General features: G+C 44.5%; 2 protein-coding genes across 4 annotated transcripts; both read left to right on the top strand.

Moving 5' to 3' along the window:
- The first annotated feature begins 646 nt into the window (after positions 1-646).
- LOC104056924 (ATP-binding cassette sub-family A member 9) lies at positions 647-26,875 on the top strand. 3 transcript variants are annotated; one of them, XM_054083073.1, is made up of 39 exons: positions 647-836; positions 3,786-3,898; positions 4,396-4,606; positions 4,823-4,981; positions 5,910-6,010; positions 6,334-6,560; positions 7,308-7,446; positions 7,907-8,092; positions 8,622-8,742; positions 9,421-9,592; positions 10,353-10,411; positions 11,364-11,474; positions 11,935-12,110; positions 12,837-12,956; positions 13,286-13,424; positions 13,939-14,029; positions 14,629-14,768; positions 15,227-15,346; positions 15,874-16,033; positions 16,302-16,468; positions 16,871-16,998; positions 17,833-17,970; positions 18,517-18,630; positions 19,054-19,224; positions 19,385-19,498; positions 19,668-19,778; positions 20,365-20,439; positions 20,975-21,066; positions 22,052-22,172; positions 22,504-22,621; positions 22,880-22,971; positions 23,714-23,892; positions 24,364-24,439; positions 25,174-25,268; positions 25,569-25,688; positions 25,969-26,109; positions 26,281-26,360; positions 26,452-26,507; positions 26,632-26,875. In XM_054083073.1, exons 1-39 carry the CDS (start codon positions 722-724, stop codon positions 26,719-26,721), a joined length of 4,938 nt encoding a protein of 1,645 aa, XP_053939048.1. In that variant the 5' UTR covers positions 647-721; the 3' UTR covers positions 26,722-26,875. The 3 variants fall into 3 exon arrangements, with proteins under 3 accessions (XP_053939048.1, XP_053939049.1, XP_053939050.1); XM_054083074.1 differs by lacking the exon at positions 647-836 and adding an exon at positions 3,492-3,682; XM_054083075.1 differs by lacking the exons at positions 647-836; positions 3,786-3,898; positions 4,396-4,606 and having other exon boundaries at positions 4,841-4,950.
- Positions 26,876-31,215: 4,340 nt separating this feature from the next.
- On the top strand, positions 31,216-49,969 carry LOC128854024 (uncharacterized). Its single transcript, XM_054083657.1, has 8 exons — positions 31,216-33,654; positions 34,067-34,137; positions 34,497-34,718; positions 35,321-35,431; positions 36,148-36,313; positions 38,012-38,232; positions 40,569-40,701; positions 49,498-49,969. Exons 4-8 carry the CDS (start codon positions 35,377-35,379, stop codon positions 49,967-49,969), a joined length of 1,047 nt encoding a protein of 348 aa, XP_053939632.1. The 5' UTR covers positions 31,216-33,654; positions 34,067-34,137; positions 34,497-34,718; positions 35,321-35,376.
- The last annotated feature ends 802 nt before the right edge of the window (positions 49,970-50,771 follow it).

The raw sequence follows: 50,771 nt of genomic DNA, 5'->3' as shown, positions 1-50,771 counted from the left end.
TCAGCTCAGTAAAATTAGATGCAGAGTCCTCAAGCTGCTGGAGTGTGAGGGCAGTCAAATTCCTTTAAATTCTTCCATTATCGTGTGGCTGGATGCCCTTCCAACTCATGTGGATTTCCTGTTTTATCAGATTTCCTCACCTTTCTGTTTTGAATGCAGATCCACTGGAAAGCTCTTCAAAAAAAACAAAATGACAAACTCCATCCTGATTCCAGCTGCATGGCAGCTGCTGGAAAAGTAATTAAAAGGAGTGGAAACTGAAAAAAAAAAATAAATTATTAAAGATGAAGGGGAAAAAAGAAACAAGAAATAAAAATCCCATTGACTCTCAGACACGGGATTCGCCTCTGCGGAGGAAGGAGTGCTTTGCTGAGTCAGGCTCTGAGTAAGATGGGGAGAAAGTGGTGAAGTTTTCCCCCCCAGAGAAGCTCAAGAGAGGATAAGTTTGCTTTGCCACCAATTAGGAGCTCTCATTCTCCCTTTCAGGATGCAGGAGCTCTCCTGCTGCCGTGCTCCCCAGGACTCGTAAGCCAGGTAGAAAGATGCTGCCCTATTGCACACGATGCAGGTGTTTGTATTAAATACTGCAAATTTTAGTGTTAATATCTCCGGGCTCTGGGCCAGCTGTTGTAGGTACTGCTCCCCCCCCATCGGGTCATCGCTCCAGAACGCTGAGACTGCAGCGCTGGGACCGGACTCTGACGTCAGGCTGGAGAGGGGCATGGCCATCGGGCTGTGCTACGGTGTTGAACCCTCTCCAGGATCGCAAAGAGACGAAGAGCCCAGACATCTCAGAGCTGCAGGAGACATATTTCTAATGGAAAACGCAGTATCAGGTAAGGATTTTTGTATTTCTTCTTCTGAAAAATTATACCTAGGGTATTTTCATGCAGGGTGTTTGCATTTGGTGATTAGATTTTTTTTCCTTGTTATCTTAATATAATGTTATGCTGAATGCATGAGCACTGGACTTTCCAACTCTGCTCTCTGAAAGCATTCAGCTTTGCATCAAAATATTGAAGGGGCAAAGTAGCAAGAATATTCTGATTTTCTCTGTGCGTGTGAATTGTAATTCTTGCCAATGAAGCGCTTTGGGTCCAGGCAAAGAGCCACGGATTGAGCTCTGGGTCATCCTAGCTAATAATCCCTCCCTTCGCCCCTCCTTTCCAGCCTTGCTATTGCCAATAACAGCTTCTAGAAACACTGACCCCCAAATTTAACTTCTCCATATGAATTAAAATGTTGAATTTTTGGTACAGGGCAGGCTTAGAGGTTTGTTTTTTTCAAGTTGAGGGTAAGAAAATAGCCCTGTTTCACAAACTGTGTGTTCCGAGTCGTCAATACAAACCTATTTCACATTCAGCAGGAGGTAAAGACAGGTCTGTATAGGGACCAGACATGGGTTTTTGTGTCTACAATAACTAGTAAACAGGAGGGTGTGGAGAGAGCACGCTCGCTTCTACACTCCCCACGTGGAGGCATTAATCGCTGGCATTCGGAAAGCCTGTGGCTTCTCTGGGAAGCACAAGATGCAGCACACATCGCTTTCTTCATAGCCAGCATCAAGAGGTTCTCACCAGTGCTCCTGAAGAGCAACTTGCTTCTAGGAGTTAGTCACAACATGCTCTGTTAAGCTTTTTATTAGAGGGGAGGGGAAAAAAAGTCAGTGCTGAATCCCTGCGTCAGTAAATAAATGAAGTGGTTACATGGGACAGGTCTTCCTGGGACAACGTTTGGTGCAGGAGAGCCACACACAGGATCCCGTTAGCTGTCATCACAGTGCCTGGAAATGTGTTCCTGGAGAGCCGGGAGTTTGGGTGCATTTACTGAGCTTTTGGGAGGGAAATGCTTCCAGAGATCTCCAGTTTTACAAGTGATGCTCTTGCTAGTTTAAGGCATCACAAACACTATTGCCTCTAAATAAATTCCTGATGTTTGTTTCTGTCTTCTGAATCGGAAGCTCTGAAGTTCAGGTCTTGTCCAGCCCTCTCTTCTGCGTATGTTTTGTGCCTTATGACATCTAATTGAAAGTTAAATTCCTCCTGATGATGTTCATGTGGCATTTGTAGGCACCACCACTTGTTTGAATCCCTGGCTTCGTGTTTCAGCTTCCAGGAGTATTTGTTTCTTGCTCCACAGGCAAAAAAAAATAAGATTAAAACTGGTAGAAACTTGGTTGGAATTTTCTAGAAAGTATATTTGCTCCATTTCTTTTTTTTAATGAAATCTTAAGTTATGTCTGTAGAGTCAGTGCAGTTTTTACAAGACCATCACGTTTTCCAAGTTACCCAAATACTCCAGCGTGAACCTTGTGTTTACTGCTCTAATATCCTGAATTCAGGTCACAATGACTGAAATATAGACCTGGGCAAAAAAAAAAGTAGCAGTTCTTAGAAAGTCTTCCCAAATTGCCTTTAACCTCCACGGTGAGGAAGCACGGGAGAAAGATCCAGACAGGGAAAACAGAGAGTCAGGGAGATAAGCCTTGTGCTAACAGTCAGAGGGTAAACTAGGATTCTGGATCCATTGCCCCATGAGCACACAAATATTTAATTCTTCCCAAAACAAACAATGAAGGGAACAGAGTAGTAGAACCGTTTATTAACTCCAGCTGCCCAATCCACGAAATCAGGAAGCCATGTCCAAGGGGAAAAGAGCACAATGCCTTTGAGGTTGCTTTGATTTTTTTTCATTTCAGCCATTTTAAAGGATTAAAATACAAAAACATGGTCTGAGGTTTCCTTCCCTGCTCTCCTTCAGGGCTGGTCCAGTCACTCCGAAACTGCTGCTGTTCTTGCAGAGGATGTTTGCTGCTTGGCCACGTGAACGGAGTTGGAGCTGAAATAAATATCCCCCATAAAAATATAACCCAATAAACACTCTCTGCATAATTTTTAGGAGGATATAAAGAAACATGCTGGTGTTTTCTTAGTGCTGCCCTGCTCTGTCTGTACTGAAGTTACATTCAGTAAATTCACCCAAAAGCTGAATTCAATTACATTCAACCTTTGGGTGAAAACATGGCAAATTGGTGTCTTACCATCTCTATTCTCTCTTACCAGTATATATTCTATTTTAAGCTACTTTGAGCATCTAAACACCTCCTGAGTGGCAGCTTCCTTCCCCCTATAGACTATATGGGGAGAAGACACGTAGGTAATGGTGACGTTTTAGAGTCTGGTTACAATAGCTGCAAATGAGCAGTGATTTGCCAAACAAGCCCCATATCCAAGGCAAGACCTAAATTCATTGCAAGAAATGCAGAATCTGAAGTTCTGAAGTTTAGCTTGGACGTGCAGTGTAAGCCAGAGCTACTGCACTCAGGAGATGGGCTTGATGCTGCTTCAGGTCATGTATGTTTTAAGTACTTTAAATAATTTCATGGAAAAAAGCAAATGAAGACTTATATTTTCTTTCTCCTATTTGCCATTCAGTCCTCTCAGATTTTTAGTACAGGACAGATTGGTGTTTCTGTTGTTTATTTTATGTAGATGAAGAATCAAACTCTAGACAGTTGGGTTTCTCTTCCTACAAAATTTCTTTGGGATGAAGGAGGATGAATCTGTGCACGTGGAAGCGGCAGCTGAGTCTAAGCCGGCTCTCTGTTCTCTTGTGTGGTCTTAGATTATTCCCTTTGAACTTCTCCTTGGTTGTCCAAACTGAGAAAAACTTTTAACCTTTGGTATGTTATTGGCTTCCTTAGAAGTGCCATTTACCCAAGTAAATATAGTAACTTCCATTGACCTGTTTTGTTCTAAATGATAATATTTTCTTTCTCATCCTAGATGGGAAAATGGCAGGGATATTCAAGAAAGTATCAAAAATATTTCAGCAAACTTGTGCTCTTCTATGGAAAAACATTCTTCTGGTGTGGAGGATGAAGACAGAAAATTTTCAGGCAAGTATCTCTTCTTCCAAAGTTAGGATTTCCACTACAAAGTATTTTTACGTTGTGTTGTTTTTCTGATAAGTGATACGTGAGAAGCCTCATTCTCCAAAAAAAATGTCAGCTGTTACTCTTCTTCCTCTGACACTACAATATCAAGGAATAATAAGGGCTTGTTACAAAGCTAGCTTGTTGCTTTTGGTGGTTGATCCTATTTCTGTGCTGCCCAGAAGAACATAATGTCCAATTCACAATTATGGCTGTAAAATTATCAGCAGACCTCGTTGGCTCTGGTACTAAGAAAACATGTTTTTCACTTGGAATGTTCCTCATATTTTAAAATTATTACACCTGTGAAATACTTCCTCCTTATTTACTGAAAGAAGGCTTTCACAGCCAGAGGAGCTGGACTGTGCAGCCAGACCAGATCTGGAAGAGAAGCATCCTGGAAGACAGCCTCCAAGTCATTGTGCTGCCACTCACCTTTGCTTTTCCTTCCTTTCGTCTAGGAATGGATTACATCAGGGTTTTTTGTCTTATTAATCTTTATATCATCGAGAATTATATACTCCTACCCGAGGCAAGACATCCCTTATGCCTTCCTTGGAAGATTAGATGATCCAGCCTTCAACGCTACGGGATTCACGGTCTTATACACACCTGTAACGAACACCACCAGACAAATAATGAGCAAAGTGTCTTTGAATTCTACAATGACAGGTAACACTGCTCTTAAATCCTCGTTGCAACTGCAGTGCCTGAACTGACCCTGACATGGTCCTCATTGTGGCGGGAGGAGAAAATGGTAAACACAGTTTTTGAGGGGTAAAAACTGTGGCTGATTTTCATGTTGTTGCAAGACCGGTCACAGTTTCAGCTGTGGTCGTTTAATTTTCTTTAATTTTCCTTTCTTTTTTTTCCTTTGTTGAATAACAGGTGTAAAAATAGAGGGAGTGGAAAATGAGAATAACCTGTTCCCAGAAGGAAATTTCGTGGAAGACCTTATTGGTGTTGTTTTTAAGGATGACTTCTCCTACCGTCTCAGATTTGACCGCTACCGTGTGGTATCTCCAAGTGATATCTTTGACCGTATCGGTAACAAAATAAATGAAACTACAGAACTTGCTTTTTACATTTAAAAACCACTCAGTTGGATCTCTGTTCTACCATGCAACTCAGAAGGGATCAAGGTTGTTTGTGTTCAATGTTTCAAGAAAGGCATTAATCAGAATTAGAGGTTTTGTTCACTTAGAAGGAAACAAATACCAGAGGGAAAAAAAAGATTAAAAACAAACACTCATTTTCCACAGTCCTTGTAGTCCTTCTCTCTTCATCACACCCTGAAAATTGTGTTTATACTAATGTACTTTTAACATATAGTGTGTGGGCTTGTATTTAATACACTAAAACATAAACCTGCACACACATTTGTCAACAATGCTGCATCTTTGACCAAATGCACCTCTATTTATTGACTAAAAGTAGTAAACTAACGGAAAGAAAAAATATATCTATTATCAGAAAAAAGCAAAGAAGCTTATCAGTGGATGGGGTAAAAAATTAAAGTATTTTGGTAGGAATGGATCTTAATAGGAAAATGGAAATGACACAGAGGCTATTTATTCTGTCCACACAAGCCAGTAGCTCCTTGCAGATGCGACCCCAGCTCCAGTGTACTCTGGATTTCCTAGAGGTGCTCCTCTCCTGCCCTCAGCATTGGGTACATTTATGGTCTATGCACTTTGAGCCCAAAACTAGAAGAGCTGAGCATGGCCAGTTCTTCTGCACCATGAGGACAAGGTTGGCGCCACGTCAGGTGGCCCATGGAGTGAAAGCTACCAACTCCCAATACCACGTTATTCTTGGAGAAAAATAGTTGCTCGAGGAAAAAGGCTGAGCTAAACTAAATCACGATTTCCTCTCTGAAGTCAAATACATTTTCAATGCTTACATATGCACATATTTATGAAAATATAAAATATAGAGATCAAATTCTTGTGGGTTTTTTTTTTCTTTCCCACAGAAACCTGCTTCGATTTTTCATCAATATACTGCAAAGTCCCTTCATACTGGTACAACGGGTTCCTAACGCTGCAGTCCAGCATTGATGCAGCAGTCATAGAAGTAAGTACGAGCAAGGTGGAAACCAACCAACAAAACTCACCCAACGCAACACCACTTCATTTTCTGTGATCGTTAACTTTTTAATTACACAGCGTGCTGCAAAAGTGAAAGGAATGATAGATCATTCTCATGGCTCAAGGCAGCCTTAGTGTTTATCGTGAGGCAATGCAAACCCATACACAATAGTGACATTATTTGCCTCCTATAAACGTTACATTATTACTGGCAAACAAATAATTTTAAAGCTTATGAAAACCTGTTTGTTCTGATGTTGGCTGTTTCATTGCAGAAAATCAAGTTGTTGGCTAATTTCTTTTCTCTAGATGAAAACAAACCATTCTGTCTGGGAAGAGATGAAGTCAATTAGCGGCGTTCGTCTGAAAACACCCTCAATCAAACCTCTGCAAAAAATGCAACATGTTTGGTTCTTTATTTACATTGTAATGTGCTTCTCCCCGTATATGTACTTTTTATCAGTGAAAGTTCTAAGAGAGCAAAAGAAGCTCAAGGTATTAATGAAAGCAATGGGTCTGCAAGATATGGCATTCTGGTAAGTCCCACAGAAACAAACTGTGAGTACAGGATTTGTCTGATCTTATGTGTATAATATGTATACTAACTTGCAGGATGGATGTAGTAGTAATTCCCCATACCACAGCAGCAGTCATTTGCAATTATCTATTCATACGTCTGCGCTCTTTGAAGCCAACTTTTAGATGATGTTGAAGCAGAAGTCTTGCTACTTTTATCTGTAACGTAGCACTTGCTGGAGGAACTCAGTTTGGAAGCACATTGCTCTGCTAAAGGATCTTTTGTTGTTATGCTTTGCTCTGCTGTCCTCACTCCAGAAAGAAGGAGGACTACTCTTCATGCAGAAGAGATGCACGTAGCAAGGTTCTTGGGGTTGAGGTGTTGCTTGCCTTGAGGAAGTGGGTGGACACACACCAAGAACACACAAATTGAAGAAACAACAAATTTTGGAGAAAACTACAAATGATGAAGAGCAGGGGGTCTATCAAACCAGGCTTTCAAAGTCTTCTGAGCCTGAGTATTTCACATCATTAGGAAAAAAATCTGTTGCTGGCCGCAGAGCCAGTGCTTAGATGCCCTGCAGCTCTTTGCACCTGCAGCGACTTGAGTGGGTGCAAGACAGTGATATTTACACCTTTCCAGTATAGAAACTGAAAATGCAAGTGTTTTGAGGTATTAGAATTAAAAAGAGTGTGTCTTGTATTGGCTGTGTCATGGCAAGTGCTACCAGATACAGAAGAAAAAATAACTGTGTTTTCATTTGTAGGTTATCCTGGAGCTTGCTGTACACTGTTTACATTTCAATAACGTCAATTCTGCTGACACTGATCATGTTTGGAACAGTCATCCATGATTGCAGCTTTGTTGAAATATATTTTTTTAATTTCTTTTATGGCATAGCATCAGTAAGTCTGCTTTTGTCCTCTGAAACGATGCACAGTTTTTTCCATTTCCTAATTCAAACCTCTGAAACCCAAAGACTGCAGAGTAGGTGTGAAAGTAACAAAACCTTCTGCTCTGTTGGGATTTATTCTTATAATTTGTAGGCTAATACATCACTCCTATTGTATCTTGGTAGAGTCTGACTTGAAATCAGGATAAAGAGAGGTGCTAACACCAGCATTAATGGGAAGCTTGGGGCTTCCTCCTTGGAAAGCCGAGGGGGATCTGATCTGTCTGCCTCTGTAGACCTGCCATAAATATCAGAGCTGTCTGCTCAGTGATGCAAGCCTTGTAACGTGCCACATGTATCCGTAGGGGACAAGTTAAAGTCTCTAATGTTGCTTGTTGGATTTTCATGATGATTTTCTTCCTTTATCACCAGCAGAAATGCATCCTGCTAATTACTGCTTTTCTCTGCTGCAGATTCACTTCTCTTTCATGACCAGCTCGTTGTTAAAGCAGCCAAATATTGTCAGTTTTGTGACGTTTTTCCTTCATGTCATCTTTGGATTCCTGGGCTATTTCACGTTGTTGGAAAACCTGCCACCGTCTTTGGAATGGATTTTTAATCTTTTCAGCCCTTTTGCCTTCACAGCCGCCATCTCAAAGGTATGTTCAAATTAAAGCCGGCACATCCTAATAGTTCATCCGACAGCATAATTTGCATTGCCATAATGACCCAATCACGCCACTCTACCCTAGATGCTTTGTCAAATGAAAACATACTTCCAAAAAGGGTGTGCTAATTCATAACAAATACAGTTAGATTCTCAGCTGCATCACAATTTTTACCAGCACTGTATAGACAATACTTTTCAATCTGGAAAATTATTGCAGTAATGGGATGTGTCTAGTGGGTACCAAGATATGGAAGAACTGTGAGATGAAGCCTCGGCAATCATGGTGTGCAGCGCTCTTCTGGTGTTACAACTACTTCTGCACGACTTTGAGTTCTGCTTACTGAAGTGCTTCTTATACTTATGCTCAAAATAAAGTGTTGCCCTGCTTGGAAACAGCACCATAATCATGAGTAGGCATGGGTTTCTGGTCAGGATGACATAGCAGTGGCTTGCACGTAGTATTTCTGGCTAAAGGAAGCGTTGCAGCTGATTTACATTTTTTTTTTTTCCTCCTCCAGATGATGAAATTGGAAAAATATGGAATAGAATCATACCCTGTCTTTAACCTGTATGTCATACTGATCCTTGACAGCATCTTGTATTTGCTTCTGGCCATCTACTTTGACCGGGTTTTGCCAGGTAAGTAGAAACGTAAGGGCAAGAATACAAACTTCTTTGCATTTTTCTTCTATAATCCTCTTCCCTCATAGGCGGAAGGGTGCCAAAGAAGCGGTGGGATGGAGCTGAGAAAGCTGTCATCCATGTGGAACAGCAAAAAAAGGTCTTCTGGTAATGAGCTGGTTGGGTTGTGGAACAGCATCTTAATAGCAAGGAAGTGAGCCACGTTATGCAAAGGGCTGAAAATTGAATTTTCTGTATTGCTCAGGAAAAAATGGTTGGGAAGAACCCTATTTACCCAGAAGTAGGGTGCATGTAGCTACTTCGTTTGGCCCTGCCTCAAAAACAGGCTCCAATGGAACATTAAATCCTGCAGTGAAGCACAGAGATCCTTTATGTTTACTCCAGCAGCCCTAAACCACTGAGTTTAAAAGGACGTTGAGGGACTCAACTTGATTTCCCAATACCTTCTGGGCCAAAAGGTAGTCAATGAGGTCTTTACTGTGATTGTTACCCATCTTCATTTACAGATAGTGAGGAGTGGACAACTTTGCAGAACTCGCCAGTCCGTTTACACTGTGGAAAGGCTGTATTTTACAGTGATAGAGGAAGAAATAGCTGGACACGGCATTTATCAAAGTTGTGTTGACAGGTAGCACATTTTGCTTGATACTTTGTCTTCGTTTTTTTCTAAATTAGGCAAGTATGGAGTACCATATCCTCCTACATTCTTCCTGAGACCGTCGTACTGGTTCAAGCGCCAGAGTGGGTACTTGGGAATGAGAGCTGGTGGTGAGAGAAACCATGATCCTTTCCTCAGCAATAACACCGAGCCAATGCCTCCAGGCTTTGACGGGAAGGAAGCAATCAGGTAAAGACTCTTGTAGGCATGAACTACGTAGCCCTACATGTTATATTTGACTCAGAGAGCACAGCTGTATTACACTGGTGAACGTTAGACTGAGCCATCTAACGTACACACACAAGTTTAATGACAAATATGTGAAAGGGATGGGTTGTTCAGTGTTTCATTCCGCTCCAGAGCTGGATTTGAATGTTTATTGGATATGGTGCCTCCTCTGTGCTAGGGACCAAGTCGCTGCCCTGCGCTTTCGTCTCTGCAGAGCAGCAGCAGTGAGCCTGTCCCCCTTCACCATCATCTTTAAGAACACTACTGGTGGACTGTGGTGCATAAAATAATGTTATTTAAATCCTTACGGGGCTAGTTTGGCCCATTGCTGTCATTGTCCATTGTTTATTACTAGAAAGCAAGTACAAATTTGCTAATATAATAGCTACGTCATTGTTTTTAATTATATAACCACATGTCATCTCATTCCCCAGAGCCTCCTGCTTCATTCACTAAGGGTTCATTGAGTTCGATTTTGAAACCTTTTAAACATCTTTTAGAAAAGCACATTAGTTAATTCTGCTTTTTATTGCATAATACATGAATTCTATAAAGCAAATCCTTCCGGTGGAATTACCCTGACCCTGAACAGTAACGAGCAGGACCAGTTTGAGGAAGAGGTTAAGAAATATTCTTCCAATAGTTTTCAAAGGTGACTTTAAGGAAGAAGATGCCAACATTGTGAGATTTAATAGTAACAGCTTGCTTACCTTCCTTTTAGGCTAAATGATATTAAAAAAATATACAAGAAGAAGGACAAGAGAATTGAAGCCTTAAAGGGTAAGCGAGACTTTGTAATTATTTTAATTTCATTTTTCACTATATATGAACACAAACAATTTTGAAATGTACTGGATGTACTCAATTCTGCCTCCAGCACTGTTAAAAGATTTCATACGATAGTTATTTCTGCTGGGGTAAATTACTGGTAAATTTCTACGAGGTTATCTTCCTGTTCACTCCAGGAAAACTACTATTTATTATCTTTTGCAACAGCAGAAGTCTCCTTAAAGCTGTGAGTTTTACAGCCATGAAACACTCTAAAAATCACCCTCCAACCACCACCACCCCCTCCTTCAAAATTTGAACTCTTTTGAGCAAACAAAACTGTGGTTTTGGTTGCTGGCTGAGCAATATTCTCCAAGCACTTGTCCGTTTGCCAACTGTGGGTGTGAGAGAGTAGTTGGTGTAGTCATAGCATAGTCTTGGAATATTTGTTAAATGCCTTTGTTTAACAAGAATTCCAAGTGACAGTGAAATATTGATATTGTCTCAAAGATTTGTATTAACTTAAAAAAAAACCAGCCCAAACAACCCACAAAACCACAAAATAAGTCCTTTTTTTTAAAGGGAAGTGGGATAGCAAAGACGAGCTGCTATAATAACTCTCGAAATCTCGTGCATTGGAAAGACTGAGCTCTTCTCCTTCTCTGGACTCTACATTGAGCCACGCTAAAATAAAAGTTTACGGACATCTAGGGGAACAGAAGTCAAAATTCTTTAACTATTGAAGTTAATACACTCGTTCCTTCAGTTCAATCAAGATATGACTGTGAGCTCTTTACTAAGTCTAGTCCTAACTTCTGAAGATGTGACCTACATTTTTGGATCTGCGTTTTCACCTCTCACCTTCAAAAGAAATGCCACCCCTCTGTCATACTTGGCAGCAAACTACAGGTATAAGCCTATTTCTCACAAGCTTCCATCCTAATGTCATCCATTTCTATTCCAGGTTTTTCCTTAAATATATATGAAGGCCAGATCACTGCACTACTTGGTCACAGTGGATCTGGAAAAACTGCTCTCTTGAACGTGCTCAATGGATTTTCCAAGCCTTCAGCAGGTAAGATGATTGCTAAAAAGAAGCTGTTTGGTTTTTCAAGTGTAAAGGGATAAAGATGAAAAAAAAAAACCCTAAGTTTTTGCTCATTCAGTCTGGCTTTTTGTTAGGACACATTGCTCCTTCAGCGCGAGCTTTGTGGCTAATGTATCCCTTGTGGATACACGCATGTGTGCAAGTATACGCAGGTGGTTATTTCTTCATCTGGGTGGCCTGATGTTTTCTGTGAGCCGCATATCTATAGGAAATATGGTTTAGTTCTCAAGAGAGAGTTTTGGTGTTGAAGTATTTTTGAATGGTTTAAAGCTTTGGACAACGCAAAGTGTTTTGCCTTTCTCTGTAAACACTTAAGAACCATCCACAGTGCTGGAATTAATGTCAAAGGTATACACACATAGCAGTCTCCTTATAACTGGGAAATACTGCACAGTAAGAAGTTTGTTTCATTCATTCCTGTATGTAGGTTCTGCAACAATATACAACTACCAAGTGTCTGAAGTACAAGATATGGAAGGAATTCGGGCAATAGTTGGAGTTTGCCCCCAGTTTAATTTGCATTTTGAAGCCTTAACGGTGAAAGAAAACCTGAGAACTTTTGCTCACATCAAGGGGATCCAGCGAAAGGAAGTAGAGGAAGAGGTTGGTTATGTCCTTGTCTGACATCTGTTTTACAGCATTTTGGACAGTTTGTGTTTTCTTTATAAAAGATTATCACCAACATCTTGTTCTGTGGCTATGAGAACAACCCTAATCTAGGGGAGAAGTGTTTTTTTCAATTCTTTCTTACACTCAGGTCATAAGAGTTAAAATTCAGTTTTGCATTTGATTTGGGTTGGAAGGGACCTTAAAAATCATTCTGTTCGAACTCCCCTGCCAGAGGCAGGGACACTTCCCACTGGATCAGGCTGCTCAAAGTCCCATCCAGCCTGGCCTTGGACACCTTGCAGGACCAGGCATCCATGACTTCTCTGGGCAACCTGTACCAGCCTCAAAGGAAAACATTTCTTCTTAATGTCTCATCTCAATTTCCCCTCCTTCAGCTTAAACCATTCCCTCTCGTCCTATCCCTGCACTCCCTGATAAGAAGCCCCTCCCCAGCTTTCCTGTAGCCCCTTTAAGGACCGGAAGCTGTTCTAAGGTCTCCCCGGAGTCTTGTCTTCTCCAGGTTGAACAACCCCAACTCTCTCAGCCCAGGAGACTTTCTATCTCTAAGCAACGAGAGTTTTTGTCTCTAAGCAAATCCATTTAAAGTAGATAATTTTAAAGTCTTGAAGTCATGCTCTCCTAATCTGTGTGTAGCCTTGTATGAACTAAAATCCAACCGGAGCTTTGAAAATCCGTGTCTTGATTCTGTGTGTTCCCAAGGTACAGAAAGTTCTTGTCGTGTTGGACCTCAGTGATGTCCAGGATATCCGAGCTGGCACTCTGAGTGGGAGCCAAAAAAGAAAATTGTCTCTTGGAATTGCAATTTTAGGGAATCCTCAGGTAGGAACTGGTTATATTTACACATACACACACACTTTATTTACTGTTTGAACATGAAGTCTTGAGTTTTGTCTTGTCACACAGCCAAGTCTGCTGACCTACTAATTCAGTTGGCTGATGGAAGGATCAAGGAATCTAGGTCCATGAAAACAGTGTTTTAAATGAAAAGGGTAATAATATTATAACAGAATAAAGAGTAATATGGATGGCTGACACTTGAGGATGCATTTTATTCTTACAGTGATATCATTAAAAGCACATAATGAAATTGTGTAAACACAGAAATGCTGCTTGGACAAGTGGAGGTCTTATCTTGTTCATTTTTACAGGTGTTGCTTTTAGATGAGCCAACAGCCGGGTTGGATCCAGGCTCCAGGCATCGCGTGTGGAGCTTTCTGAAGGAACGCCAGGCGGGACGCGTGACGCTCTTCACGACCCAGTCCATGGAGGAGGCCGATGCTCATGCTGGTGAGCCCAGATTTTCACACTCTGTTTGTCCACAGTTAGAAAAGTAGGGTTTCCCACTGCAGAGCCCGTGTTTGGATCTTGACATGACGCAGCCTCTGCTCGCTGAACACGTTTTGTCTGATAGCAACCACCTAACCTAGGCTGTGCAAAGGCTAAAACTGGACTGACATGCAATTCCAAGACCTTGCTTATGCTCTGCTTCAGGATGAAGCGTATTATCTGGATTTACCACCCACACAAATAAGTGACACTTTTTGAATTAATGTTTCTCTTATTTCCTTGTTGCTTCTGGACTGCATGGGGAATTTTCCAAAAGCCTGTAAGTATGGATAATTAAAAAAATAACCTTGGTGCTTAGGAAGAAGGCAGCGGTTCAAACAGCAAAAATAGCGTCAGCACTAACCTGGATTTACTCCTTGACTTCACTATAAAAATATCCATTGAGTCCAGAAGGAGAAGTGAGGTCAGTCTACTGCACTGTTGTAAACCCCCTCTTGTATTCCTACCTCCTTAGATCGGAAAGCTTTTCTCTCAAATGGGAGATTAAAGTGTGTTGGCTCATCTCTGTACTTGAAGAGAAAATGGGGGATTGGCTATCACTTAAGGTAAATCCTTTTCTTTTTGGTCATCACTTTTTTTCTGAAAAGCTTCTAGTTGATGTGAGTGTTTCTTGTAGAGTCCGTAACTCCATGGAGTTTCTATATAGAGTAATAAAAATCTTGACAATCCATTTTGGAAGACTCTTGAGGCTGCCAAAAATATTTTGCTTTGGATAGCAAGCTGCTTTGCTTTGGAATCCAATCCTGAAAGCTCTGAGTGTGTTGCTAAAATGACTTTGCAACCTCCTTCACAGCCAAAAGTGGACCAGAGTAAGCTGAACTGCGATGTCCACATACTCTGTGGTGCCAGAGTGATGTACAATGGCTTTAATGTAAAGTTGCTTTTCTCTGGATTTCAATTTCTCTGTTATTGGTTCAGCAGTATTGGCCGGGATCATTGTTCTTAACCTCAACTATTTCTTGCGTGCGTGATAAAACCAAGGGCACTGCAGACATCTATAAGAATTCCCACTGAAATGCTGCCCAGTTTCGAAGGTTTCCCTATGGCTTGAAGGATGACAACTGGCTTTGCTTTTTAAATGCATAATACATGCTTTCTTTTTTTTCTCATTTAATATATATAATTTGCTTTTTAATACAAACAGGATGCGTATAAATGACCTGTGTGACCCTGAGCTCACATCGTCCCTGGTCAAACAGTACATCCCTGGTGCCATGCTCAAAGGACAGAACAAGAGTGAGCTGTGTTACATCCTGCCCCTGGATAACACTGACAGCTTCCCAGGTAAAAAAAAGCCTGTTATGTCAGGGTTGTAAAGAGAAACCAAGTGGTGGGAAAAGCAGAATGCAATGCTGCTGTGAAGGGAATAACTCTATTCCCTGATCCATACTGCATGGGATTACAAAGCCCAGAGATACATTAACATCAGCCTTAAAGAGAGCCTCTAATGGACATGCTAATATTAATAATACAGATGAACAAAAGAAAATCTACCAACTAATTTGCCAACTAAAAACCACTGAGTCTCCTCTGGTTTCAGGATGAGACTTCTCTCACCAGCAAGGCCCACGGTAATCAAGACCTCTGAATTTTCTACTACTACCCTCTAAAGAACCATACTACCATGGTTTTTAAGTTACGGAGACCAATGATGTGAATGCTAGAATGTACAACATTAATTGTGGTAGTTTGGGTTCCTGCTCAACAACAGCCTTGGTCACTGGACTGTTTCTCTTCTGCAGATCTGTTCAGCCACCTCGAGAGCAGTCACATGCGGGGCATTGTTAATTATGAGATTAGTGGGACAACCCTGGAAGATGTTTTCCTGAAGCTGGAGGGTGAGGAAGTCATCGATCAAGAAGGTAAAACATTGACTCCCATTTGCAAGTGTGGTATGATTACAGTTCCATATATAGATATGTTTTAATTGAATAACAATTTTCTTTTAAATCTGAATTTTGGTAGGTTTTGGTAGGTCAAGACTTGCAGTTGTATTCTGCTTTCCTCTCGCAAAGGACATTATCTTGAATAAGTCTAGATGATTTGGTATCAACTTCCCATAGGCTTTTAAGCACATGAGTCAGGACAGCTGTTGAAAGGGTATTTGCCTTTGAAAGGTGTTTTGCCCAGGCCAGAAGCTGGGAGGAGATCAACCAGCCAGAAGGTGTTTTACAAGGCCAGTGAAACTGCATGTGTTGCCATTCTGAATTCACCAATGCAAATTATGTTCTCGATAAATTATAGCACCTCTTTTTCTGCCCTTGTTGCTTTTGTGGATGAAAATTAAAGTGTTCCTCTATTCAAAACAAAAGACCCTCGATTGTTTGTAGTTAAAACGTGGCCTTTGAATGCTCTCTGTGGATAATGATGTTTCTTGTGGTGAACACAGAAGACGGAGACCTTGAGGAGAGGGACCAAAACCTCCCGGTGTTTTCTGAAAAGGCGAGCCCGTCAGTGAGCGGGATGGCGCTCTGGAGGCAGCAAGTGTGCGCTGTGATGAGAGTTCGCTTCTTAAAACTGAAGCATGAAGGAAAATTTCTCAGGTCCATGTAAGTATGGGAGCTCTAACCTACTTACTCTGCAGCCCTCATGCTGCCTTGGTGGTTTACAAAGGATTTGACATTGTCTTGAGTGACAGAGGGAAAGTTTAAATACTGGTTGGAGATCCTTGGAAGCTAAGAATAAGGTTAGAATTTACTGGTAGAGCTCTGAATTGCTTAAGTTTTAAATTTCCTCTCGCCTTTCTCAACATAAATCACACAATTAATTAAAGGTGGAGTTCCTCTGGACCCACTTACGGTCTGTTTTTTCATCTAGATTGCTGTTCTTTGGAATATATATCCTTCCAATGCTTATGACTTTCGTTACAATGCACGTGTGGGAAAGCAGCAGTAGCGGGGAAATCACAGCAAGCCCATATTTTCTTTCCACCCAAGGGAGAATTCAAAATAAGTCAACAAATCTTCTCATCTTCAATGATACAGGTGAAGAAGAACATGTGATGTTGATTCACTTTCTGCACTGCTCTGAGTCCTCTTAAGAGTTGATAAAGAAATCTTGTCTTGCTCTTTCTGTGCATTCCTTTATATATTCGCAGCTTTGGGGGGTGTTTTCTTTTGAGCAAAAGCAAATCCAGTTTTAATGATGATAGCTGAGTAGCTGATATTTAAAGGAGTAACAAACTAAGTATGGGAACACACATTATGTTTGACTGATTTAATTAAAATATAAAAAATAGAGAAAATATAAGTTTGCTTAGATTCTGAATGTTTGGGTTTTTTCTAACGTATCTCTGCTTTGCAAGTGGGAAATTGTCAATATGAAACTATTTAAATTTAAAGAAAAAAACCCAATTGTGCTAATTTCTGTTCTTGACTTGATTTCAGGATCAGAAATCAAGGATTTCATTGCTGCTTTGAAGACTCAAAACATAATCGCAGAACTAACTCTTGAGAAAAACATCACAAGCATTCCACAACATAATGGAGCTATAAAAATATCCATGGCAGGCAAGGTAAGTGATACTTTTCTTCCTCTTTCATCCTGTATGTCAACAGGATTTTCAGAAATGTGTTTAGAGTAGAATCATAGAAGAGTTTGGGTTGGAAGGGACCTTAAAGATCATCCAGTTCCAATCCCTCTGCCATGGGCAGGGACACCTCCCACTGGCTCAGGCTGCCCAAGGCCCATCCAACCTGGCCTTGAACACCTCCAGGGATGGGGCAGCCACAGCTTCCCTGGGCAACCTGGGCCAGGGCCTCACCACCCTCATCATGAAGAAATTCCTCCTAATGTCCAGTCTAAATCTGCCCCTCTCCAGTTTATACCCACCACCCCTCATCCTATCCCCACAAGCCTTTGTGAACAGCCCCTCTCCAGCTTTCCTGTAGCCCCTTCAGGTACTGGAAGGTCGCTATAAGGTCTCCTCAGAGCCTTCTCTTCTCCAGGCTGAACAACCCCAAAAATCTGTGTTTAAATGAGGAACAGCAAAATGCACACACCAGCAAAAAGGACACTATTTATTTAACTTCTTAAATAATATTGTTAATCCTGTTTGTGGTAAATTAGGATTATATTTATTTCTTTCCCTGTATGCTTTTTTACGGTGACCTTAGAGAAAATCTTTAATGCAAGTCTTTTGTGCTTTTCTCCAGGAATTGTTTTCTTTATCAATTGTTTCACTCGTGGTACTTCTTGGCACACTTCCAGGTCTCCACATTCCCATTCTTCAATAAAACTGTCTGATCGTATTTGTCATTGCTTTTCTCTCAACCCCTTGCTGTGGTCAGCTGCTCCTCACACCTCTCATGGGCAAGAATGTGACGTCTTTTTGCTCTTCCATCTTCAGAGCTACCAATTCACGCTCATGTGCGGTGCAGAACCCGTCAACTGTTTCCCCATACTTGTGAATATCCTCAGCAACACCTTCCTGAGGCTCTTCAATTCCACTGCACGCTTCCGCATCTGGAGTGACCCCTTTTACACTGTGAGTGTCTGCATTTCTTGGTGAAAATTAATTCAAATAGCCATGTTGAAGTGATAAAGACAAGATGGAAACATATTTGGGTGAGAAACTTCCAAGGGTTGGGGTCGGTGGCCCAGCTGCTGGCCATTTCCTGGGGACATTGCTCAGCAGTCGTTACTGGGCTATTTAATGAGAATTTTGTCTGCGGTGTTTAAATACTCTATAGGGTTTCAATGCCATCAGATGTTTTAGTTTGTGTTATGTGGCACTGTGGTAGGAATACGACAATAATATTTGAGAACCCCACCTGGCTTCAATGTCAATTTGGCAAGAAACAGAATCAAAAAGTTGGTCTCTATACTCAACAATTTACAGTAATTCCAATACTTCTTACAAATTATAAGATGCTAAATGCTTTTTATTTCCTTAATTTGTGTTCTTAAAGACAAATGACTTACCATAGCGCTAATTGCTCACTTGCATGTTTAACCATCCAATGAGTGTCAAGCTAGCCAGATTTTCCCTGAGCAGCTGTAGATTACTGATTTTTGGATTTGTCTTCTGCAGTCACGAAGCCCAGGAATAGAAGGTGATATTTTTTTCATCTGTCTTGGCTACATGCTGGTTTTGGCTTCTGGTCTACCACCTCTCTTTGCAGTGAGCAACATGGAGGATTACAAGGTAAAAAGCATGTGCTGAAAGTAGTCTTACACAAGAGTTGGATGCAAATGTGATGTCTCTGGAGAGCAGTTTGTGTGCCAGTCGCATGGCTGGCACGTCTACGTAGGATGCTAGAAGAAATACAACCACATGAGCACAAGGTTGTACCAAAGCATGTTACCCTGTATCTCAGGAAATCGGCTTGGGCTCAGAACAATTTGTGTGTTTGATAAAGATTTTGGAGTTCGGTGAGTTCTTCTCTTTTTTTAAAGAATTATGTGTTTTTAAACAACGGTAAAACTAAGAAAGAATTCAAAATGCTTGAAAGGGAGAGGAAGGCTTGGTCAGGGAAGGGAGGATCAAGGGTAATGGAAAGGGAGAAGGACCAGGAATGATGTTTTGGGCTCTGCTGAATAATATCCCTTTTCCCATTTGCTTTCACAGCGCCAGGCTCATGCCCAGCTACGATGCACAGGGCTCTTCCCCTCAGCATACTGGTGTGGGCAGGCGCTGGTGGACGTCCCACTTTTCTGGAGCCTGGTGTGCCTCATGTTTGGGGTCGTGCTACTCTTCACTCGCATCTGTCCCCTGCATGTCATAACCTTGGTGCCCACGGTGAGTTCTTCGCGTGCAGGAAAATGGGCAGAAAGATATCCCCCTTCCTCATTTCACACCTAGCTTTTGCATTAAATATTTTAATCGAAAGGGCTTGCTCTAGGTAGGTTTTCATATATTTATCTCCATCTCCTGCTCACTGACATCAGTCTCTCTCTAGATCATTTGCTTCATTGGATACGGAATATCGCTTGTCCTCCTCGTCTATGTAATTGCCTTCAAATTTCGCACGGGACGGAGCAATCGTTACATTTGGTCTTTCATCTTCATTCTGGTAAGCAAAGTGAATTTTCACTCCCAGGTGTTTGATGTAGACATCTTTCCAGCTAAGGTTTCACTTAAAATATACTGATATTCAGTAAAATAACTCAAATCGGTGACAAATAGCCCATTTTTTAGCAAGAAACATTAATATTGGAAATAGTCTCTCTGCTTTATTCCAGATGACTTTCACTACATATATGTTCGGTGAACTTTATGGAGAACTTTACTACACCTTCTCGGCTTTGGTGCCTTTGTTTCCTCTGCTGGGCTGGATGTCGTTCTCTGCACCAGTAAGTAAACACGTTCTACTATATTCGGTAATGGTCCTAATGGTGCAAAGTGGAAAAAGATGAAATGTCTTCCAAATTCCCTGTCTCAAAGTGCCAATTGCCAAAAAGACAAGGAATGAGAAAAGACAACAGAAGAAGAAAAGTTCGAGGCTTCAGGGTGAGAGAAGAGACCAAGATTTGACTCGTTAATCCTTTGTTTGATTTTTGATAGTTTTGGTTTGTTTAGTTAAAAAAAGCTGTTACAATGACTGTATTTTGGCAGCTAGGGTAGTGGGGAAGGTGGGGAAGTGAGAAGCCTGAAGGGATGAAGAGAGTTGACAGAAGGAAATTAAAGGACTGGGAAGTGAGAAGACTTCATGAAAAAGGTTGGTCTGACCTCGCTGAATCGAGGCACCTCCAAATTAGCCAAGGAAGACTTCTTTGAAGCAGTATGAAACCAAAAAAATAGTACTTATCAAAGCTCCTTTATCCCATCCTGAAAAAAAACTAAGTATCTCTACTTTCCACACTTGCTCCAACACTGCACTGAGGCACACTGTGCTAAGGAGCTTTTCTAATTGACTGGTGTGGTTTTTTTCTCTTGTAGCATTTTATGTTTTACGAAGATGAAGATCAGTCTCTTTCTGAGTTATGGAATCGCATCTTGGTAGCTGTCTTTTCGGTAAAGAGCAATCTAATGATGGCTGTTTTGGAAAGGATGACTGTTCTAAGGAGATTGACTGACTTGCCCAGGGCAACTCTGCCCATAAATAAAACATGAGTTAAGTGGTAGAAGTTTTGCAGTAAATGTTAGCAGGGGAGATATATTCAGGTAATGAGAGGCTTGCGTCTCACGTGACCCCTGGACGCTGTACCATACGTGGGGAAAAAGGTTGGGGGAATTAACTGGAGCTCATGTATAAGGCAGAGATTATTAACCAACTAATCAGTCTAATGCTGTTTCTACAAATGAAAGGTGTGGTGTCTGATCCCGTAGGATGTCTGTTAGGGTGCAGATAATCTGAGCTAAAACTGCTGCATGAAGTCAAGGCTTTTGCGAATGATCTGCATGAAAATGTATGTGAAGCAACAATTTAACTTCTTCCTCTTTTGGGCATTTACAATAGCTGAAGTAAATGACATCCCCTTATAATTATAAATAAGCGAGTGTTGTTGTCTTGTCTCTATTCAAATCTAATTCATTATTGCTTTTTCAGCCTTACGTCCACTGCGTGATTTTTGCTTTTCTCCTGCGCTGTTTGGAGATGAGATACGGAGAAGCAGTAACGAGTCTTGATCCCATCTTCAGGTGTGTCCTGGGCAGCCGAGGGCTGGGGTGCCTTGCAAGCCATGGTTGTCCCAGTCTGCAGGGTGAGCTCGGTGCTGCGCGGCCAGGCAGGACCCCTTGGGCCACCCTTGGTGACAGTGGAAGAAAAGCGAGCTTAGAAACATCTTGCAAAGGCCATATTATTTTAGTTTTAACCAGTTGATCTGGAGGAGAGGGAATAATTGAGAATAAAGGGAGGGATTTTTTTATTCCTTTGGGTCATTATGGGTTTTGATTTTACTCACTGGAATTTCCCTGAATATGTCTGGAAGCAAATTCCCACCCAGTGTGTTGCAACTACAGTGTCCTACGGAAAACACCAAATGTGATTTAAGCTTTTTTTTTTTTAATTAAGTTTTATAGCTGAGGTTTCAGAACATTTCACTACAGCTGGCTGAATCAATAGTTACAAATTGAAATCCAACATTTTAACCCCTTTTCAAACGTGTCAGTATTGCTCTCTGCAGGAAGGAGACTTTCCCTAAGCTTCATCAGGTTGGTGTCTTCTGCAACCTGCTTTCTGCTTATCTGTCACCAACAGCGAGAGACTGATCACGTAAATCATGCGGGAAAAGATTTTTGGACATTTGTAGAAAATATTAAGTTGTCAAACATTAACAAATACGACTCAGCTAGGAGTTAAATGCTGAAGTAGCTTTAAAAACCTGTCCTGTGGATTTTAATTCTTGAACAAATCATCAGCATGTGTTGAGCAGAGGATCAGTCAATGCTTAGTGATAAAAGAAAAGCTAAAGATGACCTTGATATTCTCGTGTATTACAGTGGGACTTTTTTTGCCCCTATGAATAAATATCTGAGCAAACACTGTCTATGGAAGAGCTCCCCAAATTCAAATAAATTGTGCAGGGCCATGCATTGGCACTGCTCTGGGAGCAAACTTGTAAATCTAAGCCTTTTTGGAAGTGTTTGGAAGTGTTTCTCATCTCTGCTCCTCCTCCACTCAAAGGATCCAGAAGAAGAGAGGAGTTGCCCACCAGAACAAGGACCCCCCTGGGGAGGAGTGCCCCGAAGTCCAGGCTGAGAGGGAGCGGGTGAGGAGCGCCATAGCCTCCCCGCAGCAGGATGAGGTGAAACCAGCCTTCCAGCTTGTTTTCTTTTTCCTTCTCTATCTCCATGTCTGCCTCTGCTGTCTTACCTCATGCACTTATTATTTACTGATCTGATGTCCAAGTGCACATCTCGTGGTCCAGCCCGCAGTCCCTCTGGCAGCGGGTGGATTTTATCTGGCACTAAATTTTTTTGTCCCGTTCTGGTTTCTGTTTTTTTTCTGTTGCTCTGTTTCCTGGATTTTTAATTACAATATTTCTCTGTAAAGAGAAATGCTTTAATGGTAAGAACAGATGAGCTGGCTTGTGGGACAGGAGGAGAATGTTTATCTCCCACTTCATCTCTCCACAGGAGTCCGTTATTGTTGTCAACTGTTTGCGCAAGGAATACGAGGACAAGAAAGCCAGTACCATCTTTAAGAAAAAGAAGAAAGTTGCTGTCAAAAACCTCTCTTTTAGTGTTAAAAAAGGTTCAAGTATTTTGATGCACCCCCTGTAAATGACTACAATGTACTGTGAAGGTCGCATTTGGAGACTGTATTATTGTTAGAACTTTATTCTGTGCAACCAGACCCAACACACCTGAGCGCCTGCATTCATGGTTTTAATTTCTTGGCACAAGTTAATGAACGACTCTTTTGCTTACTGTATTTTTCTATAATGCCTAGCAAATGGAAGAAGGTCTTATTAGCAATAATTATTATTAACAGTTCTTGCATTTCTTCCAGGGGAAGTATTAGGTCTATTAGGACCCAGTGGAGCTGGAAAAAGCACAACTATAAACATGATTTCTGGAGACACAACAGTGACTGCTGGGGAGGTAGGTGATTCTTTTGGACCTTTGGGGGGCTGATCTTGATGCCTTTATAAATGAAGGATGTGATAAGGCAAGCTGGCAATGCAGCCCTTAAGTCAGGAAATTTACGTATATGCAACCCTGGATTTTTACGGAAGAAAGAAGTGTTGATTTACTCAAAGAACATCCTAGTTTTGGTCAAAATCACTCTTACAGTTCTAAGGGTTTGAGCTACACAAGGTCTGCAGTGTCCATTTGAAACACATCACGAAATTTCACAAGCCCTGTAAAAAATGTTGACATCTAAAAAAAAAAAACCCAAACTCCTCTTCATAAACAGCCTTGCAAACCCAGGAAATGGAAAACAAATGTGAACAGGATTGGATCGGTAACACTCCATCACTTAATTATGTCCAGGATGATTAATGACATGTGCTAGAGGCGGGGAAATACCATCACTGTTGCAAATTTGGGACTGAATGTTTGAAACAGAGCAGTATCACTAGGAAAAGATAGTCTCATATTGGTACATTACCCAACGTTTTATAGTAGTAAATTCTGTTTGGTTTTGTGAAAACCCTATCCTGGCTTCAGGTGACCAGAAGCTGTGGTAGATGGAGATGATACTCCAGTGATGCAGCCTTCTTTTCGCATGTGCTAAGGAGGTTCCTCACACACTTGGAAAGCATTTCTGCGTTTCCAAGGGGTTCATTGATTCACCCTAGAGGAAGACACTACATCTGTGTGTGTGTGTGTGTTTGTGCAGGTGCTGCTCGAGGGCTGGGGTGCAGCTGCCTCCTCCCCAGGGCAGGGCAGCCCGGGGCGCCTGGGCTGCTGCCCACAGCGGGACCCGCTCTGGCCAAACCTCACGGTGCAACAGCATCTGGAGGCGTACGCTGCTGTGAGAGGAATGAGGAAAGAAGACGCAGCTGTTATAATCAGCCGGTACGACGCCAAATTATTTTAGTTTTTCGTTCTTTCTCTCTCCAGGGAAAGGTTTTTCTGCTAACAAACCTGTCTAGTGTGATTAAGAGATGGCACCTTCAGTGACTCTTTACCTTGGAGAAACAGGATCTCCTTCTGATGAGACCTGCTACTTTTCTGTTCTCAATCCCTTGCCAATGAAGATTTTAGCCCTAGTTTATCTGGAAAACTTCAGAAAAATATTAAACTCGCTCCAGTCCATGGCCAGTTACACAAGTAACGCACCTCTCTCATTAGCTGCCCACACTTTCTTGAGTTTCTGCAAAAATTCCTTAATTTACCATCTGAGCTAGGATTAAAATCACCAAGTAACCCAAGGTGATGCCTACCAGCCAAAACAAGTATGTTAGTCTCTGGTTCCTTAGCACCCCTGACCACAGCGCTAGCAGACAGAGGTGATCATGTCTGTGTTTTTCCTTTCATTCTCCACAGCATAGCAAAGGTCTTGGATCTTCAGAAGCATTTAAAAACGCCTGTTAGGAGGATATCTGCTGGAGAAGCCAGAAAGGTACATGCTAGCTTTGTATTTGCTACTTGAGCAAATCCTGCTCGCTCTTCCTTGACTGTGGTGCACAGAAAACCTTCATTCAAATTCAAAGATGCGTCGGGTTCCTTGTCCTCTTGTCAATAAGAGCATAATATGGTCCTTGATGTTGTAGAAGTTTTCTAATTTTTGTTTCACGAAGTAGAGCTTTTCCTCTTGGAGCAAAGCTTAAAATTCAAGTTGAATGAAAATGTCCGAATGCTCATGAAAGATCCTTGTGGTTTTGAGGGGAGTTACTTTCTTCTACACCAGCAGCACATACAGCCAAGTCGGTTCCTAGCATGACTTGTTTTCATAAATAGCTTTTGAATCCGGCCTGTCAGGATACCTCCCTCTCCTTTTTTCACCACTCACCAGCATTGTGTGTTTAATAAACGATAACCACAAATTGGATTTACAAGGTAATCACCTCTTTGTGCCCCACCACTTGCATCTGCCAGTAAATGGGATGGAAAACTGCTTTCAGATCTTTGGCGGCAGGCTTGGGAGTTTTAGGGAAAGCTGATTTGGGGAATTTAAAATGTTAACCTAGAACACTTGAGGTTTTTTTTAAAGTCCCTGTTCCTCCTGCATTTTCGAGTCAAGAGCTTCAACCTATCAAAGATTCATGGGGATGGAGATGTACCAGGACAACTCGGCCATTTTGCAGGTAAAGTCAAAGCAGATTAAACCTGACCTTTGTGTCTTTTCCATTTCAGCTGTGTTTTGCACTGAGCATCCTGGGAGATCCAACGGTAATGCTTTGGGATGAGCCATCAAGGGGCATGGACCTGAAAGGGCAGCGCCGCATGTGGTGAGCAGCTCCGTTTTAGCAGAACTGGGAAGTGTGCAGCATATTGAACAGGGTGGCTCTTACCCTCACAATTGTAATAACTATTGGGCAGGCAAAGAGGTTCTGACTTGGTGGCAGAGGGCTGGAGCACCTCTGCTATCGTGACAGGCTTTTCATTGGCAAGGAAGATAACCGAAGTCTTTTATAGTCATCTACTTGTTTATAATTTGATCATGTCATGTTTTTATGGGGAGGGAGGCGCAAACCAGGAGATATCCTTTGACTATTCCTGGGAGGTAACAGCAATCCTTCTGTTCCCAGGAAAGTGATTCAGACTGCCATCAAAAGCAAGGAGCGGGCAGCTATCCTCAGCACGCAGCACCTGGAGGAGGCAGCAGCCATCTGCGACCGAGTGGCCATCCTGGTGTCGGGGCAGCTACGGTGGGCACAGGGCCACAACACTCACTGTGTTCCCACCAGATTTTTAGCCTGGGGGATTTATTTTTTGTTTGGTTTGGGTTTTATTTCCTAACCTAAGAGAAAATGTTGGCTTGGTTTGTCCCAAGGGCATAATAAACACAGTTTTTCAAGGAGGTAAGTTGCTTTAGCAGCACAGTAGAAACAGATGATAAATAAGAGGACATACATGTGCTGCTCATAACCAATGATTGCTTTGTTTGCTGCTTATGATGATATGAGCACTGTTTTCACTCATTTCCAGGTACATTGGTTCCCTTGAGGACCTGAAAAGCAAGTTCGGCACAAGTTACCACCTAGAAATCAAAATGATGGACCCAGGGCAAAGCGATGCTCTCCACGCTGAAATCCTGCGCCTCTTCCCACACGCGGCTCGTCAAGAAAGGTCACTACCCTATGCATTGCACACCCAGCCTGGACTTGTGCCGGAATGCTCTGTTGCTCCTACTGACCTTGCTCAATAATCTGTTTGGGAGTGCGGGAACCCTACAAGCACCCCTAAACATTGGTGATGAGTCATGAAGTTATGAAGTCACTTTTTTTACTACTTTTTCAGGACTTGTTCTTTCCTCATCTACAAGATACCAATGGGAGATGCACTACCTCTGTCCCAGTCTTTCTCCAAGCTCGAAGCAGGTAAAAGGAAACAATCGATTAAATGTGAAGTTGCTTTCAAATTGCTCCTATGGATTTGGATTTCAAGGATGCTCTTTCCATTCCTCCACAGCTAAACAGAATTTCAGGCTTGAAGAGTACAGCTTGTCATTACACACTCTGCAACAGGTATGTCGATATGGAAGTTACAGGTTAGAAACTGCCTATATAAAAAGAAGAAATAGTCTGTGACCAGGGTTTATACCAGCTACCTTGGCAATAACGGGCTTGTTTCTGCGGTGGCACATTGCAGATGCTTGTAGAAGTCACCCAGGACCTGGAGGATCATGACATGGATGTGGTATCTGATGGGGCTGTGGAGCAGAAACTACTTCACCCCTGAGCCCTTGGAGCCACAAAGGAAAACGTTCAGCGCACTTCAACAGCGTTACTGATACGAGTGACTGGATGCAGCCCTAGGATTTGGTTACCTGTGTCTCATCACATAGAGCCTTGCAGCTTTTCTGCCTCACAAAGTAAAACAAAACAAAACAAAAGAGTTGTTATTTTAATAAATAAAGCTTTTATCCTTTGACAAATTGATATCTGCCCTTCATCTCTACCTCTCCTCCACCTGATTCATGAAGATTTGTTGTGCTGATGAATAACCCTGCTGGGATGAATCGGTGGTCCCAAGGCAGCAAGGAGGGCACTGCAGCTGTATGTGCAGCCCCAGTTGTTGAGAGAATCATGTCCAAACTCAGAAGAGGCTCTTAAGTCCTCTCTCATCCGTGGCAGGAGGACGCCAAAGCTTTGGCTTGCTCAGTCCTGAGATGCATCCTCCTGGCTGGTATCATGTAGGGATGGTGTTTCCTTGTGGAGGGGGTTTGAACCAAAAATCCACTGTTGCTGTGTTCTAGCTCAGCCACCTTGTCTCATCTCTGGTCCCCACCTCTGAGGACACAGAGAAAGGAAACAATTCAGCAGTTCCTGGAAAAGTGTGATGAAAAATGGCAGCTCTTACATCACCATCTTTCAAAGAAATTCTTATTATCTGGAGTCAAAATCCAATGTTTTTTGACCTGAAGTAAAACTTGAACAGTACAATAAGTTGAACAGGTCTTCTGGCCACAGCACGTGTGTCTGGCTTGCTTGGGTGATCAGGATGATGGAGTGGGCTCCTGGCTAGCACCCACCCGCTGCGGGTGTTTGGGAGGGATGGGTCACTGGTGGGAACGTGGGAGCCAAGCACCAGCACCCTGACCCTCTCTGAGCAGATCAGCATCTCTTCTCAAACACCTGCCTGCTTTAAATAAATAAAAGATACTAAGTGAAACAGAAACTCCCAACATTCAGGTATCCAGGTGTTTTCCATGGAGCCCTGCCACTATCTTCACCGGCACTTCCAGCCTCTGGGCTGGACTGGAAACCCATTGGAGGACAGGAGGAGACTCATCCCATGGGACAGATACAGCAGGAAGACTCTCACCCTCTCCATGAACTTTCCCCATTCGCGTGAGTGATGCTGGCAATGCAGGTACAGATGATGCAGGTATGGTATGGGCAGTGGAGGCAAGGATGATGCAGCCACAGATGCATGTGTAGGCAATGCAGGTAGGACCGTGGGCAAGCAGGTACCAGCAGGTGGCTGCCGTAGCTCAACAATGGGCTGCTCCTTCTAGGAAAAGCCCTCATACATCCAGAGAGCAGCTTTCCGATGGATCTCCAAACATCGGTGCCTCTGTCAAGGATATGGACATGGAGTCATCTTTGCTTGAGACTCATTGGCTGGGATCTGACATATCAAATTCTCCTCTTAAGGACTGAAAGAGGAGAAGTTTTGTATACTCTAGGAGATGTACTGGCGACAGGTCTTGACTTGATTCTGTGTCCTGACTTCTTATGCCTATGGAATCTGCCTGGCTCTAAACTATCTGAATGTTATTTTAATATTAAGGTTGGGTTTTTTCTGCTAGGCAGAGCAAAGAGAAACTCCTCCACATTTGGGAGCCCAGCCTTAGTCCCACCATCGGTGCCTCAGTTGTGCTGTGGCAGGCGATGCTGCGGTGGGCGACAGAGGGGGCAGGTGTGTCCCACAGCCACGCTCTCAGCCTGGGGATGAAATCAAACTCCTCTCTAGCAGCATAGAGTTAACCAAGAGAAGTTTATTTAATGTTTACAATATGTTTTCTAATCAGTAGAGCTGTTCCTATTCAAGAGGCACCGCTTCACTTCTTTTCATCCACTGGGGCTGGTGGCACTGAAACTGTTTGCAAACACAATGTTTGCCATACGGAGATGAGTGAGAGTCGTTGTTTGCTCCTCCGCCCTCAGAAGTGTGCTGTGATATTACCGTTGACTTCAGCCTCTCTTGCTGCACTGAGAAATATAACAGAGTTTGCTGGAAAAAGGATTTTTGTGCGGTTTGTTGTTGGGCTTATTTTTCTTCTCCTGGCCAAGACTCAAGAATTTCCTGAGTAACTTTTCAGAGAATCCACTCCAGCGACTCAACAACAATATGCTCTGTTTACTTTTTATAACATAAATAAATCTGAAGATCGGCCAAGAAGGAAGAGGGGTGGAAGCCAGGGAAAAGCGAAGGGATGGTGTGAGGAATGCCTTCTGGCAGAAGTGCCTGAGTGAAAAAACAAGTACATGGACAAAGGAGCACTGAGAGCTGCTAGGGCAGCCAGCAAGTCCAGCCCAGGGAGGCTCAGCATCGCTGCTCTTACGGGCACACGGCAAAGGACAGGCTCTGGATTCCTTTCAAGCCTTTCTCTTAAGGTAAGGCTTAAAGATTCTTCTTGAAAATTGTGATTTAAAAGGTATGAAAACATCCATTCATTGATAACACCATTAATAATACTGAGTGATGATACACATAGGTGGGACACGGGCCATCTTTCTAACAGGCTGAGTTAAGCTTGTCATTACACTTAATGACTATTTAAATGTGATATAGCCTTTTTAACCTTGGTTTGATATGAAATAACAAACCAGAGGTGCTCAGTTTGCAGCAGAAGTATATTTCCAGTGTTTCTCAGAGGATGTGGTAGGTTCAGCTCAGTATTTTAAGTAATCCACTCCATGTGAGCAGCAGATTTCTTTCCCAAACTCGGTAGCAGCACAGCTGGAGGTCAGGCAGCACTGAGGGGGGACAGAGAGGGAGGACACATGGGACACCCATGACAGGTACCTGGTGTGCCGGCTCTCCATCCCACAAGGATTCCCTGGGTATGAAGCTCAAATTCCAGCCCTATGTCACCTTGTTGAGGTTATGTGGCAATTAAGATGAAGGACAAACTGGAAACCTTTAGCTCAGCACAAACCTTGTTTTGGTTGTGGAAATGCATATGGATGATACAGCATTTCTTTATACTTTACTTCCGTTAGATGAAAAATGACCAAGTAATTGCAAGTTTAACTTCATGGTTTCCTCAAGGAAGTCTAGATGTCATTAACATGGGCTAAATTCAAACTTTTATGCGCTTGGATTTAGTGAGATCATCAGTAAGAGAAAAATCTACTCAGAAAGTGATGGTTAATAGCAGATTTCTGCCACTGAGTCACTGTCCCTGCCCCATCCCCCCGAGGTGCCTCGGTGCCAGTGCATCTGTTTGCAGTTTTTCCCAAGAGATTACCATTTGTTGCAGCTGCTTTTCCGGTATTTTGCTGCCTGCTGCCTCATTACAATGGAGACATGCTTCTCCCGCAGGCTGAATATAAATATTTGGAAGAAGAGAAACTCTGTCTTGCCGGTCAGGACGGTGAGGCATCATCTGCCAAAGGCAATATGACAATGTAAATCCTCCTTCAATATGACAGGAAGGTTTGAAAAGATTAGATACATAAATGCCCTGATACTTCTACCTGAGACTTCACTTTCAGATCAAGATGATGTTTGAAAGCGTATTTTAGCTACATATGTGACAGCAGAGGAGTTTGGCTTTTGCGTTTGGATACTTAGTCCTTTTGGTCATTAAAGTTACTCATGATTACTTCACTGATGGTTAACATGGACATATCTCATCTGCAAGACTTCCCATGACAGCCAGCTGCACCTAAATCTTTAAGTTTCCACTACCATCATTAATCCAAGCAACAAATCCTTGTCTTGTTTTGACCATGTCTTTTTAAGGATGCTGCCACATCTTTTGGACCAAACATACAAATAAATGCTTTTTGCTGTCTGTTTCTCTCTCATTTTCCATTAACATCCATGACAACAACAGCTCTGAACACACTTGAAAGAATTTGTTCTCTCGTATCTCTGAGTTGCCTTCACTCAGTGCTGCTTTCTGTATGAGCTCAGCTAACACCACAGCCAGGAGTTGCTCAACACTTCTTGGTGTGAGGCCTACAACACACTAAAATTACACTCACAATGGTGATTTTAACTGACTGTGGTGTTGTTGCTGCCATTTCTTGGACATTAGGGCCACCCAAGCTGATTAGGTCGTGTCATCTGGTCTTCCCTTTGTATTTCATAGTCATAGAATAGTTTGGGTTGGAAGGGACCTTAAAGATCATCGAGTTCCAACCCCTCTTCCATGGGCAGGGACACCTCCCGCTGGATGAGGTTGCTCCAAGCCCCATCCAACCTGGCCTTGAACACCTCCAGGGATGGGGCAGCCACAGCTTCCCTGGGCAACCTGGGCCAGGGCCTCCCCATCCTCATTGTGAAGAAATTCCTCCTTAAATAATTTCTCCCTGCCTTACCATACTACAGCACAGAAGTGTGAAATTCTGGTTGTAATCAATGTCTTATTGTTGAGCTGCAGGTCCTGGGAACGCGTTGAGGATGAGTTCTAACTTTTGTTGTATATGAAAGTGATTTAAATGAAACGTGGCGGCAGTGTATTCTTCCTTGGGTATTTCCTTCTAAGGTGGGTGATGCTTTCTGTTCTGCAGAGGATGTGAATAAGTTGACCTTAGGAAGTACTTAATATTTTAATTTAAAATGCTTTCGTTGTGCAGACGAAGTTGTGATAACAGGTCTTAATCAAACAAAAGTGTAGTGCCACCCATCTGTCCTCAGGCTCTCCTGGAGTCTGCTATATGATGTTTATGTGATGATTTTCTCCTGCATGCTGACAGCTCTCATGGTGGACACTGCTTTCTATCTCAGCAGCTTCCCTGCAGTCTTACTGCTGTTTTTCCTGTACGGCCTTGCATGTGTAAGTCAGTTTTTAAAGCCGAATTTTCTTACCACATGATTTATTACTATGTTGATGAGCCAAAACATTACTTCAGAGCCTTTTCATAGTGCTCAGGACTCTACCCTTTGCATAGTCGTATTAACTAAGAGAGCTGAGTGGATCCTCCGACTCAGCAGCAGTGATCTGAATCACAGCCAAAAGATCTGACAGCAAAGTTTGCAGAAAGAAAGGTCACAGTCTAACTCTGGGGACTAAGGCTCTGCTTCCCTCGGTGGATCTGAGTGTCTCAGGGAATCTGGACACCCTGACAGCCTTCTGGGCTCCTCTCCCAGCAAAGTGTGAGACGATTAGCCTATCACACGTTTAAAGACATCTTATTGAAATCTGCACTCTACTCTTTGCATCAGCCTGGAGGGAAGAAGGACAGAGCTCATGGCATATTGTCACAGTCAGGATTTCCAGGTCCTGGACCAAGGTCAGTGCTTGGAGAAAGGCGCTCTGTCACCAGCACAAAGCCAAGCTTCGCTGGCAAGAGGGAACAAACAAAAGTTCACAGAAGTTCACGAGGACTGAGCTTTTCTGTTTAAAAAAGAACAAGAGAGCTACTTCCTAGAAATGAACTTAAATAGTCTAATCTTCTCCTCAGACGTTGGCTCTGCCCCTCTCCTTCCCCCTGCGCTGAGCTGAAGGGCTGGGGGGGACACACCATCCCCCAGCAGCTGCAATTGCTCCACCTGCTCTTTGAATGCAGGGGCTGACAGCAGCCCAGCGGCAAGCATCCTGTTCCAGCATGCAAACCAGCTCCAAAACCAGCCTAATGTTTTGCTTATTCTCTTTGTTTTCCAGCGCAGTGTGAGCCCTCCGCCTGTGCGGTGTTTTCACGGATAAACCTGAAGCAGAGCGTGCTGCAGCGTGCATCCGTCATCCCAGCACAAAGTGGGTAAGGCAGCTCCCTGCTGCAGATGCTGCACGTTCCCTGCAGTAGCTCACGCAATGACTTTGTCTTATTAATAGGGAGATTCTTGTTTATTAGATTTAATAATGTCCTCTTTATGCGGCAAAGCTACAAAGAACACAAAGGGCCATTCATCAGCAGCTGCCTCCAGTGCTGGTTCTCAAGCACTGTGCCCCAAATAGACCTCCCGGAATAAAAGCAAAGAGCAGCCCATGTCTTTCAGGTTAGGTAAGAAAAACAGTGCCAGGTGGTAGGTTTTGAGTGATAAGGACTGGGGGTCAAGGTTTGGGAGCTTGGCAACTGTGGTTTGCGGCGGCAGTTGAAAGTGTTTGGGTAGGAATGACAGGGCTTTTCAGGTCTCCTTGTCCTCTCGCAGCTGTGATACAGATATGAACGTTGCCTAGTTCAAATTCTAGTTAAACCTCTCCCCTTAAGTGCAAGTAAGCAACATCAAGTGATATTTCTGAGAATTTCAAGGAACTTCACAAAAAGCACTGATGCAAGCTTCAAAACCGCCATGAGACAAAGTTCTGTGGAGTAGGAGGAGAGTAAAGCTGAGTGATGTTAAGCAAAGGACTGGTGTCCAGGAGAAGGCCCACAGCAGGGCTAACTTCACCAGGGGTAAAGGCAGTGTAACCCAGCCCTGTACAGCTCCTCACAGACCCTCCTGCATCCCCCTGCTTCAGAGCAGCCATGGCCATGTGCGCTTTCTCCTGGGTATTCACCTCCAGACCTTGTAGCTCAACTAAACAAAATAACATCCTTTCTTGAGAGCAACCAGGGGGGAAAAAGCCAGAAGACAGGACCAACATCAAACAGAAAGGTATTTGCGTCTGCTTGGAAATGAAAGGCACCACGAATCCACAGTCTCCCATGCTACAAGAGCAGAGAGCATCTCCAGCCGGGTAAACTCTGCTCTCCAGCCAACAGACCCGCAAAAGGCTTTATCGCGGCAAGAAGAGCCCGTTCCCGTGCAACACAACTGGCCACACATGGCTGTCCCAGAGCAGAGCCAGATGTTCTTCAAGCAGAAGAATTGAGGCAAGGCAGATGTTGGCAACCTCGACAGCGTGCGAGTCCAATTCTCTTTTTCCATTCACTTGAGACAGAAGAGGAAATCAGTGTTGGATTACAGCTCAGTGTGTGAACCACGGAGGGGGTGAACAGGGTGTATCAGGTCTTCACGAACGCGAAGCAGTGTACGCTCTCCAGTTTGCAGCACGTGAGTACCTGGATGTCGTAACAAGCATCTCTCAGAGTATTTAACTTTTCTAAGTCATTGAATTACTATACACGTGAAAGCTGAGGAGGAGATTTTTCTCTTGCATTGGTTCTACTCAATTCCACTCAACACCTCAAAATCCTTTTGAGACTCTCAGCTCAAAATATTCTCCAGTCCGTTAGCAGCAGATGGATAAACTATCAGGCAGAAGACTGTGTGGCTGTGACAGCAGCCAAACCCAACAAAATATTTACTTCAAAGCAGGCAGAAGAATAGCTTGTCCAGCTGGAAAAAGCAGGAAATGGGTTTTAAAAAAGTGAAAGAAAGGGACAGAGAGATGATTGAGTAAATCATGATGTTTCAATTATATCATGCCTGAATGATAATGGAAGTTCATGAACTTATGTTCCAGGCAAAATGGAGGTATCCAATTTGTCCCTGTGCATCTTCATCGTGGCACAGACAGCAGATGGAGTTTTATGGGTGAGTAAGGAAGGACGTGGGCTGTGCAGCAGCTGAGCTAGAAACAAACTGGTGCATCTGTGGTCATGGTTGATGCCACCGGCACAGGGACCAAATATACCCCTTCCAGGGGGTCTTACGCTTTTCTGAATGAATTTGGCTGTTTGAAAATATCAGAAGTCAACTAATCCAGCAATTAACGTTCCTGAAGAGGTCTTGGGTTGGGTCAGAGATGGTTAATGGATGTCAGTGGGAGCCCAGATGCCAAAGACAAATCCTTCCCATGGATTTGGGCATGCTGGAACAGTCCTGCTGTGACATTGTCGCAGTAAAATATTATGAAGAATTAACACTACCATCAACCGCTTTGTCTCTCCCAGGTAAATGGATGCAGTTATGGGACCCTCTAAGGCCTCTAAATAATCCGCTGTCTTGGAGTTGGCCACTTCAGCTTGACCCTCACTCTGAGCAACTTCCTTCTTTGAAACAGTCTTCCTGCTCTGTGTCCCACAGCCTTGAGAGCCAGAAGCCAGCCCAGCCCACAACTTACTCAGCCACAAAAACCTGCTAAGATGATACAGCACATCTTCTTTACCATCCAGGTGTGTGAAGGAAACTATTTCTGCCCACCATCACCTGCTCCAGACTCCCAGTGGGATCCCAACCTCCAACAACCACGTATCAGGCTCAGCAGGTCTCCGGGGAGATGATCAATAGCTACAATTCACTGCTGTGAAGGGGGTAATACTGTCAGTATTGAGTTGTAAATGGTGGGGGTTAGGTTTTTCAGCTTTTTAAGTACTATGTCCACAGATGGACTAAGTAGCAAGGTCCGCACTGGGCTACTGGAAACATTCCGTATGTTCCTAGTCCCAGCAAACACTTATTATCTACCATAAAAATAAGTGCCATAGGATGCAGGGAGAATTTGAAGCAGTGCTTGGCCTCCCCTTCAGCAGCTGAGGACATCTACTTGCTGGCACTGGCTGCTGGAACGGGCACAACTTCCTCCACCCACGCACCTTGGTTTCCTTTGGCCTTTCTATGCGTAATTAATTTCATGTTCTAAAATCAAATCCTCTAAAGAGTTTTCAGCACGCTAAGTAGGAATTTAGAAGGAACAAGAAAAAGAAACAAAAATGGGTCTTTTTGTTTTAATTTGAAAAATAACTGGCCTTGAAAATGCCATTTTTTCCCCTCTCAGGACAGGACAGAAGACTCTTTGCCAACATTGTGTAGCAGGGCTATACCACATTTCACATGAGGATTTGTAATTGCCTTTCACAAGGGACTGACAAGCGAGAAATGAACTCTGGTGAGTAAATGATTGCACAACATCTTCTACATGTGATTCTTTGCATTTGCCGAACATCTCTCTACTCTCCTGGGGCTTTCCTGGAAGGCTGGCTGTAGCAGCTACAAGGACAAACAGATGGGGGGATTCAGAGTGGGAGGGACAGGGAGAAGCAGCTCTGCATCCTCCCTGTATACCATCCACCGAGGTGTCCTGTGCTGACTCTTCTAGCCTGAGATCACAGGGCATGACACGGAATTAGCTGCATCCATGAAGATGCTGTGAAAGCTAAAAGTTAAGCCGGCTTTCAAACATTTGCCACTTCCAGCTGTATCACCTCAGCCAGAGGTGCCTAAAGAGCGCTCACACAAGGGAAGATGGTCAACACGTGGCCTGTGAGGAAAATGCATTTGATTCTGGCTGAAAAGCAGCAGATCGAGACCTTCAGGAGGGAGGCTGAGGGGCCATGAACTGTTCTTGCTCAACCACGGAGACCTCCAGCCATCGCGCTGCTGCCAGGTCTGCTTTTGCAGGAAAAAGCTCTGTAAGCTGCTCACTATCAATATGATATAACTCATAGATGATGTTTCCTTCAAGAAAGGCCGTGGGGAAGATGGTGGCATTAGATGAGATGGCTGTGTTAGAGAGAAAGCATTTATGAGAAGAGGGCAATGAAGAACTGAACCATGCACAGCCTGAAAGAGAGTGCAAGACTAATTAATACCTTAATTTTCCAGCAAGAAGCAAATACCGGGATGCGCTCGTCCCGGGGCAGTGGTTTATGAGCATCAGCAAGGGAGGAGCACTCACTAGATGGGACCACAGGCTCGAGGCAGAAACGTGGGAAGTGGAGAAGACTGGAAAGGACGGGGCTGAATCTGAGGAAATGAATCTGAATCTCAGGTAACGCTGTGTCACTCAAGGGCCCAGAGAAGTCGTGGATGCCGAGGTCGGATGAGGCTTTGAGCAGCCTGATCCAGCGGGAGGTGTCCCTGCCCATCACAGGAGGGTTGGAAATGGGTGATCTTTAAGGTTTCCTCCAACCCAAACCATTCCATGACCCAAGACAGTGAATATCCCGACAGCTGCAGGTTTCCAACCGGAGACAGGGGGAAAAGGCCTCATTTTTTCCTTCTCTCCAAATATAATGTGGGGGGGGGTTTTGTGGGCTTCCCTCCCCCCAGCCCCACGGGAAAGGATTTTGCACAACAGGTTTCCGAGAAAGCCGATGTGAGGCTTTCCTCCTCCTTCCTCGAAGCGCCCCCCGGGGCCGCTCGGGGCGGGGGCTCCGCCGCCTCCTCCCGCGGCGCTGATCTCTCCGTTCGAGCTGCGCCACCTCCTGGTGACACCGCAGCACTGCGCGGCTGAGGCCGCTGTCACAGAAGAGTTTGGGCTGGAAGAGACCTTAAAGCCCATCCAGTTCCAACCCGTCCTGCCATGGGCAGAGACATCCCACCGGCTGTGGCTGCCCAAGGGCCATCCAACCTGGCCTGGAACATCTCCAGGGATGGGGCAGCCACAACTTCCCTGGGTAACCTGGGCCAGGGCCTCACCGCTCTCATGGTGAGGAAATTCTTCCTAATATCCAGTCTAAATCTGCCCCTCTCCAGTTTATACCCATTCCCCCTCGTCCTATCACCACGAGCCTTTATGAACAGCCCCTCTCCAGCTTTCCTGTAGCCCTTTCAGGTACTGGAACGTTACTATAAGATCTCCTCTGAGCCTTCTCTTCTCCAGGCTGAACAACCCCAACTCTCTCAGCCTATGTTGTAGGGAGGTGCTCCAGCCCTCCGATCATCCTTGTAGCCTCCTCTGGACCCATTCCCACAGCTCCATCTCCTTCTTACATTGAGGATTCCAGAACTGGACACAGTATTCCAGCTGAGGTCTCACAAGAGAGAAATAGAGGGGCAGAATCCCCTTCCTCCCTGCTGGCCACTCTGCTTTGGATGCAGCCCAGGACACGGTTGGCCTTCTGGGCTGCAGGCACGGTTCATGTTGAGCTTCTCATCGACCAGCGCCCCAAGTCCTTCTCCTCAGGGCTGCTCTCAATCACATCATCCCCCATCCTGTACTGAAATCGGGGATTGCTCCGACCCAGGTATAGGACCTTGCATTTGGCCTTGTTGAACCTCATGAGGTTCTCAGAGGGCCACTTCTCCAGCCTGTCCAGGTCCCTCTGGATGACATCCCATCCTGGACATCTCTGCTTTCCCCAACTGCTGGGCACGTTTGCATCTGCAGGGTTGTTCTCCCACCCAGTTATCCTGCTCCTATGTCCCAAGGTGCTGGACCACCCCAGGGAATAAAGGCCAGCTGTGCTCCTGGTCCCTCTCCATCAGGATGCTCTATAGCATCCTCGGCCTCCATGTCCATGCATGGAGAGTCTGGTTTTGGCCCCAAGGGTCATTGTATAGGTCACACAGGAGGGTGTTGTTAGGACTGAGCCCCTCATGCTGCTGTGCACGAAACGGAGGTGAGTACAGGGGTGGATGGAGTGAGAGGGAGCTGAAGTCCTGGAGCGAAGCTGTGAGCAAAATACCTGCTGGGATCATAGGGATTTGGGCCTGAGAAAAGGCTACATCGAAAATAACTTTCCAGATTGTTCCAGGGACCTGCCAGGGGATGCTCCATCCCAGCGTGCTGCTGTCAGGCAGACGGGGCACCCCAGCCCACCTGCTTCAGAATCACTTTTTCACTCAAATCCTCCCGTAAGCTCAAGGGACCATGGCTCCTCCTTGTGTTACCACTCCCTGATGGCTGCGTTAGAGAGAAAGCATTTATGAGAAGGGGGACTGAATCATGCACAGCCTGGAAGAAAGGTAGGACTCCAGTACAAGACCAATTTATATCTTAATTTCCCAGCCAGGAGCAAGTACCAGAGTGCCAGTGATCCCCTCATCCCAGGGTTGTGGTTTATGAGCATCATCAAGGGAGAGGACTGACCACATGGGAACAGAAGCAGAAACACGGGAGGTGAAAAGGATTGTAAAAGACAGGGCCAAATCTGTGGAAAACTCATCAAATAACGATGCATCACTCAACAAACAGCTGCTCTGGGTTTCTCCTTCTTTAGGGAAAACAGAAAGACAGCAGAACCTTTTATCAGCATATTTCCAATATTTTCTGCCAGATACCCATCTGAAGGAAGGCCACAAACCCAAGCGAACACTGCCCAGCTGGGAGAGCCCCTGGCCACTGGGAGGGGGGCTCAGCCCCCCCAGGCCTGGCTGCTCTGTGCTGAAGGTGGCACCGCTGCCTCTCTTACGAGTGAGAACCTTCTTCTGCAGCCCTGTGCTGACATCCAGCTGCTTTGGAGTCATGCTGAGGACTTGCGGATGGAAGGAGGTGGTCAAAGAGCTGGACCACAGATGCTGAGGATGTGGCTGGTGTCCACAGCAATGAAGCAGCCACCACCAGCAGGGATAGCCACTTCTTCAATGTGTCCACGGTGACCTTCCACAAGGAAGTTTTGTTTGTTCAGCACATGCACAAACCTCAGCCAGCAGCACCAGACCCGGTCTGAGTTTGGAGGCAGATGGAGCCCAAGACTCCCCGCTTTGGCAGGTGGATGTCTCAGTATCAAGTATGTCAACTTGTTACTGAAAGAAGAGAGAGGAGATGGAGAAACGTATTATTGTAATATATTTCTCCTCTCTCCTCCAATATTCCTCTTCTCTCCTCCAGGTCAGATCCACCTGCCAGCTTCATTGCACTTCAGATACAATGAAAAGGTAAACCAGCACTTTCCACTGCAGTTTGGGATTATAGCTATCTGCAACCCTTTAATCCCTTGCTCAGCCAAGGAGAGTATTTCTGGTCACTTGTGCGTTAATGCTGCCAAATCAGATTCATTTTTTACAATCGTAAAATTCCACCCAGTCCTGTGCTGACTTCAGCAGCTATAAATCTGTGTCCCCTTTCTACTTCGAGAGGCTGAGGATGCCTCCAATTCAGGGCAAGGAGCAGGTAATTGGTATGAGAAGAATAACAAGTATGGGCACAGATCTGAAACCAGGATTTATTTAGGAAGATTTTCTGGTTATTATCTACTTAGGAACAGAGGATTTGTCAGAACAGATCAGAGCATTTTCATTCAATGTGGCATCCTGCATGTAGCGAAGATAGTGAGAGGATATATTAGAGGAAAAACTCTCTCCTGCCTCTCCCAGAAGTGCAGGTACAGGACCTAGTGCTGTCGGGAAGGGGAACAGAGGCAATGCTGGAGGGAGAACCCAAACTGACTTCAGATGTCCAGACCTTGTGAGACCGGAGCCAGCAACTTAAGCATCGACTCCAGTTGACCAAACTGAAGTGGAGGTGATGGCTCCTGTCCTTCATGCAGGCTCGGTGAGAGTAGCCCTGGGCACATTAATCTAAACCCAAGCGCATTTCCAGCTCAGCCCCAACACAGGCCATATCCAGCTGGCTTGGCTGAAAGGACCCATCAGTCCTCTCTCTCCCATCTGACCACTGGGGACCAGCAGTACAAAGTCCCCAGGCTCCAGTATGAAATACATTTTCTGATGTTTGAGTAACAATAACATCATTGGAAACATTAAGTGCTTGGGAAATATTTGTTTTACAAAGTGGAATAGGAGCTGCTACAAAACCAACCCCCATTTTCAAAAGAAAATGCTGCCTTGTCAAGAAGGGGAAAAAAAAATTGTGTGTATCCAAAGGAACAATCCCTGGGAAATGCCCTTTCCCAGGCATGATGGCAGGGCTGCTGAGCCTCCAGGAGGCCAGGGAGGGAGACAGCTCGATGGCAGAGGGCGAGAGTCATGGGATGGTGTGGGAGCAGTGGGGCTGCAGTGGCCCCAGCTGCCTGAGCTGAGTTCCTTAAAACTGTTCTCATTTATAAATAGAAAGGCAGTTATTATTAGAGCTTGGTGAGTGGGTCTGGAGGAACTGCAGAAAACCCTTTCAAAGGAGCTGCTTTCCAGTTCAAGCAAAGCTCCTGGGGTCATGTCTGGAGCAGAATGGACTAGGACCACCTTGAGCCTCGGAGACAGGTCTGGGCTTGTCTGAACACAAAGGGCTTCAGCTTTGCATTGGGTGGTCCCTGCCTGGCTGGAGTTGGTGCAGTGACACCCTAAGGATGGTCTGTCCTCACCCCACTCTGTGCACCCATGTTTCCCATTCCTTTCATAACAAGGCAGGACATCAGCAGAGAAACTTGCCTTGGCCCTTTTATCTCCAGCACCTTCACCAGGAACTTGGAAGACACAGCCAGCTCCTGCACTGTCACACCATCCCAATGCGCACGAGGAAGCTGTTCCCTACACCAGGTAGGTGGTCACATCTTCAAGCTGCCACCACAGCCTCGGTGGGCTCATGGATGGGCACAGTAAGAGGAAGATGCACACCTGGAAAACACAGAAGATGAGTTAGTTCTCCTGGGTCCAGCAGAAGAAACACCATCAGGTATGTCAGGGTGGCTTTTCCGTGTCACCCTCTTTGTTGTCCTCACATCTGGCCCCTTCCATCCTCCTCCAAACCCGTCCTAGAAAGCTGCAAGCAAGCTATGGCCAGGGGATGTCAGCCATGAGATGCTTTTTGGCCATTTCTCCTTAACTCATGGAAGATGAGATCTCCTACAGCATTCAGCTCCTGAAAGTTATGCTCAGGCACATCACAGGCTTTCTTATCACATCTAAGCTACTCTGCATCCCTTAATTGTGAAGGTCCTGATTTTAAATCTTATTTTCCTTGCCCGTCTCTCTGAAAACCACATTTTTCTTTTATCTATACATTATACCTTCTAAAATCTGTCCCTAAATCTACAAAACCGCACCCAGTAAGGCACAGAAATGCAGATCTGAAAGCATTTCATTAGTGTCTGTCCTTTACAGAGCCAGCAGGGTCAGAGGAAAAGAAGAACAACACACACACATGATCAATATTTTTTAAAATAGGATTTGAAAGCAAAGCATGAGCAGCATCTCTCTGGTTTTAATTTCAACTGAAAAAAAAAATGGCTATTAATACATAGAAATGCTGTGCTACTGTAAGAACAAAGTGTAGATAAAGCCTGCAAGCTTAATGAGGCTCAGGAAAAATAAAATTTGAAAGCAAATCTTTGAAAATCTCTAGGTAATCTCTGTTCCATTTATCACGCTTTGGCAATCAGAAAGTAAAACCAGGCTTAGCATAATGAAGAAAAATCAAAAGGGCTTTTTTCTCCCCCTGTTGCTCTAAAATCACAGAAGACTATATAGTCATGGAAATAAAGGAAAAAAAAAATAAAAGGGAGAACTTCTGCCCTCCTGCCAGCACGCAGGGAATCTAATTGCAAAGGTTTCTTCCTGCATGTCTGAGTAGACTATGCAAGACTGGAATTTTTTAATCACAATATTTAAGCTCTCCTTAGCGACACAGAACTAAAGCAGCGATCCTCTCTTGATCTGCCAGAGATGTGAAGGTAACAAGGGTCGATAACTGAGTCACAAGCTGAGAATGTGAAAAAGCCAAAAAAAGAATTACTTCCTTGACATCTCCGCCCAGCCAGGTCACAGAGCGGCACTTCTGCAGCCAGGCTGAGGAGATGCTGAGGGCACGGGCAGATAACACAGCTGAGGAGGATTTGCTTGTGTCTTTTGGGATGTGAAGTGCTTTTGATGATTGCAGACCCCTAAATATCCCATTCAGTGAGGGAAATCATGTCGTGTATCCCAGAGCTGCTACATGTCAGGCTGGCCAAGCATCCCTCTGCCCCTCTCCAAGCATTTTTGGAGTAGACACGGGTGAAACCCAAGGCATCGTATCCAGCTGCTGCCAGGACTCATGCTGAGTGCTGTCCCACAGCACCGGTTATCTCCGGGTCTCTTGCTCAGCAGGGACTGTGAACACAGAAGAGAAGCTGGTATTCAGGAATTAGCTGTCCCAAGGCCCAGATGGTACTGTTGGATTCTGCCATGGATGCTCTCCATCGTGATGCCACTGCTCCAGACAGGCGGTAAGAAGTCTCTGGTCCCTGCACACTTGAAAGCAGCGGCTCAAAACCATTTCCACTCTCAGCCCCATTTCCTGGGCCACCTCAAAGCTTATCTGCTAAGCCCTTTAACCAGTTGGGTGTCCATTGGGATGATATTCCCAGCAGAGCTGCTAAGTCCCTGGGTGGCATTGCAACCCTCCCTTTAGAGACCATTTCTCCGAGGGTATTGAATTTTTCTGCAGAGCTACAAAGCCACCCAGCAGTCTTTAACTGCCTCGTTTGGCTACTGACAGCGCCGAGCTCAGAGCAGGAGGCCCTGGCATCATTGGAAGGGGCTGCACACGGGAGCAGAGGGCCTGGACGCCTGCAAGTATCATCCCCAACGATGGAAAAATCTGCAGTTGTGGCCAGTAATGACTATTACTGCAGTACAAATGCACACAGTGGGAGAGACTCCAGCAGATCCTCCCGAATTCCTTTTTGGACGACAGACTCCAGGAGAGAGAAGGCCTTCTGCAAAAGGCATGGAGGGCTCTTCCACATACAACCAGGCTGAAGCAGAACCACATCTTTTCCTCTGTAATGAGTCGGTTTGAATCCTCCACATTGCATCTTGGAAGGAACGAGTCCTTACAGAGAAGGGGTTCCAGCATCTTCTGGGATTTGAGATGAGGACTGAGCTGTGGCTGGCTCACAGCTCAGGAGGTGGGGACACATTCCTGTTCCATTATTTTTGCACCATGAAGAGATGGCAATGCAGTAAGACCCTCTAACGGTGCCTTCCTTGCTCCAAATTGGAAAAAACATAGCCGCGAGTTCCAGCTTTTTTGCTGCCAGACCAATCTCAGAAGCCAGGGGGAAAATAAAGTGTGCTGCAGATTTAAGTGGCACCCACTTTTCCCAGGAGCACCCTTCCAAAGAGTCACATCTTCTTCTCCCCTTTACTGACCCCGGGATGAATTGACTCCACAGCAGGATCTGCTTTTCAGTGCAAGCAAAAAAAAAACCAACAACCTTCTGTCACATGAGGAGAATTTGGTTCTGTCATTTCAGCGGAGGAAGGCATCTCCTGTGGAGGAAGAAGAAACGGTGTAATTCAGGGCTTGTGACACAGAAGAGCTGATGCATTCCTCGCTGGAACCCGCCTGGCAGGTGCTAAACACAGACACGCTCAACTTAATACCTTTGCTCCGCCTGCAACACGTGCGAGACACAGCAAAGATGTGAGTTTATCCCTTGGTGTTAAAAATAGGAGCAGTGAGGTAGGGGATAGCAGGGAAACTACACTGGTGGGATAAGAACAGGTTTCTCTGGCACGGGCTGTGCCATCAGCCATCCCTGTGAACCAGCACCAGGAGCCCAGGCTGTCAGGAGGAAATGCGTTGGGAAAAATGCAGAAGAAGAGAAATCGGTTCAGGGTGGGTTTTTAAATGCATCCTAAGATCTGGAGGCGGTTGTTGGCAGTCTCCCGATGTAGCGGTAACCCAATTTTTGTAGGGATTTTGCTTCCTTGTGAGCAAAGAGACAATGTGGGAAGTTCAGCAAAGGGGAAAGTGACTTGTCTTTTAGCCTTGCAGCAAATGAGGTAAATCACCGGCACCGCCGTTGCTAACAGACTTGGGATCTAATAACTGCTGGTGTTTGAAAGCGATGCTAACAATGTGAGGAATTTTGCTTTATAATATACAGGGGTTTAAGCTGCAAAAATTCTCTGAAAGTTCAGGATAAGCTCTCAGAACAGCACCTTGCACTGTAGGGCAGTCCCACGAGTCCCATGGGTTCCCAAAGCCCCCGCACAGAGGTGTCCTTAAGCCTCCACAAACTGGGAAGAGCACAGCGAGTATGCAGTTATTTTGGATGTGGTGTTTCAGAGGTTTCTAATTTTGGTGTAGGGCACTTTTGATCCAGGCACCGCTTTGCCCTCACAGATTTCCCTGCTAGACCCCTAAAATCAGCAAAACTGTGGCTGCCAAACAGACTCACAGTAAGATACTTTCCATCTAACTCTGTGGTCCCACTATTTTGCAGAGCAACCTGCTCAACTTTTACATCCCCATAGGATGCCAAGGGTCATGCAAACACCAAGAAGCGCTTGAGCTGAGGACTGCTAATGCACCTGGCATTGCTCCGAGGGTGGGATATTGAAGCAGAACACCATGTCGTGGCTTACCCATGGCAGGAGATCCCGGTAAATCTGGACACGAGTCACTGTGCAATCTCACCAGCCTCATCTTTCGTGGTGCCCTGATGCTTTCCTGGGAGACTCCTCATTATTTATGGTTCGTTACACTCTCCGCTTGTGAATGCCTCTGCTACATTTGCTCAACAGCCCAAGCAGCGACGCCATCTCTGAAAGCACTACCTGATTAAAACATCCTAAAAAAATAAAACAGAGATATAAACCTATCAGTTGTCCACAGAATCAAACAAAATTAGTTCCGCTCAGTCTCCCCTATCTTTCCTCATTGCTCAGATAAGGAAACCAGTCACAATACGAATGCCTAATTTCAGATGTATAGGAAAGGAGGTCACTGAGCTGAAAGGTTACTCGGGGCAGCATGAGTGCTCTGCCCAGTTCTATTTATTTATACCCAAAGCACTAAGCACTTTGTCAAACAAATATAATAAAATAACAGCCCTCCACAAAGAGACAGGCACCAGGTATAGACCGTGACCTTCCTTGGAGATGTGGTGGCTCCACGCAACAGTCAAAGCTCTCCTCCTTCCCACCCAGCAGACACTGGCACAGAGTCAAGGGAGGTTTCTCCTCCACCACTGCACATCCATCCACACCCTCTATCTTCCCTGCTTGCACGCTCAAGAGCCGCAGTCCACCTTGCAAGACCGTTGAGGGCCCAGGGCAGCTGCCAAGGGTTAACATGAAAAATACCCTGCATGAACTGAGCTGTTTAATGAGCATCTCTCCCCTGTGTAATGATCAGTGATGAGAATATATTCTGCTATAGTAACATTCGCAACATAACAGCCGACCAAGGCGGGAGCTGGTAGGTGAAGTGAGACAATCGTCTCTCCTCGGCTGGATCACAGTTTCAGCCAAGCTCGTCTTCATTAATCTTACACTCATTAAAATCAGTTGTTCTGTTTCTAATTCAACCGGTGCTGCCAAGCTCAAGAATTAAAAATTCATGAGCCAATGTCCCTAAAAGAAAAAAAAAGAAAAAGTAAGTTCATTTTAAGCACCATAGATTTTTAAAACAATCATAAAAAAATGTCTAGCTGCTCCTTTGTGCTTGAAGCTTTCAGCTCTCATTTTCATAAGGGACAGAAAAATGAACAAAAACTGAGTTTTTTTTTTTTTTTTACACAATTGTGTGACTCCAGAGGCTGGTTCTTCCTGGAGGCAGCATCACAAATTGCATCACTTATAAAAACCAAGAGACTGAGCAGCACAGGAGGAACGAGCTCATTTAGTTCTCCTTATCCTGTCTCAAAACAAGTCATTGCAGAAGTAACAAAAGGTCCACCTTGCAGACCCCTGGGCAAGCTGTGCACTGGGTTTAACTGCAGTGACGTCAGGAGCCTAGAAATGACATCAGCAGTATTTTTCCAGCCTTGGTCTGGACAAGCACTTAGAGGTCTTGGTAGCCCCCAGCCCCTCTGGAGCCATGAGGGCAGCATTAGACACGTAATAGAGATGCAGAACCTGGTGTAGAAGCAGCCATGGGCAACAGCGAGCAGTGGGGAGGGTTGGGGAGAAAGCTGAGGCACCACATCACAACAGGTCATGCTTTGGTGGGCCTCCAGCATCCACTGCAACTCTCATGCCACCTCTTTGCCCCTTGGTCCACTTGTCTAGTTTCTCTGTACCCATCCAGTTATTTCTGTCCTTGAAGACTACATGGGTTGTGTGGCCTTACCTCTCCGGGAGCAGCCAGATGCTCCCATGGATGCAGAGCAGAACCCAGGAGGAACATGCAAGTTAACAGCAAAAGTAAATAATTGCTTTTTAATTCCATACGCGTGAGCAACAAACTCGACATGATTTTTAATATGCTCCTAATTAAGGTCACTGATGACAATAGCTGGAGAGCTGGAGGCAAAGGCAATAAACACCATTTATTTGAAGCAGATGGGAACTCAGAAAGGGCTCTCCAATACTTTCTTCAACAGCCAAAACTAAACAACATTTCAGAGTGTCAGAGACCTCCCAGTCCATGAAAACACCCAAGGTCTCAAATGGCCTTTGCTGGCCCGGGCTGGAGCAATTATGCCATGTTGTTTGGGTCTCTTTCCATAAACACTGCGTTTTTCTCTTGGAATAAGGCACCATGTTTACAAAGTAAAGCCCAAGTAAAAAAACATTGAGCCAGGCCAGTTTAAAACCAGCCCTGGGAAGACGTTAGAATTAACTCCTCTAGAACCAAGGAGAGATCATTCCCTGAACGAGAAGGAGCATAAATAAACATAGGTTTTCAGTGAGCGCTAGCAAGTGTTTCTGCAGTTATTTATAGAAGGCTTTCATTTCCTTCATGATAAATATGGATAAATACCCATTAGCTTTCAAGGTGATGAATCAGATATTAATTAATCCAGTGGGAGAAAAAAAATACATATATTAATGTTTTAAAAGGAAGATATCAGCTGAGAGAAAAAGCAAAAGTTCAGCTGAAATTTTCCAACAAGACCTTATTGCATTGGAAAGGAGCAGCGAGCAAAGAACAGACTCATTGGACATGCTTACTGACAACGTCAGTCTCTGCTTCGTTCACAGGTTTTTTTTTTTCCCTTTCCTGTTATTTTGGCAAGTCTGTAGAGCTTCAGGGTGGAGAAGAGCTTGAAGTGAAAATTTAGTGGGTGTTTTTCACCTGGCAGCAACAGGACCTGCACTTCTTATAGCTGCCACCTCCGGGCAGGGCACAGCCACGGGGTGCCTGAGCCAAAGCCCTTGCCAGCACAGAGTCGTTCTCCCCAGGAAACCACTGCACACCCTGGCAGAGCGAGCAGAAGTATTTCTCCTCCAGATGCCAATGCAGCAACTGGTTTTCCCCCTCTAAGTTCCCTGTAGATGCTCAAACTACAGACTGGATTCTTGTAGTGCAAGTAATGAAAGTCCACAGCAACCATCAAGAAACCAGCAGAGCAGACACAACGTGCTCTGGCTATTACACCCTCACATAAATGGGTGGAGATCTTGGCCCTCCGACTCCCCACCTTCCCTCTGTCCCACTCGGGGACCTGCTGAGCTAACTCTCTTGGACAACCTGCAACACAGCAGCATCCCGTGGAGACCAGTGGGGTTTAGCTCAGTGTAAACATGATTAACACGGAGAAAAAGAGAAATACTTCCTGAAGACGACTGTTTTCTAAGCAAAAATGCCAAAATGAGATGCGACACCAAAACTGGACAACAACTAGAAACAAATGTCCTGGTGGCACCGATACAAGACCCGCACCACCACCACCACACGACCACGCTTCCAGCACATTGGCCTGGGATGGCTTGGCAGCATCCCTCCTCCTCTCTGCAGAGCAAGGCAGCTTCCAAGTGACATAAATAAGAAATCTGGAGTGATTATTTTGCAAACTGAGACACAGCTGTCCTATAATGAGGAGGCAGGACATTTAACGAAGCACAAAATATCATGTATTAGATGTGATCTTCAGGATAAACTTCCTTTGCCATGCCTGTGCTCCACCTCCACATGGCCAAATCTTTAAGAATTCAAGCTCTTTCTTTTTTTTTACTTAAGGAGGAGGGGGAAAGAAAAGGATATACAGTCAGTCTGTTCCTGCCCATTTTTAGCAATTTTTTCCCTCTGCATATTCCCCAGTTCTCTACCCACACATACCCACGCTACAAACTATCCTTAAAAAATAAATTGAAAGAGGTCTAAAAAAACAACAGTAATCCAGGGCGTCATCAGCTTCCAGGAATACAAACTGGCTTAGAAGCCACAACTTCTTTGTTGTTGTTATTTTTTATATGGGTTCTTTTTTCAATCTTTCACAATCTTCCGTTTTTAAAAAATGGCATGAATTTGCTCCTTCTTCACCCTCTTCAGTCCTCTCTCTCTCTCTATCTCTCCCCCTGCTATAGTCAGAAAACACTCCTTGCCAGCCTCATTTAGCTCATTTTTAAGGCAGAGCAAATGACGGGGCAGGGATGATGAGTCAATTAGGCACCTAATAAAAGCCTGATTTTAAAAATTCCCTTTCCAACTGTGAGCTGTGGCAGTCACAAAACCAGCGCCGCCAGCTCGGTCCAGCCTGCCCAGCGCCTCCCTTTGAAATCAAGAATGGTTTCCTACAGTGAAACGCCTCTCATCCTGCATTAAATGTGTTGTGTTATAAGGCATCTGCCACTTAACGTGAAAGACATCATCATAGCCTGATAAATCACATTGCCAGAAGGACTTCTGTGCTATCACCAATGCTCTTCTAGCCAGACAGCCTTCCCCCTCCGTATGCTCCTGCTCATCACCGTGCCTTGCGGACCTCACATATTAGAGGTGATTAACTCAACCCCAGAATAGGCAGCTGAGCTTAAGCCCTTTGAACCCACTGGTCTTGCAGTCACTTCTTCTGTTGTTCCCATCACTCCAGCCACAACCTTTTGACTCTGCAAAGGAAAGTTCTAGAGATACACCATTTGTCATACAGATGCCATTTGTTATATAGACAGCACCTACCACTGCCTTTTTCCAGGCAAGCACTAGATTGGAAGGGGTGGATGTAAGAGATGGTGTCTATTTGTTCTCCTTGCAGATGGTCAAGCCACAAAGCACCCAAGCAAAGCCGCATGCTTCCTTCCAACCTCCTTGCCTTGGCAGAGACCCAAACCACCTACCAGTGGAGTCTTGTTGGACTCGCACACTCTCTCATAGTGCATAACCTCCTCCCATAGTGCCATCGGCCTGGCAATATGTCTAAATAGGTCCATTTCCCATGTATGCAGCGCAGTTTGAGAATTTTGAGCATTTCAGGTTTTTGATTTCATGGGACTGGTCAGATTTAAAACAAGAAAATAGAACAAAACATCCCGAGTTTTGGCACGTTAGAGCAGCAGTAATTTCAAGCAGAACCCAAAGCCGTGAAATTCATACTAGTATAAACCAATCCATACTAAGAAGAGCTGAATCTTAAAAACTTCACTATAAACCCAGTCATTTCATAACCATTAACCCTGCAGGATGCAACCAAACTGGCCAGATATCACAAAGGAGCACAAAGACATTCCTGGGACTGCATCAACCCTCCATGAAGCCAGCTACGAGGCACATCAGCCAGCCGCACATCAGGAACTACTGATGCCAGTGGCCAAGTGGAGTGGGCTGAGGACCAGTCTGGCTGTGCCGATCATAGCGTGGAGTAACCAAAATCACAGTGTCATGGAAGGTGATAGGATCACAGCATGCTTGTTTCCATCAACAACTTCACATCCCTCCCACAATGGAGATAGTGATTTCCTTTGTATGACAGACTATTCTGTTGCACCAAGGGAGCCACTGGTTTATTTTGGTTTGGCTAAATATGACCAGTTTTGTGGCTGGATAAAGAAATTTAACTCATTATACAATCAAACTTGTTTGGCTTCTTGTTTCCCTTATTCCTCTGTGAGCCCTGGGGACACCAGGAGGAGTTCAGGCAGGAGAGGGCTCTGAACTGGCAGCAAGCCATTGTCGATGGGCCGCTCCTCTGGCCAGAGGAGCTCCAAACCCCAGAGAGGACAAGGTCCGTGGGGTCAGGGCCAGTTCCAGCAAACGGAGCAGGAAAAGCATCAGCTGACTTATCAGCCAGCCCAGACCAATGCATATATTTTCCACTGGAGAACTCTACCCCTCCTCTCACCAGCAAAGTCCAACCCACAGGAGTGCTGGCCCAGATTATAAAACCGAGGTTTCTAGCTGCTTGCTGGAGATAGCACACTCCAGAGTACCCAAATGCAGAGGAACAATACTGCCCTTGGATCTGTCCTTTCCCGCAATGAAAACAAGTTAATGTTGGTGCAATCAAAGAGTGACCATTATTTGCCATTGAGTATCATAAAAATGTGAGGAAAGATGTATGCATTTTAATTAAGTTCTGGGATGGGAAAAAAAAGGTGTACCTGGCTAGACTGCAGAGAGATTAACTCATTACATCATCCACGTCTCAGTCCACAGCCTGTTTTCCTCTGCAACAGAACAATCAGCTTCGACTGCAGACAGTGACTTTAAAAAGCAAATAATCCTCCTGGAAGAGCCAGGCCAGCACATTATAATCCCTGCATCTCTGAACTGGGAGTCTTTATACAGCCACATTTCTAGTAAGACTGATGGAAAAGCATTCAAAAACTTATAAATAAGGGGCAGCACTCCCCAAATCAGGGTGTCGGGAGGGGACCCCGGCTGAGCTCGCTACAAATTTTTCCAGCAGCCAGATGGCTCTTGCAGCTGCTGGACTTTTCCATAGGCTGCCCAGGTC

The sequence above is a fragment of the Cuculus canorus genome, chromosome 18 (assembly GCF_017976375.1).
Source record: "Cuculus canorus isolate bCucCan1 chromosome 18, bCucCan1.pri, whole genome shotgun sequence".
Lineage (NCBI taxonomy): Eukaryota > Metazoa > Chordata > Aves > Cuculiformes > Cuculidae > Cuculus > Cuculus canorus.
The sequence above is the reverse complement of the archived record's forward strand: the minus strand, read 5'-3'. Positions and strand labels throughout refer to the sequence as shown.

Bases quoted from the DNA above. Each gene is read 5' to 3' on its own strand.
- LOC128854024 (XM_054083657.1), top strand. From the start codon at position 35,377: ATGAGGATTTGTAATTGCCTTTCACAAGGGACTGACAAGCGAGAAATG. The intron at 38,233-40,568 runs GTAGGACTCCAG...TTTCATAACAAG, and splicing joins ATGCACAGCCTGGAAGAAAG to GCAGGACATCAGCAGAGAAA. The intron at 40,702-49,497 runs GTAGGTGGTCAC...TTAACCCTGCAG, and splicing joins GAAGCTGTTCCCTACACCAG to GATGCAACCAAACTGGCCAG.
- LOC104056924 (XM_054083073.1), top strand. From the start codon at position 722: ATGGCCATCGGGCTGTGCTACGGTGTTGAACCCTCTCCAGGATCGCAA. The intron at 19,225-19,384 runs GTGAGTTCTTCG...GTCTCTCTCTAG, and splicing joins TCATAACCTTGGTGCCCACG to ATCATTTGCTTCATTGGATA. The intron at 26,508-26,631 runs GTATGTCGATAT...GGCACATTGCAG, and splicing joins CATTACACACTCTGCAACAG to ATGCTTGTAGAAGTCACCCA.